The 72,089-nt window shown below is 33.0% G+C and overlaps 1 protein-coding gene across 1 annotated transcript; it reads right to left on the reverse strand.

Annotated features, from left to right (window-relative positions):
• Positions 1-18,194: 18,194 nt before the first annotated feature.
• Positions 18,195-23,231, reverse strand: LOC139844025 (uncharacterized). Its single transcript, XM_071834228.1, has 12 exons — positions 22,695-23,231; positions 21,848-22,050; positions 21,122-21,319; positions 20,950-21,021; positions 20,768-20,863; positions 20,573-20,652; positions 20,350-20,425; positions 20,052-20,262; positions 19,755-19,951; positions 19,579-19,678; positions 19,412-19,501; positions 18,195-19,037 (listed from the first exon to the last, which is right to left on the reverse strand). Exons 1-12 carry the CDS (start codon positions 23,218-23,220, stop codon positions 18,316-18,318), a joined length of 2,571 nt encoding a protein of 856 aa, XP_071690329.1. The 5' UTR covers positions 23,221-23,231; the 3' UTR covers positions 18,195-18,315.
• Positions 23,232-72,089: the final 48,858 nt, after the last annotated feature.

Consider the following 72,089-nt stretch of genomic DNA (forward strand, 5'->3'; position numbering starts at 1 on the left):
AATTTGGTTGGAAATTTTCGGGTTGTCACAGTACCTACCCGTTAAAGAAATTTCGTCCCGAAATTTGAGTGGAAAGGTCGTGAATGATAATAAGTATGTTTTCATGATGCATACGGGCTGAAAATTAGAGTTTTATCATCAGCGAATAATTTGGATAAACAATCCATTTATATGAAGAGTACGAATGAAGCTAACATAGAAGAGTGAAATGAGTAAGTGTAGATTCATCTTATCATTTGACGTAGATATGATTGATTCCCAGATTTTAAGGGATTTGAAGAAAATCTTCTTAATAAGATTTGACTCTCCGGTACTCAAGGGAATTAGGATCCTCTTTAAATGTGATCGTCCATTTTAATTTTTCTTTCGAAGATTTTCTTATAAATTCACCTCCTTCGTTTCCTTACAACTAACACCTTCTGTTGATGCATTTTATGCAAGTCCCTAGACATCTACCCACGTCCATTGCAGGTACAACAGTTTACAGGCCACCATGATCGCTCGTTATTATCCTATCCGTGTTTGTATGTGGTTACGGGAACTGCAGGAACGAGAGTTAGATGTTTGACTATGTTAGACTTAGTCAGACGTACGAGTGAAACCTCACTAGTACGGCTGACAAGCTCATACGCACGGTTGATGCTGAGCTAAGTCACAATTACAACCTAAATAAGAAGACATGAGTGAGTGATCACCCGTACGGCTGATGAAGCCAACTCGTACGTGTGATGAATGAATCGTATGGGTGAGTCAACAGTAGGGGTATATAAAGTCTTATGTTCTTCATTTTAGGTTAAGCCTCTCATTTGTTACACACACTCAGATCTAGTGAGCTCCTCCGATTCTCTCTCAACCCAAATCACCCAGGTGGTGAATAATAGCTCTAGGTGTTGATCTAATCACACTTGATTTAGTTATGGTATGACTAAATTAATCCCAAAAAGCTTAACCTATTTACTAGAGGGTTTGATTCACGTATTTCGTCATTGTGTGAGTTAAATCTGTTGATTTCTAAGTTCCTAGTCACGTTTCATCACCTTCTATTCTTTCCCCCTCAACTCATATTTTAAAGTGTTCATCAATATGCTCAATCCAGTTCTGATTCTCGATATACTTATAACTTTCATATCGGTCATTCTTCTTTTTCATCTACCGCCGGAAGAATCTATTTACTTCTACTATACTCTTGGGTTTATAGTGTTTCTAGTTCTCCCGTGTCTTTATATTGCTATATGCATCGATATATATGGTTTATAATTTTTGTTTTGTCATTGGGCTTTATATCTTCCCTTATATTTCAAAGTCTCTGTTTCTATCTTCTATAATCATTGTCATCCACAGTTAATGCTCTCTTTTATTTGCTGCAATTTATACCCCAATTTCTATTTCGGAGTTTTGTCCTTTCGTTTCTTCTACTTGCGATTAAGCACCGCTTGTAATGGTCCAGAATTCACAGATATGAATTTCGGAATGAACATTGTTAATGTTCTAGGAAGGAAATTGTGATGGCACGATCTTGACTTGTCAAATTACTAGAATACCTTGGAAAAGGCCGAATCATCAAGAAATATTTTCTTGATATTTTAGAGGTTAAATAGAATACAAGAGTCGTATAACATGGCACATGATGATGTTATGATCTGTGAATCATCACGTTCCATTTAGAAACTCAGCATGACTTACTGTAATATAATCACATTGATCAAGTGTCATTATATTATACTAATTCATGCTTCAGTTTCCAACACTACTTCAAAATATTCCTATTTTAAACTTGAATGTTTCAGAATTTAGAAACTAAAAATAGTTTCTTTTATGATGTAATACAGATAGAGCGAAGAGGTAAATGATTTCAAATAAGAAAAATTAAGAAAATATCTTCAGAAATATGGAGGATATTTATAATGAAAGATATGATGATATTTTAGAATTTCTAATATCAGAGGATGATGAAGAATATTGTCCGCAGGGGTTTAGAGTCAGGAGCAAGGTATTCATTAATGACTTCAGTAGGTACTGAATCATTTGGATCCTTTGAAGTCAGGTTCAGTCTTTATAATTTGTCCACAGCCTCCTTCCTACTTTGCTCAATCCGTTTTCCAGTTCCAAAACTTCTCTTTTTCTGCGCTTTGCCAGTACACTTCATCATTATCATCCAGCTTTTACCATTTAAAGGCGTTTATAGTTTTTGCTGCTTCATCAGCATTTTTTTTTTTTCGGAGAACCAATTCGTAGTTCGGAGTGTTTTTCAGAAACTTCACATTCAAATTAAGTCCAGAAGATAGACGTTATATATACACATAAAACTGTTGGCGTAGACATGCTGCGAGATTTCAAAATACTGATTGCTAATTCCCAATGATTCGTATGGAAATTCTCGTTACAAGAGGCAGATGAGTAAATGATGAGGTTTCGATAAATATAAAGATTCTTCGGAATGCCCAAGATCAGTGAAGTTGTTGGTAAGTTTATTGCTAATGTGTTGGAATATGAAAGATTCTCTGGTAACAAAAGGGTAATCACATAAATCAAAATTATGATAAGGCTACTCCGAATGAAAAATTGAAGTTGTCTTGCTGGAGCTGTGATATAATTTGCTACTTTGCAAAGGAATTGCAAGGTTATTTTTGCTAATAAATGCCAAAAGATCTGACACAGATATGTGTTGAATTATGACTTTGGTTTCGAGAGCTTTTTAAGTACATAACTGTGGGTAATATGTGGTTGGATCATCATCTCGATTGCTCATTATTTGAAGTGTCTTCAGAGATTTTCGAAGGGTTTGAACACAGATTGTAATTGTTTGTATACATTTGATGTTCTAACACACTTTTGAAGTCAAAGTATAGCTTTGAAAGATGTAGGAATCTAAAAGTGATGGTACCGGTTATATCTCGAATTGAATTCTGAGATTTTAAAATCAGAATATGTAATTGGGTTTGAATGAGTATGGTTGTTTTGATTTCTATGAAAGAATGTATATTATTGTGAAAGTAGGAAGTACAATTGATAATTTGCTTAATCTGATTCGAAGAATGTAACATATTAATTGTGAATTTATATATATCTCTCGGGTATTACCTACCCGTTAAAATTTTTTCACAATTAATATTTTGTACATAAAAATTTTATTACAGTCTTTATGAAAATATATATGTATATATTCTCCTCAGATGTAACATAGATTTTAATGAGTTAATACTAAATTAAACTCATTCGATTTACTGTTGAAACTAGAATTGAATAATTCCTTGAAGGCTTTAGAGGTTACATAAGTATTTCTTCAATAATATTGAAATTATGAATCAATACTTCGTTATTTGTTGAGATGTGATGTTGGTTTTCGTTAAATTCTTGTGAACTTCGCAAAGTACGAATGATGTTATCTGAAAAGTTTCGGTTACATCAATGATGAAGTGTAAAATCAAATATATACTTGATTTATTAGGAATTGGAATTTGTTGAATTGAGACAGAGATTGTAGTTAACGATGGTTAAGTCACGGGCGAGGGACGTACATTGCATATTTGTAATATGAATTAATCGAGTAGTTAAGATTCACACACAATAGCTTAGCACGGAAAGATTTATTTTTTATTTCAAAATATATATATATAAAATATATATATAATTTCTTCAGAGGGAATGAGTTAATTCTTCATAACTTGTTGATACAATATACACGTTATTGATTCGTAATGATGTCCACAGTGATTCTTGAACTAACGGAGTTTGTGATATTATAGGTGTTGTTGATTCTGATGTTGACTGTACTGACGATGCTGGTGACGTTGACGGTACTGTTGATGCTGTTGGTAAAACAAGTTTAACTTGTTAACACACACCATTTTTGTCAGGATTTCTACTCTTCCTTCTATCATTTTGGTTCGCTTAACTGATTTATGGTTAGGGCTAGATTAGATAATCTCTAAGACTTTAGAGATTATATAATCGTCGCAGAATGTTTCTCCAATGAAGTTATGAATTAATACTTCGTCAGTTATTGTTGTTGGTACTCCTTGGTATCTATGGTGCGTATGACGTTGATACTAGTGGGACAGATTGTGAAGTTGAGGTTTACAACGCGGTTGTGGTTTGAGGTGGTAATGGTACTGTTGGCGTTGATGATGGTGGTACTGGTTATGCTGCTGGTGCTGGTGTTTGTAATCTCTGCACCATATTTTTCAAAGCCACTACCCGAGCGCGAAGTTCGTTGACTTCTTCTATTATTCCAGGATGATTGTCGGTCGGAACGAGCGGATAAATAAAATCTAGAATTTGATGTAGTATATAATCGTGACGAGATACCCTGGAAATGAGAGAGAAAATGGTGTCTCGAACAGGTTCGCCGGTAAGTGCTTCAGGTTCTTCGCCAAGAGGGCAATGTGGTGGATGGAAAGGATCGCCTTCTTCTTGTTTCCAATGATTGAAGAGGCTACGAACCTATCCCCAATTCATCCAGAATAGGTGATGACTGATTGGTTGATCCATTCCGGTCACACTGCTTTCGGAGCTTGAGTAAGATTCCATTTTGGAATCCGAGTGACTTGAACTGATGACAAATTCCATTTCGTACGATTGGATAAAGGATTTTTGGTATAAAATAATTTTTCGGCTATCGGGTGGTATTCTATTTACATAGGATATCTATATATAGAGATCAAAAGATTTCGTAGATTACGGAGGAATTTGCGGGATATGTCAGGCAAAGTTTAAAGTAACAGATACGATAAGATATGATTTAGCAGATACGCTAAGATATGAATTTTGTCTATACACTACTCATGCAATTAATGTAGCAAGACGTGTCTAGACTAATAATGATAAGCAGGTAATTTCCTATGGATGATAAGCAGATGATTTCCGACTAGAAATGATAAGCAAAACTTTTGACATGCAGACACGGTCGAAGTCCAGACTCACTAATGCATCCTAACGACTTATCAGTTAGACACACTAATGCAGACCTGGTTCGCTAAGACCACCGCTCTGATACCAACTGAAAGAACCCATTCATATACATTATAAACGATTCACAATAGTTGATTACATTGCGAGGTATTTGACCTCTATATGATACATTTTACAAACATTGCATTCGTTTTTAAAAGACAATCTTTCTTTACATCAAAAATTGACAGGCATGCATACCAGTTCATAATATCCACTATCCAACTATAAATTGATTTAATAATAATCTTTGATGAACTCAATGACTCGAATGCAACGTTCTTCGAAATATGCTATGAAAGACTCCAAGTAATATCTTTAAAATGAGCAAATGCACAGCGGAATATTTCTTTAACACCTGAGAATAAACATGCTTTAAAGTGTCAACCAAAAGGTTAGTGAGTTCATTAGTTTATCATAATCATTTATTTCCATCATTTTAATAGACCACAAGAATTTCATTTCCAGTTCTCATAAATATACGTCCCATGCATAGAGACAAAAATAATCATTCATATGGTGAACACCTGATAACCGACATTAACTAGATACATATAAGAATATCCCCTATCATTTCGGGATCCTCCTTCGGACATGATATAAATTTTGAAGTACTAAAGCATCCGGTACTTTGGATGGGGTTTGTTAGGCCCAATAGATCTATCTTTAGGATTCGCGTCAATTAGGGTGTCTGTTCCCTAATTCTTAGATTACCAGACTTTAATAAAAAGGGGCATATTCGATTTCGATAATTCAACCATAGAATGTAGTTTCAATTACTTGTGTCTATTTTGTCAAACATTTATAAAAGCGCATGTATTCTCAGTCCCAAAAATATAAAGGGTAAAAAGACAAATGAAACTCACCATACTGTATTTCGTAGAAAAAATACATATAACGTCATTGAACAAGTGCAAGGTTGGCCTCGGATTCACGAACCTAAATTAATTATATATATTTATGTGTTGGTCAATATTTGTCTAACAAATTAGGTCAAGTCATAGTGTACCACAATCCTAATGCTCGAGACTAATATGCAAAAGTCAACAAAAGTTAATTTGACTCAAAATAATTTCCAAAAATCTATACATGATTAATATATAGTTTAAATATCGTCGTTTTATATTTTTAAATATTTTTAAAAGATTTATTAGAGTAAATAATATAATTTATTTATTAATAAATAAAATTTTATATTAAATTTATATAATAAAATATACTTTTATATATATTAAGTAATAAAATTTATAGGCCAGGTTCATTTAATATCATAAAGATAATATGATAGGTATTATTAAAGTAAGTTATTACACGTAGTAAAATTTGTTTGTATCACATATTTATTTGATAAAATAATATCTATAATGATAGTAAGTAAAAGTTGTATTATTTTGTAATAATAATTATTATTATAAAAATATCAATATTTATAATTACTAAGATGACATTATGATAAAACGATAATTCTAATTATGATAACTTTAATATTTACGATAATTTTTAATATTATCTTTAAAATAATAATTTTATTTAAAATAATAATAATAATAATATTTTATAGTAACAATGACATTTCTATTAAAATAATAATTTTTGTTAAAATGATAGTTTTAATACTAACGATACTTTTAATAATAATAGTAATGATAAAAATAATAAGAAAGATAATTTTATCTAAATCAATATCTTATAATATTTTAATTTCATCATGATACTCTTACTCATTATTTCCTAATCGTTTCGTTTAATAGCTTTTAATCGTCTTTTATATCGTGTTCATAATAATGATAATAATAGTAATCAAAATAATTAGGTGTTACAAATATTTGTTTTAATTACACTAATATTAATAATGATAGTTACTATAACATTATTAACGATAATACTAATAATTATAATTATCTTAATGATAATATAGTAATAATAATAATAACAATAACAATAACCATTTTTAAATAATGATATATATATATTAATAATGATAATAATAATAATAATACTAATAATAATAATAATAATAATTGGATAATAATAATAATACTAATTATAACTTTAACGATAATAACGATAGTAATAATAAAAAAAATAACAATTTTTAATGATAAATCCCTTTTATTGATAAAGATAATAATAATGATAATAATAAGATAAAACTAGAACGACGATAATAATAATCATTTTTAATAAAAATATCGAAAATTCAATTGATTATAACTTCTAATCCGTTCATTGAAACCATTCGATATCTAAAGGAAAAGTTCTTAATTTTTCACTAGCTTTCCAAGGACATGCATATCTTATACCTTATCTCAACCGCAAGTGTAACTAATTCAAGATTCAACCTAACCTGTCTAAGGGCAATATCAAAAGTACAAGCATGCATAATCCTAAATACTCGAGCATTAGTCAGGGATACACTATTAGTATGTAAAAGTTAAATTATGAGTACTCACGTATCAATATTGAGATTCAATATTGCAGGAAAGGTACGTAGACGCAACGGAAATGATAAACACTATATTGACCTCACGAGCATACCTATGAACCATACTCAATCACCTCCATAGCTATAACCCATAATTTCCTTAATCCTATCCTACTCGAAAAACAATTTCGAAATCACTCGGACAGCACTCCGTCGTAATATTTTATGTATACTAATAATATCTTGAAATAATACGGAGTAAATATATATATGTAAATCGATTGAGAGAGTTTAGAGAAAAATATTTTCAAGTTTCTATGAAATAATGAAACCTAATGAATTCTATTTATAATAGATTTTTGAATTATTAAAGTGAATTATTAAAGTATGAATTATTAAAGTGAATTATTAAAGTATGAATTATTAAAGTGAATTATTAAAGTATGAATTATTAAAGTGAATTATTAAAGTATGAATTATTAAAGTGAATTATTAAAGTTAAAGTAAAGTAGAGGTAAAGTTTAAGTATAGTAAAAGTATAAAACTATGTACGTATAATACGCGTATAAATATATATAATATTAATTTAAATCATTTAATAAAATAAAATATAAATATCGTTATCTTTATCATACTAGTTAAGTAATGAGTTGTCAAAAGTGGTTCTAGATATTTATAAAAGTTATATACATTTTAATAATAAAGTTCTTTTTAAACTGAAAACGTTTTTGTACGTTTGAAACTAAATAGATCAATCGAGTCTTTATGAGATTCAATCTTCCACTATCCTTTGTCTAGTTCTCAATGATTGATAATTTGTTCTTATTTATAAATCACTTTACCATTTTCCGAATATTGTTAAAATGGAAAGATTTCTCAAATCAACGTGGGCCTTTCAACAGAGACTTGTAATCATAATTCAATATATCTGATAATTCAATCATTTGATCTTATCTTCTAATTCCATTGATAAACATTTTGAAACAGATACAATCATATAAAGTATTTAATCTAATATTTTGTTTACGTTTCAAGTTATAATATATATACACATATACATATATAATCATATTCGTTTAATGGTTCGTGAATCGTTGGAACTTGGTCGAGGTTGAATGAATGTATGAACATAGTTTAAAATTCTTGAAATTTAACTTAACAAATATTGCTTATCGTGTCGGAAATATATAAAGATTAAAGTTTAAATTTGGTTGGAAATTTCCGGGTTGTCACAAACTATGCACGAGAATATAATATAATATTTAATTAATTCTAAAGATTAAATATATTATATATTAAATAAATATAAATATGCATAATATTAGTGTCGGCAATCGAATATGGAATGAAAAAGAAGCTCATGTGATCGCATGGCTTCTTCCATTGCCTCTCATGCGATCGCATGAGGTGGTAGGTGGGATTACATCTCTTTAAATTGATCGATTTCAGTTTCATTTGATTCAGTACTCATCTATCTATCTCTCGACTACTTTTAATACATATATAAATATTATTATTATTATTATTATTATTATTATTATTATTATTATTATTATTAAGATTAATATTATTATTATTAATCTTATTATTAGTGGTATTATTATTATTATTATACATAAAATACTATGACGAAGTCATGAATGAGTTATTTTCAACACTGTTATTCGAGCGGGATAAGGCTAATGAATTTATGGGTTATAGCTATGGAGGTTATGTGTATGGTTCGAGGGTATGCTCGTGAGGTCAACCTAGTGTTTATCATATTCATTGCGTCTACCTACTTTCCTGCAATATTGAATCACAATATTGATACGTGAGCATTCATATCCTATCTTTTATTTATTAATAGTGTATCCCTGACTAGTGCTCGAGTATATAGGATTATGCATGCTTGTACATTTAATATTGTCGTTAGATAGTTTATGATGAATCATGAATTTAATACATATGCTAATGGGATAAGGTATATGATATGCATGTCATTGGAAAGATGGCGAAAAATTAATAACTTTTCATTTAGAAAGCTTATGGTTTCGATGAACGGATTAAAAGATATCGTCAACTGAATTATCACTAATTTTAGTATTATTATTGAAAATGATTATTATTAAAACTATCGTCGTTATTATCGTCGTTATTATTACTACTCAATAACTATTATTATTATTATTATAATTATTATTATTATTATTATTATTATTATTATTATCATTATCATTATTAATATAAGTATTATCATTAAAAATTATTATTGTTATTATTATTACTATCGTTATTATTATTAAGGTTATTATTAATATTATCATTATTATTATTATTATTATTATTATTATTATTATTATTATTATTATTATTATTATTATTATTATTATTATTATTATTATTATTATTATTATAACTATTAGTAGTATCATTAATATTATTATAATATTTATTATTAATAGTATCATTATCATTAAAACTAATATTAGTATTATCTAATTATTATGATTATTACTATTATTATGAATACGATATAAAAGAGGACTAAAAGCTATTAAACAAATCGATTAGGAAATAATGAGTATAAGTATCATGATGAAATTTAAAATATTGTAAGATATTGATTTAAGAGAAAAATATCGTTTTCATTATTTATTAGTATCACTTATATTAAAACTATCACTTTACTAAAATTATCATTTTTAATAGAAATATCATTGTTATTATAAAATAGCATTATTATTATCATTTTAGTATTATTATTATTATAAATTATCATTTGAATAGAATTATCATTTTTTTTATATAAAATATTATTATTACAGCTAATATTAAAAAGTATCGTTATCGTGATAAGAATTATCATTTTATTTTAATCATCAATATTGTTATTATTATTAGTAGAATAATAATTATTATTATTACAAAATAATACAACTTTTATTTATTATTATTATCAATATTATTTTATCAAATAAATATGTGACACAAAGATATGTTTACCACACGTAATATAATTATATTAATAATACATACCACTATATTTTTATTATATTAAGTGAACTCTATAAATTTTATTACTTAAGATATATAACAGTATATTTTTTTTATCATATATAAATTTTAATATGAATTTTTATTAACAAATGACTCTTATTATTTACTCTAATAAAATCTGATAAATATATTTAAATAGATAAGACGACTATCTTTAAGTTATATAATAAACATAAATAGATTTTGGAAGTCAATCTTGGATTAGATGACTTTTGTTAACTTTTGCATGATGATCTCGAGCATTAGGATTGTGATACACTCTGACCTGACCTAAATTGTTAGACAGATATTGACCAACATATGAATATATATACTTAATATAGGTTCGTGAATCCGAGGCCAACCTTGCACTTATTCAATAACGTCATATGTATTTTTACTACGAAATACAGTATTCTGAGTTTCATTACTCCCTTTTTAAATGCTTTTGCAATATATATTTTTGAGACTGAGAATACATGCGCTGCTTTTATAAATGTTTTACGAAATAGACACAAGTAATCGAAATTACATTCTATGGTTGGATTATCGAAATCGAATATCGCCCTTCAAGTCTGGTAACCTAAGAATTAGGGAAATGGCCCTTAATTGACGCGAATCCTAAAGATAGATCTATTGAGCCTAACAACCCCCATTCATGTCTATGGATGGATTTAGTACTTCGAGATTATTATTATACAGATGTCGATGTCTGTGGGGATATTCTATGCATTAAGGTTAATGTCGGTTACCAGGTGTTCAATCCATATGAATGATTTTTTTTATGCAGATGGCTATATGCATGCATGATATTTATGAGAAATGAAAATATGAAATCTTGTGGTCTATTAAAATTATGGAAATGATTGATTACGATAAACTAATGAACTCACCGACCTTTTGGTTGACACTTTTAAGCATGTTTATTCTCAGGATTGAAAGAAATCTTCCGCTGTAAATTTGCTCACTTTAAAGATTACTTGGAGTCATTCATGGCATATTTCAAAAGACGTTGCATTCAAGTCGTTGAGTTCAATAAAGATTATTATTAAGTAAATGGAAAATTAGGTCATTTATAGTTGAATATTATGAAATGGTATGCATGCCTGTCAACTTTCGATGAAATGAAAGTTTGTCCTTTAAAAACGAATGCAATGTTTGTAAAATGTATCATATAGAGGTCAAATACCTCGCAATGTAACCATATGTTATTGTACTCGTCCTTATGGATTAGGACGGGTCATCTCATAGTGGACTACCAAGTGTTGCTTTAGAAGACTTTGTTTTAGATTAGACTTGGGATTGGGTAGTGCAATCCCAATCGCCATGCTAGGTCTTTTGTTATAATAAATGAAATGGGTCGAAATTGTCACGTCCTTGTATTTATGGGTCGTTGGAGTCCCGAGGGTCGTAATACTCTTCTAATGTTTAAAACCCGTTTGTTTGAAAATGGTTAAACTTAGTTTGGGCGAACGAAACTTGGTTTGATTGAAAATGGTTGGGCTTGGGTTAGTATTTGGGCTGACCCTGTTTCCAGCTATAGAGCGCGCTGCGCGGGAACATGTGTGCCGCGCAAATGCCCGGTTGCTGGTGGTCTGCCTTGTTGTCAATTTCTATTTTGAAATTATGTTATAAACCGCGCCGAGCAGACCCTTGCGCGCTGCGCATATGGGTCTGGTGGTGCATTGAACTGTTTGTTAAAATAAAGAGTGTGTTTTCTCGTAAAGAGTTTTGGGTCGTTACAACTATCGACTATAGTTGGGCCAGATTTAAGCATCGGTCTATTTGTTATTTCTGTTGACGTATCACAGTCGCTTACAAGTGGGCCTATTCTTGAGCCGGAAACTCCTGCGGGTACAGGAGGATTAGTTAGTTGTTATACAACTTCGGGTGTTTTAAAGCTTAAAGACAACATTAACGACTTGAATTACGGAGACACTTTTCAACACTTGTTTATGGTTCCTCAAGATGTAAGAGATGGAGGTTCATCAGCTATCGGGAGAGGAGGTATGTCCGTGGAGGTTTTCGCAGCTTTTGATGATATGATGACACGCTTGGCCGAGAAGGTTGCGTCGGGCGATGGTTCCACCAATGTAGTATCGTACAAGATAGAGAATCGGTCCATGAAGAATTCTTTGAAAGAGATGGTCAATTGTAAATTGAAAGGGCAGGTCCATAGGTTGATTGGTGTGTTTCGTCTTGTGTACTTTCGTTTGTTTTCATCCTTTTATTTTTGGGTAATTGTCGATTTTGATTGGTTAGTAGTTTGTTTCTTAGGTTTCGGGATGTTAGCGAGGCTCGTTATTAGATACTTTGCGTATAGATGTTGCTTTCTATGTATGATCTTCCCCGTTTCCCACGTATTTTTGTAATCCATATTGAGGGCGTTTTCCTTTGGAAAACAGTCTCGTTTCTATATGAGTATTGGTTATTTTCGCCAAATATATACAAGCCAGTTAAAATGGGCGTGCTCAAATACCAACAAACTCTTTTATTTTAATTTTCTAGTACGTAGTCAGCCATTAGTGAACTTATTACCCTTGAACTTATATGCTAGGTGACTCAGGGCCGGATATTGGGCGTGTAAGGTGTGCAACCACATATGGCCCAATGTCGTAAAGGGCTCAAAATATATAGTCCAACATTACATACCTAGGTCCATTTATATATAACTATTTGGTTTGATATTATGTTTTCTAAAATCTTTATTTTTTTGTGTAAAGAGAATTACCCCGATGAATTTTATTATGAATAATAAAAGAATGGAACAACTAAGCACAATGCTACAAGTGAGTCTTGCAGCCAAAACAAGAACCTATAAACAAAATGAAACCAAGCAAAACTACATGATTTCGACCCGCCCAAAACACCACACTTTAGGCTATCTTCCAAGCAATCTTTAATTCTCTGACTTGCCTTGACTCTTTAAATCGAACCAAAATCAGCTTCAACCGAACCGTAGAATATATATTCCAAAAAAGCCTTTCAATCGATCGTTGCTTTCCTTGAAACATCCATGTTATTGTTAAATAAAATACACTTGAAGCCAACACTATCTTGGCCACCATAATACGAGTATTATTTCAAGCAGCCCATGGAGAAATATACTCCGCAAATGATTTACATTCATTGCTATTACATGACAAATGCATAAGTTGCTTGGATTTCTCCAAAATTTTATCATGAGAAAGGACATTCGAAAAACATGCGGATATGAGAATCATGGCACTGTTGACAGAGTGAACACAACAACGCTTGACCATCCCTAATTTCTCATGACTTTAATCTATCTTGAGTCTTCACGTTTTCTCCCATTGCGAGGAATACTTTGTGAAAACTATACCACATTAAACCATGTAACTGCAGCTCCTCGTGGCCGAATGAAAGCATAAGCAACAGCAACAGAGTATTCCCGAAGCTAGCCATCTTCGCATTTTCCATAGAACTGCAGCATTTTGATCATGTAAATTAGGTGGGTGAACATGTAATTGTTGGTGATTTAGGGTTTTAAGAAAACAATTTTCTAATTAATTATTATCATGAACCATCATATAATATTAATAACAATTTAAGCGGAAGCGTATTAATTATATTAATAATAAATCACCAAAACGGATCCATATGATTTGAAAGAACCGGATTGAAGGAAGAGAAACTAACAATCAAAAGGATGATTGCCTCTAGGGTAGTCCACACTACATTTCGAACAACGTCAAACGGATGTGCTAGTCCCGTCAAGTAATAACAAATAATCACAAGGATTATTTATTAAATCGTATTGAAGAAAATTATAACTTTGTTTCGGTTTTCGTTCGTATCACCAGAGAAAACGTATGAGTTTTGTGGCCGGAAAAAACCAAATTTTCTTTGATGAGTTTAGTTGTCGACTAAAAAGCACAGAACACTATGTCTATCGAAAACTAAAAGTATTGTGAATTTATTTTTGTGCATTTCAACGAATGGAACCAAGACCCCTTTTTATATTATGTCAAAGTCGGTGTAAGTATGTATCCATAACGTCGGTTCATAATTTTAGTCACAATACAATTGTGATTTAGATTCCTTATTCAAACAAAGCTCAACGTGTTTTACAAGTCTAGTATATTTCCTTTACAATACCAACTGTAAATTGTAAATATTATATTTAATTGTAAACATTAATTAAATAACTCTTAATTAATTAATTAATTACTTTTATTTATTACTTGAATAATGTATCACTATATATTATTAATTGACGTCTAGGTGTATAAGTGTGTGATCCCGAAGGCTTAAATGAATTCAGCCATATAGTTATGTGTTGTAGCTTGCGCATAAATCTTACAGTAATAACGTAGGATATTTTTGATGCCAAGTAGCTGGCCATATCCACTTATTATTATTCACGATGTCACAAACACGACTATTAGCATTGAAACCTGCATTATTAATATTATCGAAGAAACAATGCTACTCAGGGGACCAATTGTGCTCCAAGTATCACTCAGGCTAACGCTGTTCGACCATCCCCAATTTTGTAAACTAGAAACTCACGAATCACATCTCGAGCATTTAGAAGTTTTCACCAACTCTAACTAACATCAGATCTAATCGGCACTTCCCAAATAGATCGAGGCGGGAGATGATACATATGCATCTATTTGACCCATAAAGATTCTTTACGGTCTACAATACGCCATAAGTGGGATGACATAAGGGCTACATTCCAACTTTTAGCCTTTTGAAACCCAAACCCCATTTCACCTAAGCCTTACCCTTCTTGAAGGCTCCTTGACACCAAAAGAAACCACGGTACAATTTCTGAATGTCTTTTATAATAGCAGCTTGAAGGATGAAGATAGAAGACCAATATAATTGCATAGAACAACCTAAATAATAAGTTGAACTCTTCTGTGAAGGAGCGAAACTTATTCTTTCCATTCTTTAATTTTGTTTTTAACCTTCTCAACAAGAACTTTACAATTACGATATAATAATCTCGACGAAACAAGAGGCAAACATAAGTATTTCACGGGAAGCATTCCCTCTTCAAACGGAAGAATGTGAAGAATCTGATGCTTCAATCCCATCGCAACACTGGAGAAAATTGTAGTTCTCTTTGGAAGTCTTGGAGTTAACCCCGGCGAACCTTTAAATTCATATAACGCATCACAAATAATATAGAATAGAGACAGATTCTACATTAGCATGTGCAAACAAAAAAAAAGATCATCTGCAAAGCACAAGTAACAATTTTCAGACGCTCACACTTGGGATGGTATCGAAAATTTTCCTCCTGAACCACCTTTCTCGACAACATCAAAGTCGGAACCTCCATAATTAAAGGTTAATAGCTATGGAGACATGGGATCACGCTGACGCAACCCTCGTTTTCCTCTAAAGTCATAGTATTTTTGACATTTTTTTAATAACTAAAATTTTAATTGATGATAGTACTTATGACGATTTTTTAGTATTACTAAACTTATTATTATATATGAGTAATATTCATTTGAGTCCATAAATTAAGTTGAGATTCAAGGGACCAATAAGAGCGCGACATGTGTCGCGAAAATCACATGTGATTGAAAAAAAAATTCAAAAATTTTTTTTTGAAAAAAAAATTTTAAAATTTTTTTTTGAAAAAAAAATTTTAAAATTTTTTTTCGAAATTTAAAAAAAAAAATTTTTTTTTTAAATTTTTTTATTTTTTTTACAATCACATGTTATTTACCTGCACAATCACATGTGATTGAATTGTACAATCACATGTGCTTGGATTTGTCATGCATAATCGCATGTGATTGACATGCATAATCACATATGATTTTTAAAAAAAAAAATTCGAAAAAAAAATTCGAAAACAAAAATTCGAAAAAAAAAATTTCAAAAAAAAAATTTTCGAATTTTTTTTTCCAATCACATGTGATTTTCGCGCCACATGTCGCGTTTCATTGGTTTCTTTGTTTTCAAGCAAATTTATGGATGCAAGTGATTACAACTCTATTATATATGGAAAAAAAATTATATAAGGTACTCTTTTGATTATGCTTTTATCATTATATATGAAGAAATAGTTAGTTATGTTTATTTGTCCTAATTTTCTCCTGTATAGTATTTCCTACGAACATAAAAAAAGATTTGCGGATTTCAGACGAAGGAAGGGATTGTCAAAAAAAATATGGTATTAACACTGGGTGTGGAAAACCAGCGGGTTGGGTTAAGGGTCAAAATATGGTATGTTTAGACGAAACTAGATGGAGTTTATAGCTGGAGTTGGAGCTTATTTTTGAAGCTGTAACTTTATTTTTTATAAGTGTTTGGTAAAGTAGGTGGAGCTGAACCTTATTTTTTTGTAAATGGACTAAAAAGGACATTAATAATAATAATATAAAATAATAATGGAGGGCTTTTAAAAAAAAAAATAATATTAAATAATATTAAATTGTAGAGATTAAAAAAGCTGCTTACAAGTAGCTTAAAAAATAAGCTTTTGAAAAAGTAGAGTTTATGATATGTGTTATTATCAAAAAGCCCTCCATTTTTTTTTTAAAGACAAGTTGTTGACATCGAATACTCTCATTTGCCACGCACGCACGCACTTTCGGGCAGAAAACCCGAACCGCATTACAGGATTCAGGACCCAGTTCCGACCGCCTGCCCCTCGGGATGGTATAAGGTTCGGATCCCTGTAATGCGGTTCGGGTTTCCTGCCCGAAAGCGCGTGCGTGCGTGGCAAATGAGAGTATTCGATGCCAACAACTTGTCTTTCAAAAAAAAAAAAAAAATGGAGGGCTTTTTGATAATAACACATATCATAAACTCTACTTTTTCAAGAGCTTATTTTTTAAGCTACTTGTAGGGAGCTTTTTTAAGCTCTACAATTTAATAATCTCTACTTTTTTTTAGAATATCAAACAAAGCTTAAAAATCATAAGCTCCTTAAAATCAAAGTTCTACTTTTTTAAGCTCTTATAAACTCTTATTTTGTGTAATCCAAACACTCATACAGTAAAACCTGTGTAATTTAATACTCGATAAATTAATAACCTCGATAAAATTAATAATTTGTCCGGTCCCAACTTGGGACCAGTACAAATTTGAACCCCAATCGATAAAATAATAAGATAATAATTTTTTTGAAATCTCAATGTAAATATATTGGTCCCAGTGAAACTATAAATTAATAATTACTAATTTTTTTTTTTGAAATCCCAATATACATTGAACTTGACAAGTTCATTAATATGTGAATGTACATACATGAGAATTTTGAAAGTCCTTGTTTATATTTTATTCAAATAGGTAAAGTGAACGGACATGATAATTTCGAATGATAATGCATTAATTTGAGACTTGCTCACAAATATAAGCTAATTTTTTAAATTGATAATTTATTAATTTATCGATATAATAATATCTCACTAAATTAATAAAATATTCTGGTCCCAACATTATTAATTTATAAAGATTTCACTGTACTTACTTTATGTATCTGTCCAAACGGGTTAGGGACCCGGTCACCAAATTTCCAACAAAAAAGTCCACACAATATGCTACTAGATAAATTCAAGTTTTCTATTTTTTTCCTTTTGTATTTTTTAATTGTAGTTTCTTCAAGTTCATATTGTAGCTCAGATTACATATTGCATTGGTTAATTAAACTTGTATTGAGCACTTCTAATACATAATTAGGAGATAAAAATTTAGATGTATTCAATAATTCTGATTATTATAAAAATAATATTGATAATAGAAACAAACACAATGTACAACATTAAATGTATAGCAATACATTATTATACATGTATATATTACCGAAGATCAATGACATAGTTAGACAAACAATAAAGGACCAAAATGTTAACATATATCAAATCCCTGTCCTGTTTTATAAAATAAATATTAGACGGCCATTTGTGTAAATTTTCGTTCCAACTTTTTTAAGAATGAACATTGAAGTAAACAGTATAATGTTCATCTCTTAAACTAAACAAAGGCTGAAGAAGATAATTATAATCCAAACCTTTTGCCACAAAGCTAATTGGATGGTAATGGCTGGTTCCTTCATTCAACTTAAAGCTAGTTGATGTAACGAACTCTGAATCCGATTTTTCGGAATCACAACTTAACTTGACTGTTCCATTAAGACTGTACACATAGCACCCTTTAAGATTTTCAGACTCTAATCGGACCATTCCATCGTTCCCATCAACTAATCGGAATAGCGCATTTTCTTGATCGGTTGAATAACCGATTCCTAAACTTTTTTCTTTCCCTTGGTGTACAATTAACATGCCAGGGAGATTAAATGGTTCTAACATGATGGTTTTACCAATAGCATCTTTATAATGTGATACAAGAGTTGATATTGATGAGTTTGGTGTTATGATTTTAAACGTTGAGAAAACGGAATATGCTGTTCCGGGGCCCGGATAGTTTATCATTGTTAGGGATGTGTAGGTGTGTGATAGAGCGAAAGTTGATTTATTGGTTTCTTGTGAAAGAGAGATTAACTGAGAATTGGAATTTGATGAAATTGGAGTGATCCAGCTGGATAAAGAATCAGAGTTTGGTTTTAGGTCAGCGTTAGCAGTGATCAAGCCGACGAGAAGATATGGGCCGAATAAAATTGCATGAAGAGATGCGTAATCAGACCGATCATCTGAAATATAAAGACTTTTTTAGTTAGAAAAAAACTGAAAAACAAAAAAAAAAAGTGTTAATAGCTGAATTCTGTAGTTTCAATTCTTGTTTTTATTGTAAACCTGGGTTTCCGACCCGCTTTGCGAGCCAACTAATCTCAGGGCGGCTACCTGCAGTGCGGCAGCCCAGAGTCATCGCGGCTGAACTCAACTAACTATTGTTGTCCAGATGCATGACTCCTTATGTATACTTTTTATTGAAAGGTAATACACCCATTAACGAATTAATCCACGAATATATACAATCCTATCACAGGACTTAAACTCTGAACCTCGTACGGTTGCAAAATTAATATGACTCGAACCTTATAAAAAGGAAGTAACTAAATAGTACCTTGAATGGCTTCCATTCTCAGTGTTATTGGCAAATCAAGAGTGATTATATCAGACGCGCTCCATTTTTTCGTCACTGATAGAAAGTTACCTACACCAGACAAATATTATAAATCTTCAAACCGAATTCTTAATTCAAATAAGCATGTTTAATTAATAGATTCATACCTGCAGATGTTAGAGGAACATCCTGACCATTAAGTGTTACTTTTGCGTTTGATGTTGTCCAAAATGGTATTCTAAAGTTCACAGTGGAAGACGATCCTTCCTGCATTTAACACATAGTCCATATTAGAAAAGAAAAAGAGACAATTATACCCTTTTCCGAATTATGATTCGTTTACCTTCTTTGAGGAAATTGTATTTGTTACTCGAAGGCGAGGGTCCCACGACACAACAGGCATTACTTTCTGATCAACTAATATCTGCCCTGCTTTCCAATTAAGCGAACTTGATATGTACTGTATGATGTATAGCCCAGGATTGTTGCCCGTTTCTTCAAAGTAAATTGAATCACCTAATTTTGAGAACGATTCGATCCCTAAAAAATTGATGGAAAATGGGAAAAAAAATTAACTGTCATGACAATCTCTGAAAAATTTTCTAAATGAGAAATTGTTAAAAAATTTATTTTTCGAAACCTGTCCCATAACAGCACCAAAACGAATCAAACTTTGTTCCCCATTTATGGTATCCTGTATCTTTCGACGTTCCAGGTCCTAATGGCAACATATATATCATGATTCCGGGTTCTTTCCCTCTTTGAATGCTTAGAACACCATTAGTCAAAGCTCGTTCATAATAATCTGCGTACGCCATTTCTTTTGTCCATCTAAACAAGTTTCGTGCGACCTATAAATAACATAATAAACATTATTCACAAAATTAGATGTGACCATGAAAACATTGGTATACACTTTTCTGTAAAATATAGTGCACCTTTAACATATTATAAGTGGTACATGATTCTTCATTTTCTGTCTGTAACGTAGTTGCTAGTCTTTTTGGTTCAGACCTGAGGTTACCAATTAACCATCATTTTCTTACACAAAATAAGCATGCTCATAAAACAGAATTTACTCACATTAATAAATTTATCTAAAATGATAAATAAGTTAAAAAAAAATTTGCATAAAAACTGTTTATCGTTTACTGTTCTTACCAAAATTCGCCAACTGATGTCCCTCCAGTAGCATACATGTGAGAAGAGTTCACAGTATCCATGAAGAACGTACCGATTTCCTGAAATACATATAAGTTATAGAATAGTCATCAATTTTGTTTAAGTTTTTTTTTTTAAAATTTAAAATTTTTTGGTTTATAAACTGTAAGGTGCCTCAACTGAGAGTATAAATACCTTGTATAGAGGCTCACTGGTGACTTCATACCGCATTTGTGATCCAACAACAATTGGAATATGCGTATTGGCATGAAAACCAGATAATTCATCAGCCTACAAGTATAATTTTATTTTATACATAATTAAAAAAAAATTGTATTTTATTATCGAAAGAAGAAGCACAGTTATGTATAAATTACCTTCAGAGCCAATGGTCCAAGAAAGCAGGGCTTGTCAAAAAGATGAGCCAACGATAAATGTTTAGCATCTCCCTAATAACATTAAACGGGTCAATATTTACTTAACGGAATATATAGGATTACTAGTCGAAATAATATATATATAAAATAGGCGAATAGATTAACAACATACTGTTATAGTGTATAGCCTATACATGACATCATTCATTCCACCGGTTTCTTCATTTAAAGATTGCCAGTGTCTTTCAATAGTGTACTTTTCGATCACATTTTGCACGCGTTTAGAAAAGTAATCTGCCATTTGAGTCACCATATTTAGAGCTTGATTGTTTCCTGCATAAACATATTGATCCACTAAACCTGCCATTATCTGCAAGTGACAAAAAATTATCAATCAAACTTGATAAAAGATCCAAATATCATAAGAAAAAAAAGAAGATGTGATATTTAGGCCTGAAAACAGATCTAAAACAGGCCCAAATGCCACTTGACAGTTATCTATTTCTTAATTAGGTCACGGTTTTAGGCCTAACTTTTTTTTTTTTTTTTTTTTTTTGAACAGCAGTACGAGATCATCCAGGGGGACTTAACCACCCTCGCGTTCATCTCCCACAGTTGAATAACCTGCCCCGAACTGCTGCCCAGGAGGAAACCCGGCCCAATCCGAGGACATGGGCGGTAAACCCCCCTCCCCCTGCCGTTGCAACGCGATGTGCGGAAGGCACCCTTGGGTGGAATTCAAGGGTAAAAGAGCAACCTTGTGTGCAATGTTACATCCAACGAGAATCGAACTCCTGACCTCTCGCTAAGAGAGGCAGGCCACTACCACATGAGCTACAACACAAGGTTGGTTTTAGGCCTAACTATTGTTTCTCTTGAAAAAATGGTAAATATTTACCTTGTGGATGGTATAATATGGAGCCCAAACAGGTTTAACGGCTTCAAAACGATCAAAAAACTCAGATGGGAAAGCAGAGAGGTACCCGCCGCTCAACTTTTCTTGACATTCACCGAGCGCAGATACTACTGCTGTCATCTTCTGTTTAAGAGTTGTGTTACCGGTACTCGCCCACATCTTAGCTGAAGCACTCAAGTAATGTCCTAACAGTTTTTGAAAAGAAAATAAATGTCAAATTCATGAAATATTCACAAAGGAAGCATCATTTAATCCAATTAAATTTTTATATTATGACTTTCATTTGAAGTTTGTGTACTACCATTAACATATACTCTTCATTGAATACACTACACTTTTATGGTTCTTTGTAGTACAAGATCAAAGATCTGTGCAGGGTATGCATGTGCGAATGAGTAGTTGATCTAACTGATTTGATCTTCCCCTCAATCAAAACTATTACTTTTCGATCCGGGTATGTACTATTATAATAAATTACTCAGAAAAAGAATCAGGATAGCATCACTTTCTTGTTTTATCTACCCAAAATTCCGATCAATATTTCGACCAAACTGCTAATGACATTCCCTATCATCAAGTTTCAAACTTTTTGATCTGGGCATGTAGTTTCATAAGTCAAGGCTTAAAAAATTCTTCATGAGATGCATTACAATGACATATTTCCATATTCAGTATTCTTTACATTAGAAAAAAGTTGTATTTTCAAGTATGCATAAGTAGAATCTGTCTTTCATATATAGGTTCATTCACAAAAGTATGTTAAAAAAATAACATTACACATATAGACAAAAAACACAAAACAAGATGAATTATGCGAAAATATACAAACCTACGAAGTGACCACGAAGTTCTTGATCCGGTGACTCCCAACCGCCATACGCAGTGCCTGGTGTCGCCAACCCAGCAGTTTTCCTAAAACTCCAAACCAAATTATCAACATCCAACAACAACAAATATTCCAAATTTGTTTGTTGAGCTTGACCATGAACCGAATCCGGATCTAATCTCACATCACCCAAAAAAACTTCACTCAAAAAATCTTTAGAAACTTGTGATTTAATCCCATGATTTTTTTTCATTTGTCTATACATCATCATCCAACCGAATTCATTTTCTTGTTTCAATACTTTTCTAGGAAATAAACTAGCCCAAGCAGAATCATCAGTTGGAGTTAAATGATTATGCAAATCATTCACTTCTTGTTTCCATGTCTTGTTTTTCGAATTCAAGAAATCGTATCGAAAAGTATGGGACGAAAGCTCAGTTGGAGTGTTTGTACATTCTTTACTAACAGCACAGTTACAAACCAAAAATAAAACCATAATCACACAAGGCAACATATTAAAAAAGAACATGGAAGTACACATTGTTGTTGATGAATTATGAGAAAATCATAACTAGTGAATTATCATATATATATATATATATGTAACACTACATGAAACACAATCATTAATCATTAATCAATAATGAATAAAACCAAAAGTTTGTGGAAGTATATGAAGTCTCGTGAAAGGCAATGATAAAAAAAATGAAAATTTGATATATGCTTCAACTAAAATGGAAACTTAATCAAAGAATTATCGAATTCGAAACCGGAATTTAGAGAGGTGAAAATGAAAGAAAATGGAATTGAGTGTGGTCCATTTTTATGATTGTGCTCAAAGAATTTGCATATACAGAATATAATGTAGTATAAGCAAAGATAAAGAAAAAAAAAAATCAATAATGATGATTGAGGATAAAATTACTGTACAATTTAAATAAAAAAAGGAAGAATTATGGATGAAGGTTGAAGGTTACAAGAAGAAGACATGGAAAACTCACGGATAGAATGTCGTTATCTATGGAGTGAGAAGTTATGAATATTTTTATATTTAAATAAAAGGGTGTGAAGGACAATGACAAATGTGTTTTTTTAGTTATTTCAATTAATAACAAAATGATTAAATCTAATAGATTATATACTTTCATTTTGTTCAAATGTAGGCTATACATTTTTATTCAAATGTAGGCTATACACTTAGAAAAATATCAATGTAGATACTTTCAAAAATTGTACTCATATCAACAAAATGACTTGCTACCGGCTAAACCGGTTAAAATGATTATGTGGATTTTTTTCTTTTAAATATGATATGGAAAAAAAATGCAACTTGTTCTTCCATAAATAGGCTATATACTTTCATTTTTGTTCCAATGTAGGATATACACTTTCGAAAATTGTACTCATGTCAACAAAACACAATTTTGGTGTTCTTCATGAAAATCGCTCCCGTTCTTCATCGAATTGTGAAATTGTTGTGGATTTTGAATCTTAATACTTCACAAAAGATATTAGTCGAGGCTATTAGCATCATTTTCAAGTAATTTGAAGCTTCGATTAGATGATGATGTTGATACGATGATGATGTTAGCAGGTTTCTAAGTTTTGTTGGTATACATCGATACATCTTTTAAGAGTATATAACATATATTGGTATTTTTCTGAGTATATAGCCTACATTGAAATAAAAATGAAAGTATATAACATATTTATGGCTTTAACCTAAAACAAAATAATAAGATTATAGCTAAGTCTACATTATAATGCATTTAGTTAAAGTTTTATATTGATAGTTCAAGTGTCAATTATATTTACATAATCTCTAAATTGCTTAAAAATCAATCATTTTGATTGACCCTCGTGGCCGGTAGGACGGTAGACATTATATAAACCAAATCCATATCGGACTCGACCGAATCCGACTCACAAACTTTGTTTTTTTCTTCAGTTGGTCCATGGGTCTTTTGTAATAGGTTGATTAGGTTGTGTTTTTGTAATAGGTTGATTATGCAGTGTTTTTAAGGCAAAATTGCCTGTTGGTCCGGTCCCTGTGGTTTGCGCAAAATTGCATGAATTGGCCAAAACTTTCATTTCGACTTCGTTGGTCCCTGTGGTTTGAGATTTGAACCCGGTTGGTCCCCCTCTCAAACGTCCGTTTAAATTGAGGCGTTAGGTGGTATCACATGCTAGTCACATGGGGGTATTTCAGTCTTTCTGCACATGGACCACCTATGTATTTTTTCTGAAATTATCATATTCCTCTTTCATCTTCTTCCCAAAATAAAATAAAACCCTAATATATGCATTTTCATCTTAACATGATCTTAACATGACCAAACCTACAAATAAAAATTCATAATTTCATTTTCATCTTAAAATAAAACTTTATAGACATCAGACATCATATTCATATGAAACCCCGTCAGATTCATATGAATTAAACTCATCTTAAAATAAAACCCCACATCCAAAAACTTTAATAAAGCCCCAATAAAAAATTTCAACCATCACTCCATCGTTCATCATCATCTTCATCAATTCATCGCCGCCACCATCATCTGTGAACACACCGCCACCGCCGCCACCATCTTTATTCATCTTCATGAATTCATCTTATAAGATGTTATTAACGTACATAAATTGATTTTACATATAAGTTATTATTTACTTATATTTATTGGTTATTGTTTTTTTAGACATTTTGAATAACTAAGTAATGTGAGTTTGATTGGTTGAATGAAAAAAAAATTATGTGAAAATTTGACAGGTTTCGGTGATTTTTTTTTTCACCGGAATTTTTTTAACCCGATATTTTTAGTCTTACGGAGTAGTTATAATTAGATTTTTTTTGCTCCGTTAGTCCTCTATTATACCCCATATTGAAATCAGCATCCATCGGGGTTTTTTTTTTTTTTTTTTTTGCTTTAAGAATCCTTTTATTTGCAAAAATTGGCAATCAGAGTCCCTTCGTCTAAATTCCGTTAAAAAGTCCGTTAAGCCTTGAGACGTGCCTTACATGTGAGGGTAATTTCGTCTTTTTAGCTTTCTTCTTCATATGAATCTGAACTCTTGCTCGTGCTCAACTTGTTCTTCCACAAAATTACAAACCCCAATTTAAAACATTATCATAAAATGATTTAATCAAATCATCATCATATAAGTACGGAGTAGTAGACTACTAATAATTATGAATATATCAATAATTATCACATAAATCATAATACATACACACCAAAAGTCATCAAAAATATATCTAGACAGATGCTCCAAGAAAAAAAGATGAAGCAGTTCGATGGTTGAATTTTACCTTACACCGCCACTCCACCGCCGTTTAACAACCGTGCCAGAAAAACACGTTTAGATGTTGATTTTATGATAAATATTCCTCAGACAGATGTGGAGTTGGTTATATTTATTCATTTTTTTTTAAATTCGGCTTTGCAATTTTGGGGAATAACAAGTTGATCAAAAGCAAAGTTCCAGATTCATATGAAGAAGAAGGCTAAAAAGATGAATTTACATTCACATGCAAGGCATATACCAAGGGTTAACGGATGTAACACCCTGTCAAAAAAATCCCTTTAACGGAATGTTAACTCTGGTCCCAGTGCTTGGCTTGACTTCTACGTAACAGCAATATTCTATAGCGGAAGCAATTATTACCTGAGAATAAAATACGCAAAACGGATCAACAATAATATTGAGTGAATCTACAGGTTTTAGGTGAACAATACAGTATGTTTAAGAAATAATATTTCAAAAACGTTTATTAGTGGAAGACCCCCAAGGTTTAACGTTAAAAGATTGTAGACAACACTGTGTCCCGTTTCAAAAGCTTGTTGACACTATCATGTCAAGTTTCAAATATTAGTAGACAATACCATGTCAAGTTTTATCTCATTTGTTCGTAAATCCCAGTTTTACATAATGTTGTATAGTATCAGAAAACAGTTATCAGAAAATAGTTTAAGTTCCTTGACCACGAGATTTTACAAGTACAACTCCAAGTTGCAAAACGTTTTCATAATCTATGAGCACCTGAATACTAGCAATGACCCGAGTATAGAAACCCCTATACCCGCCTTTACCTCATAAAATGTTATACACTTGTTCGAGTGTATCTAATGTTCAAAGTAAATGCACCACAGTTAATATTGTAGGGTGAGGTTGTCAACCTAACGGATCCGTCCATCTAAATTGTGCTTACACCGATGGTATTAAAAGTATTCAAGCTAGAGGCTTTGTGAACAAACTCAGTACTCATATATAGTACTCGTGTCAATACAAAAGCATTCGAAAATGTAAATATAACAGCGTGTATTCTCATCCCTGAAAACATGTAAAAAGTGGACTATAGACTCACCTTTGAATAAGCTTGGATTGAAAGACAAACGACTTGTACGGTTTATAGCCGAGTAATGCAACCTAAGTATACGTATTTAGGTTGGTCAATAAATATGTCCTAAACAAATGTGGTTTCATAGTATAAGTTGTCTTATTGCTCGACTCGACGCGTTTCAAAGTAAAAGTCAACATATAGTCAACTAGATCATGCAAGTCAAATAAAGTCAACCGAAGTCAAACCAAAAGTCAAACTTGGTCAAAGTAGTCAATTAAAGTCAACATCAGTGGGTTCATGTCAAATGTTGGTCAACATATCAAACCTAAGTCAAACAACATGTTTTGGATCATATATGGTCAATTTCACAATTTCAGTTTATCGTTGTGCACAAAGTTCATGTACATGTAGCAAACTTAGCATATTATCTCATAGTATAAAATACATTCAAACATGGAAAACTCCAGATCATAAGTATACTCAAAATCGATTCCAAAAAGTCCGGCCAGGGTCTCATACGATAATTAAAAGTCAGGAATCAGAAGGGGTACATTTATGGTTTGCCAAGTCAGTTTCTGACCGCACACTGATTTCGTTTTGGCTATAACCAGATCTAGAGACATGCAATTGACACAAGTTTAGTGGAAATAGTTCAAGGACAAGTCAAACTAACACATATCAAAAGTTGATCAATTTTGGTTTAGCCAATTTGTACAGTTTATTCGTGCATGTTGAATGTTTAGTTTTCAGCTCAATTCAGAAGTTATACAAAGTATGGCACTAGTGTGCCCAATGCATAAGGTTTAGGAGGTTGCAATAAACTGAGAATATACCACATAACATATAAATATTCATATTCCAGAAGCATATATGCTATTTCAATAAATCCAAACCACGGAGTATAACAAAGAGAGCAAGTTGCAGATTCGATTCTAGTTTAGCTAATCACATTCGCACACAATTATCCGAAGATATATATACAATTAGACTATGATATCTACATGAAAGGTGAAGTAATTTTTGTGTACTTTTCAAATATGAAAAGCTTTAAACACAGAAGTCAACACATTTTATCATACAAGGCTGTTTTCATGCAAGTGATGTATAATTCCACTTTTACACTAAATCAAGCATATCTCGGGTTATACATAATCAAACGACATGATATCTGAGTGTAACTTGAGTGTTTTTAAATTATATTTCCAGTGGTATAAGTTTCACAAGCCAATTCGTGGTCTAACAAACCCAGATTTCTGATTACACACAAAAACACAACGTTAATTTCAATTGGCCATAACTTGATCATCCGGAAACGAAATCAAGCGAATCCAAAGCCTAAAATTAATAGTTTTTCGCAAGGATTCTTAATATAACATAATATTTAACATTTGGAAAAGTCAATTTTCTGTACACACAAAGATCAATTTCAGTTTTAACCCTAAACAATCAATACGAACAAATTAACGATTAAACAAGCGTACAAACACGATGAATCGAGCAATTGACCAACATAACTATGAAACCTTATGAAATCAGAATTTTTAGAGATTAGGGTTCATGTGATTATACCTTTGATAGCAAAATTAATTATACCAACGCGTAGAGATCGAAGGGAATTACACTTTTCGTGTTCGAGGTTTAATCTAACATTGAAAAATTAATGGTGCTATGTGATGGTGATGGGCGACAATGGGGAGGGACCAGGGAGGCTGTCGACTGATAAAAAAAAGTGGAGGGATTATGCAGTTTAGGTTTAACACATACTATTTATATTAAGCCCTAATTCTCCTACTTAACACTTAAGTCCCTCAAGTTGCAAAATTAGAATAAAAGGGGAGGTGAGAGAGGGGTGTTCGGCCGATGGGGACCCACCATGGTGTTCCGGGCTCGTGTTTTGCAATTCCTTGTATTCGTGGCTCGTTTCAAGTGCCGTTTAGACGTACCGAAGGCCTGGAACGCTAAACCGATCGTTAAAACGCAACCAAACGTTTAATTTATTAAAAACCCAATAAATTAAATATTTTCAAAAAGTTAATAATTAATAAATTAATTATTAAAATAAACCCGAGCGTTTCGTTGCTCAAAAAGCAGTTATCAAAACCGTATCGTTTTTATCGTATTTCATTATCCGAAATATTTATTCGTATTAATATCAACCCACATTAATTATTGTAACCCTCCAAGGATCAAGTACGTATTTATTACACATAAACACATAAAAGTCAAGTAATCGTCGTTAAATAAACTAACGAAAGGTTAACGGAAGTAACGGAAAAAGCAGGGTTGTTACATTACCCACCTGTTATTGAAACTTTTGTCCCGAAATTTTAGTGATCGTCCGCTGAAGTAGTTTCCTCAGGAAACAGTTGCGGGTACTTCAGTCTCATCTGGTCTTCACGCTCTCACGTGAACTCTGGTCCTCTTCTCGCGTTCCACCGAACTTTAACGATAGGAATTCTGCTTTACTTCAACTTTTTGACCTCACGGCCTAAGATTTCGACAGGCTCTTCAATGAAATGAAGTTTGTCGTCGATACGCAGTTCCTCTAATGGAATAATCAAATTCTCATCGGCTAGGCACTTCTTTAGGTTGGATACATGAAAAACGTCGTGTATACCACTGAGTGCTTGTGGTAGCTCCAATCTGTAAGCACCGGTCCAACCCTTTCGGTTATCTTGAACGGTCCAACATATCTAGGACTCAGTTTACCTCATTTTCCATACCGTACGACACCCTTCCAAGGTGATACCTTAAGCATAACTTTATCACCAACTTAGAATTCTATGTCCTTCCGTTTAATATCGACATAACTCTTTTGACGACTCCGAGCCGTTCTCAATCGTTCTTGTATCTGTAGGACTTTCTATGTTGTCTCCTGAATAATCTCAGGACCTGTCAACTGACTATCCCCCAATTCACTCCAACAAACGGAAGATCTACATTTCCTTCCATACAACGCTTCGAAAGGTGCAGCTTTTATGCTCGCATGGTAGCTGTTATTGTATGAGAATTCAGCTAGTGGTAAGTACTTATCCCATTCGTTTTCGAAATCAATGACATATGTTCGCAACATGTCTTCAAAAGTATGAATAGTTCGTTCGCTCTGGCCATCTGTCTGGGGTGATATGTTGTACTCATCTCTAAACGGGTCTCCATTGCTTTCTGTAATGACTTCCAAAACCTGGAAGTAAATCTGCTGTCGCGATCGGATATAATAGATATAGGCACTCCATGCCTAGAGACGACTTCTTTAATGTAGATCTGAGTCAACTTCTCCATTTTATCAGTTTCTCTTATCGGTAAGAAGTGTGCAGACTTAGTGAGACAATCCACGATAACCCAAATAGTATCGTAACCTCCCACCGTTCTCGGCAGTTTCATGATGAAGTCCATGGTAATACCTTCCCACTTCCACTGGGGAATCTCTGGTTGAGTTAATAACCCTGATGGCTTCTGATGTTCTGCCTTGACTTTGGTGCAAGTCAAGCACTTTCCGACATAGGTAGCAATGTCAGCTTTCAAATTTGGCCACCAATAAAACGCCTTCAAATCTTGGTACATTTTATCTGATCCCAGATGAATTGAGTCCCTTGACTTGTGTGCTTCATCCAACACTAGTTCTCTCAATTCACCAAACTTTGGTACCCAGATTCGATTAGCAAAGTACCGTGTTCTGTCCTCCTTGATGTCAAATTTCTTATCCATTCCTCTGAGAAATTCAACATCTACATTTTCTTGTTTCACGGCCTCTCGTTGTGCTTCACGGATTTGTGATGTGAGATTCGTACGGACAACTATGTTAAGAGCCTTAACCCTGAGGGGTTTCTCTCTCTCTTTTCTACTTAAAGCATCCACCACAACATTCGCTTTACCCGGATGGTATTGAAGTTCACAGTTATAATCGTTAAGTAGTTCCATCCAACGTCATTGTCTCATGTTGAGCTGTTTCTGATCAAATATGTGCTGTAAACTCTTATGGTCGGTGAAGATAATAAACTTGGTTCCATATAGGTAGTGTCTCCACATTTTAAGTGCAAAGACAACAGCTCTTAATTCAAGGTCATGCGTAGTGTAGTTTCTGCTCATGAATCTTTAACTGTCGTGATCCATAAGCAATAAACTTGTTTTGTTGCATAAGCACGCAACCCATTCCTTGTCGTGAGGCATCACAATAAACAACAAAATCTTCACTTCCCTCTGGTAGAGACAATATCGGTACAGTTGTTAAATTCTCCTTCAACAACTGAAATGCAGTTTCTTGCGGTTCTGACCACTCATACTTCTTGCCCTTATGAGTCAACGCGGTTAATGGTCGGGCAATCTTAGAGAATCCTTCGATGAATCTCCTGTAGTAATCAGCTAAACCCAAAAATTTCCGGATCTGAGTTGGCGTCTTTGGAGTTTCCCAATTCGTAACCGACTCAATCTTTGCTGGAACGACCTGTATTCCATTGGCCCCTACAACATGGCCAAGAAATTGTACCTATGGTAATCAAAAGTCACACTTAGAGAACTTTGCATACAACTGCTCTTTTCTAAGCATGGTCAATACCGATCGTAGATGATGTTCGTGCTCTTCCTTATTCTTGGAGTACACCAATATATCATCATTGAACACAATGACGAATTTATCTATGTATGGCTTACACACACTGTTCATGAGGTCCATGAACACTACTGGTGCGTTCGTCAAACCAAACGGCATCACTGTAAACTCATAATGTCCATAACGTGTTCTAAACGCCGTCTTCGGGACATCAGCTTCTTTTACTCTCAATTGGTGATACCCGGATCTCAAATCGATCTTAGAATAACAACTAGATCCCTGTAGTTGATCAAATAAGTCATCAATCCTCGGTAGCGAATACCGATTCTTGATTGTCAACTTGTTCAATTCTCTATAGTCGATACACAATCTCATTGACCCATCCTTCTTCTTAATAAACAAGACTGGAGCTCCAACTCAAAAATTCATGGCTATGTGACCCACCTTCTAGTACCTGTCACAAATTAGGGCATTACAACCCTGATGTTCTTCACCACGGGAAGCTCTTGTAGTTCTAAAGGTGCAAGTTCGTATATTGTACGCGTAACGGGTGCAGCTGCTGGCACCAATTCAATTCGAAATTCGACTTCACGGTGGGGTGTACGTGTAACCTCAGGGCAATCTCTAATAGTTGGGAAATATTTGGGTCTCTTAAATGTCGGCTCATCTTTACTCACATGTGCCAAAATTGCGAGACATTCTCATCTCATGTACTTCTGGACCTTCGAGTAATTAGTGTAACATGACGGTGTACTGATCTCTTCTCCGTACACTATTATCGTCGGTGAAAGAAATTCGAATAGTCTTCTGCTAGTAGCTGCCTCGGTTGTATCGTCAGATAACCAGTTTGTTTCAACCACTAGGTAAAAACTTCCCAGTTTAATAGTTTTATAGAGTACACGTTGTCTAAGGAAGGTACAGGGATATAAACGTTGTGACCAAATTCTCTAGCGTTAAAGCTTCTCTCAGCACCGGTGTTGACAGCATATATAAACATTATGGTTGATGAGCGAGAACGTGATGAATTTCATGAAAAACGAAAATGAACAAGGTGTAATGGCAACTCAAACTAAATCTGATATTTAATCGAAAAGGGTTGGTGCAAACTCCCAGGCGTGTGTCTCGCGGGAAATAGATGAAGTGTGGTTCGCGTCGATGTGTTCAAAGTTGGTTGGTAATGTTGTGGGTATAATGAAAATGATTGCCGCTTAAGAAACGTACGTTGAAACAGAATGAGAAAGAATACGGTAACAAGTATTATTACTAGTAGGAATGAGTGATGGAGTTAGCGATAAGTGGCGATGGGTTGTGATAAGCAGTGATGATAGTAGTGACGTATAAGTTGTTAGGGTATATACTCGCATCATAAGTATACACACATGTATATTAACGCATTCAATAATGTATAATAGTTATCAGTTGGTAGACTCGTGTTGGGAAGAAAAATCGTGAAACTGCGGGTGGCTGAATGATAAGTAGGTTGGAAATCGATTAGACAGTATCTACTACGTATTGTGCGGGCTGTTATTAGGAATTCCTCCTCTAAGGACGTATCAGAAATGAGTTGTGATGCATAGTAGCGAGTAGTAAAGCGTGAAGGTGTTAGTAGTGACGGGTAGTACTTAGTAGTGGTAACTAGTAGTAGCAAGTGGCAAGGGATAGCAGTAAGTAGTATTTAGCACTGACAAGCAGTGAGAAGTAGTGACCAGTCATGACTAGTAGTCAGAGGCGGCGTTGAGTAGTAGTTAGCAGTGATAAGCAGTACTGAGTAGTGGTATAAGATGACGAGTGTGTTTAAGTAGTGTCTTTGTAGTGACAAGTAGTGGTCGGTGGTGGCAGGCAGTGTCGAGCAGTAATGAGTTGTGTCAAGATTACAAGTTATATTACAATTTATTTGCACAGTGTAAGCTTCTACTCACATTTGAGATCACACGGTTTGTTTTCTAAATGTTGTTTATCCAGGTAACCTACTTGACTCGGCCCTAATTCCTTATTTTGCGATGTTGGAACTTCTATATGAGTTACCGTAATGTAATCCCGGTTATTATATTACGCTATCTCACATTTCCATTCGACATCACTCAATAAGTTCAAGATGGCGTAGTTAACTTAATTTAGTTAAACCTCGAGTCACGTGTACGTATGCGATTCAAGATACAGTATTTAGTCTAAGTCCACATCATATGGGTATAAGGTGTATATGCATGTGATGTAGTGTGTAGCCCTACATGTAGCCTAGTGACACAAACAGTGCAAGTATGGTGCATAAAAGTCATCCAAGACACACGGCTATAGACTAGACTTCACAAATGCGCCCTACGGTTAGACACACTAATGTATCCTAGTTCCCTATAGCCAAAGCTCTGATACCATATGTAACACCCCGTCAAAAAAATCCCTTTAACGGAATGTTAACTCTGGTCCCAGTGCTTGGCTTGACTTCTACGTAACAGCAATATTCTACAGCGGAAGCAATTATTACCTGAGAATAAAACCTGAGAATAAAACACACAAAATGGATCAACAATAATGTTGAATGAATCTACAGGTTTTAGGTGAACAATACAGTATGTTTAAGATATAATATTTCAAAAACGTTTATTAGTGGAAGACCCCCAAGGTTTAACGTAAAACTGTGTCCCGTTTCAAAAGCTTGTTGACACTATCATGTCAAGTTTCAAATATTAGTAGACAATACCATGTCAAGTTTTATCTCATTTGTTCGTAAATCCCAGTTTTACATAACGTTGTATAGTATCTGAAAACAGTTATCAGAAAATAGTTTAAGTTCCTTGACCACGAGATTTTACAAGTACAACTCCAAGTTGCAAAACGTTTGCATAATCTATGAGCACCTGAATACTAGCAATGACCCGAGTATAGAAACCCCTATACCCGCCTTTACCTCATAAAATGTTATACACTTGTTCGAGTGTATCTAATGTTCAAAGTAAATGCACCACAGTTAATATTGTAGGGTGAGGTTGTCAACCTAACGGATCCGTCCATCTAAATTGTGCTTACACCGATGGTATTAAAAGTATTCAAGCTAGAGGCTTTGTGAACAAACTCAGTACGCATATATAGTACTCGTGTCAATACAAAAGCATTCGAAAATGTAAATATAACAGCGTGTATTCTCATCCCTGAAAACATGTAAAAAGTGGACTGTAGACTCACCTTTGAATAAGCTTGGATTGAAAGACAAACGACTTGTACAGTTTATAGCCGAGTAATGCAACCTAAGTATACGTATTTAGGTTGGTCAATAAATATGTCCTAAACAAATGTGGTTTCATAGTATAAGTTGTCTTATTGCTCGACTCGATGCGTTTCAAAGTAAAAGTCAACATATAGTCAACTAGATCATGCAAGTCAAATAAAGTCAACCGAAGTCAAACCAAAAGTCAAACTTGGTCAAAGTAGTCAATTAAAGTCAACATCAGTTGGTTCATGTCAAATGTTGGTCAACATATCAAACCTAAGTCAAACAACATGTTTTGGATCATATATGGTCAATTTCACAATTTCAGTTTATCGTTGTGCACAAAGTTCATGTACATGTAGCAAACTTAGCATATTATCTCATAGTATAAAATACATGCAAACATGGGAAACTCCATATCATAATTATACTTAAAATTGATTCCAAAAAGTCCGGCCAGGGTCTCATACGATAATTAAAAGTCAGGAATCAGAAGGGGTACATTTATGGTTTGCCAAGTCAGTTTCTGATCGCGCACTAATTTCGTTTTCGCTATAACCGGAGCTAGAGATATGAAATTGACACAAGGTTGGTGGTAATAGTTCAAGTACAAGTCAAACTAACACATATCAAAATTTGATCAATTTTTATTTAGCCATTTTGTACAGTTTATTCGTGAAAGTTGAATGTTCAGTTTTCAGCTCAATTCAGAAGTTACACAAAGTATGGCACTAGTGTGCCCAATGCATAAGGTTTCGGAGGTTGAAATAAACTGAGCATATACCACATAACATATAAAGATTCATATTCCATAACCATATATGCTATTTCAATAAATCCAAACCACAGTGTATAACACATAGAGCAAGTTGCAGATTCGATTCTAGTTTAGCTAATCACATTCGCACGCAATTATCCGAAGATCTAGATACAATTAGACTATGATATCTACATGAAAGGTGAAGTACTTTTTGTTTAATTTTAAAATATGCAAAGCTTTAAACACAGAAATCAACACATTTTATCATACAAGGCTGTTTTCATGCAAGTGCTGTATAATTCCACTTTTACACTAAATCAAGCATATCTCGGGTTATACATAAGCAAACGACATGATATCCGAGTGTAAAGTGAGTGTTTTTAAATTATATTTCCAGTGGTATAAGTTTCACAAGCCAATTCGTGGTCTAACAAACCCATATTTATGATTACACACAAAAACACAACGTTAATTTCAATTGGCCATAACTTGATCATCCGGAAATGAAATCAAGCGAATCCAAAGCCTAAAATTAATAGTTATTCGCAAGGATTTTGAATATAACATAATATTTAACATTTGGCAAAGTCAATTTTTTGTACACACAAAGATCAATTTCGGTTTTAACCCTAAACAATCAATACGAACAAATTAACGATTAAACAAGCGTACAAACACGATGAATCGAGCAATTGACCAACATAACTATGAAACCTTATGAAATCAGAATTTTTAGAGATTAGGGTTCATGTGATTATACCTTTGATCGCAAAATTAATTATACCAACGCGTAGAGAATGAAGGGAATTACACTTTTCGTGTTCGAGGTTTAATCTAACATTGAAAAATTGATGGTGCTATGTGATGGTTATGGGCGACGATGGGGAGGGACCAGGGAGGCTGTCGACTGATAAAAAAAAGTGGAGGGATTATGCAGTTAACACATACTATTTATATTAAGCCCTAATTCTCCTACTTAACACTTAAGTCCCTCAAGTTGCAAAATTAGAATAAAAAGGGGGTGGGAGAGGGGTGTTCGGCTGATGGGGACCCACCATGGTGTTTCAGGCTCGTGTTTTGAAATTTCTTGTATTCGTGGCTCGTTTCAAGTGCCGTTTAGACCAGAGGCGAAGCCAGGATTTGAACTTAAGGGGGCTAGATTTTGCAGCAAAATAATCGTGATGTATATTAATTCTTTTTAATTACAATATCACCTTTCAAAATATTGCAGAAGTATCAACGTAAGTATTGTGACTAAGAAATTGTGAGTTCAAGTTTATGGGTAAAAATTTGTTTGTATTCGTAACTAAGAGAGAGTGTTTAAGTTTTCCCTACAAAAATCGAAAGTTTTTGTATATAAACAACACCTAAAGTTGATAGTACATTAAATTCATAACCAAGATTTTATATTCATATATAACATATTACAAACAACTAGTTAATTTAGCTAGAGTTTAAAGATTAAAAACGGATGAAAGAGAGTAGAAATTATACAAAAACTAGAATAATCAGCAATCAATTACAAGTTTCAGTAACCATAATAATCGAATATGGTTAAATAAAAAACAGTTAGGTAAGTACAAAAGAGATAAAAGAGATCCGGGACTTGAGAAGAAAATAGTTAAATAGTTTTTCATTTGGACCATGATTATTCACAAAGCAATACGTATTATTTCATATTTTATTATGTTAACTCGTATATACCTTCCGTCCACGGATCCTCCTGACTGTTTTAAAAATGTTTTGGGTTATGAGAACTGGGCTTAATCCTTGGGCCAATTGAGGGAGGCAGGGCATCCCAAAGCCCCCCTATTGGCTCCGCCATTGGTTTAGACGTACCGAAGGCCCGGAACGCTAAACCATCGTTAAAACACAACCAAACGTTTAATTTATTAAAAATCCAATAAATTAAATATTTTTAAAAAAGTTAATAATTAATAAATTAATTATTAAAATAAACCCGAGCGTTTCGTTGCTCAAAAAGCAGTTATCAAAACCGTATCATTTTTATCGTATTTCATTATTCGAAATATTTATTCGTATTAATATCAACCCACATTAATTATTGTAACCCTTCAAGGATCAAGTACGTATTTATTACACATAAACACATAAAAGTCAAGTAATCGCCGTTAAATAAACTAACGGAAGGTTAACGAAAGTAACGGAAAAAGCAGGGTTGTTACAACGGATCTTTTTAACGGAATTTAGACGGAAGGACTCTAATTGCAAAATTTTGCAAATAAAAAAGATTCCTGAAAGCAAAAAAGAATTTGATGGACGCTGAGTGCAATATGGGGTATAATAAAAGGACTAGCGGAGCAAATAATTCTTATAGTTGTGATATTATTATTATTATTATTATTATTATTATTATTATTATTATTAATAATAATAATAATAATAATAATAATAATAATAATAATAATGATAATAATGATGATGATGATGATGATGATAATGATGATAATAATAATAATATAATAATAATAATAACAATAACAATAATAATAATAATAATAATAATAATAATAATAATAATAATAATAATAATAATAATAATAATAATAATAATAATAATAATAATAATAACATGACAATTCCAATCTTTGCTAAAAAAATTCAAACATGCAATATTACATTATTATAGTAATGACCCGTGAAACCACGGGTTTGTTTAAACAAACAGTTTAATATATGTTTTAGGTATTAAGTGAACGTAAATGCTAAAGTCATTTAGTTTACTGACCCGTGGAATCACAGATTCCGACTAAGAAACTTATTTTTGTTTTTACAAACATATTGATATACTTAACTTGGTCAGAATAAATAAACTACATTTATTCTCCCATAATATTTTTTTCAAATTTCATCACAATTGCTATTTTCCTTGTCATAAAAGTCTACGTTACAACATTTTATTGAGACATATATTCTGTATGCATATCTAACGTAATTAATCACGTAAAAAGACCCATATTTGAATAATAATAATAATAATATAATAATAATAATTAAGTTTACTCTCAAATTGAGTATTTATATATTTAATAATAATTATTAGTAATAAAAAATGTCTCTTTAATTTTAAAAATAATTATTGTATGAAAGTTGTACAATATGCTTCAAAGTTTGTAAATGTGTTCATGGGGTGTTTTGTAAAAGATTGTACGATTTTTAAAAAAAATTTGTATATGGTCATGTGTAGGGATGGCAATGGATCGGATATGGATCGGATGAGGCCGTATTCATATCCATATCCATTTAATTTTTATTCATCCACATTCATATTCATATCCATTTAATTCCGTTCATCCATTCATATCAATATCCAATGGATTAAGCAGATTAATGGATATCCATTGAATTTAAAAAGAAAATGTTTTAAAATTTCCTAATATGTAGTATAAACAAAAACGTAATACAACAAACCTATATATAAAACGTATAATCTTTGTCGAAGATACAACATATATAATTCGTTAAATATACTATTAGACATGAAGTATGACAAATTAAATGTGTAGTTTGTATGTTTATTTGATAAGATATGCGTGTTTTATTGTAATATATCATAGTTAATTCATTATACGATTGAAAGCAAAATGTATGGTTATTGTTTATTGCATATGTAATAGTAAATGTGTTTGCATATATCTATATTTGTGTATTTATATATGTATTTCGGGTGTTAATGGATATATCTATAAATGTTATTTTTCATCTGTATCCATATCTATATCCATTTAGATTCATCCATATCCGTATCCATATCCATTTAGATTATCCATATCCATCACGAACCGGGTGAATCGGATGGATATCCACAGGATCGGGTAACCATTGTCATCCCTACTCATGGAGATGTTTTATCATAAGGTTGTACATAATGCTTCAAATATTGTACATATGGTCATGAAAATGTTTTACCATAAAGTTATACATAATGCTTCAAATATTATACATATAATCATGAGAGTATTTTATCATAATATTGTACATAATGTTTCATATGTTATACAATTAACATGTTAATATTTTTATTAAATATAATTAATTATATTAATGACATCGTCATGAGGAGCTTAGAATTTTTTTTTTTTTGAATTTTTTTAAGCTTAAATAATCTTTATTTATGACATTATTATTTTAAAGATTTATACGATACTATAGATTTATACATAAAAAAATACACTCAATTTCTTAAAATAACTAACATCCACCAATTCTTTAATTCAAGTACAACTACATTATGCATAAATTCAATTTTAATGAATGCGATTGTCATTAGAAGATTCCTAATAATAACGCTTTAGAAAATTCCTAATAATAACGCTTGTAAGAAAGGTGTGTTTCTTGTTAAGAAGTTTTTAGTTTTTATAAAGAAAAAAAATCCTGTAAAAGATTTTAGCTAATTGAAGACTTAATTTGTTTAAAAGAGCTAAAAAATTCTAGACAGCTTAAAAAGGTAAAAACTACCAAAACTAGTGTTTAAGAAAGAAAAAAAAACTCACAACTTCTTGTCAGTTTAATCTATTTTTTAACAATTTGACTACTCCGTTAAACACTTAAATGCATCTACAAAGCTATCCGTTATTAGCTACCAATTACCATTTAACAGCCATCATCTAACAGCTATCAACTACCAGCTAGTTTGTCAAACATACTCTAGATAGAGAATGAAATGTGATCCGAAAAAGGTGAAGAATTAAGTTAGGTGTTGGTGATAAAATTGTAACATGTGGTTGCGTCCTACTTTTTTTGGATTGGTGATCTAATACGTCATAAAAATACTTAAATATGGAGCGTATTACATACATTATTATTTTTTTGTTGTATGTTAAGGTAATTTTTTAAGGCAAACTCACACACTCAATACGAATTTATCCAACAAATATATACATGTCTACCATGAGGCTTGAAACCCCAAGCACTTAGTTGAAAAGCTCTTCACATACCGCTAAACTATAATTCATTTTCGAATGTTAATGCAATTAATTAAGAGTTTTATGTCATGTTAAAGCTAATATGAGTTCATCTTCTTATAATTTATGAATTATTAGACAAAATTGACACCGTTAACTTAATATTAAAGTTATTGAAGTGTCAAAATTGGCCAAATAGTGTCGAGGTGACCCTTCTAACCCGGAGGTTGAGGGTTCAACTCACGCTTAGAATAACTTGTATATATATTTTGAGTTTAATTTGTGTATTGGTGTGTGGTGAGTTTACCTTAAGGGGGGGGGGGGGAAACTTAACATTAAAGTTGACGTTTAGAGAAGTGATACAATATGAAACATGACAACGGTACCTATCATTTGCCTTTAACTCACGGAATAGACCAATTAAACCGATCACATCACTGTGAAAGAAACTCTCCATTAATATTAATATAAATAAATAATATCAGCCTCTCATCCACTTGTCGTTTTGTGTTTAAGTTTTTTGGCTTCTTCCTCATTTGAATGTCGTTTTGGCAATTGACAAGACAACCTAAAAGTAGCAATGTGCCAAGTAAGTTTTAAGGTGCCAAAAATGTAAGTTTTTAAGGTTTAAAAGGTAAAGGGTAACTTTTCTATTGAATAACAAGTTCAACAACTAAAAATCACCTAAATTTATTTAGGGACTTATCTTTTTATTCGGCGCGATTTGGGTTTCAGCGCCATAACCGTTAAACTTGAAATAACTTTACGAACTAAATACGACAAATTATATTCGAAATGGAGCTTCCACGCACTACCAACGGAGATTTGTTTTGCATAATAAACATGAAAGTGAATTGCATTTACATTTTAGTTCCCTGCATTATTTATCAACATACAAATATAATTATCATAGTATTAAATATTAATGACCATCCCGAAGTACTATCATTTTCCTGAAATTGAGTAATAACTTTTTTAAAGTTAAATTTAAGGAGTGAACTTAGAATTAATTTCAAATTAGTTTGAAATGTTATTTATCACACATAAAATAGGTGAATAAAGTAACCAACTTGTGCAGCAACGCGCGCGGGGTTCCTTCTACTGGGAAAATTGTGGAGTGTGTGTGTGTGTTTTTTTTTTCTTACCTTTTTTCCAAGCTCAATTATTTGACACAACGAAGCGAGCCCGGTCTTATGTACAAAGTTTAATACACACACACACACACACACACACACACACACACACATATATATATATATATATATATATATATATATATATATATATATATATATATATATATATATATATATATATATAAGTGGATGAGTGATTTTGTTTTTTTATATCTTTAGTTCTATAGCTCCAATTCAGGGAAAAAGTTTTTTTTTTTTTTAAAAAAAATTTTGAAAGCAGCTTATCATACATCTAATGTATGTTAACCTGTTTTGAGGTTTTTTTTTTTTTAAAAAATTTAGCCCGACTTAGAGTTTAGGGTTTTGAGTTTAAGGACTAAACCCAAAACCCTAAACCCTAAACTCTAAATCGTTCGTATTAAAAACTTATTCTAAACCCTAACCCCTAATTTCTAAACCCTAATTATTAAACTCTAAACACTGTTTTTCTATTAATCAAAAGTCAATTTTTCTCTTTTTTTGTTATCATACATCTGGTGTATGAACAACTGTTAACATACATCAGATGTAAGTTAACAAGCCAGTTAAAAAAATTATTTTTTTCTGAATCTACACAATGAAAATTGATACCATATTTTTTTTTAAATCAGAGCTGTATAGCTAAAGATATAAAAATCACAAAATCATTTATTCCCTTATCCCCAAGACCCCTCCTTAGCTCTGGATCTTTTCCATATCTTTATATATATATATATATATATATATATATATATATATATATATATATATATATATATATATATATATATATATATATATATATATATATATATATATATATATAGCTCCTAAATTATACATTTTAAGGAGTTATCTTGGTATTTTAAAGACGTTCTAATACTTAAACACATCAAGATGGGTAAAAATGGAGAAAAAGGTATTTTAATGCTTTTGTTTGAATTATGTATTAAACAGGACAAGAAAACGGGAAAAAGCAGAAAACTTGATCAAAGTCGTCGGCTGGATGCAAAGAAGCCGCTGGCTGAAGTCAAGAAATTCGAGAATATTCTAGAAAAGAACTAAAAATCGAAGAACTTGGAGAACAAGTAAAAGCATAAGAAGCCGCCGGCTGAAGAAATGAAGGTCGCCGACTAAGTCAACAGAAAACTGTGATTGTCTGGGATGTAAGATGAAGCCGCCGGCTTCCTCAGTCCAAGCCGCTGTCTTGACTTAGCCTAGCCGCCGGCTTGACTTAGCCTAGCCGTCGGCTTCGTGCTAAATTCGTACAGTTTTCTGGTATTTTCCAGATTTGTATGATTATGTTTCTATGATGATTATTTGAACTGTTTAAGATCTGTCATGATTAAATAACTTGTTTGCCATGCTTAATGATTAAATATTATGAATCTAGGATTAACTAGTCATTGATTTTATGATCTCATATTCGATTCATATCACTTGTTTAGATCTAGTCCATCAAATATAGTGTATGAATTTCATGCAACTTAGGTAAATATCATTGGTAGTTCTACAACTATTTGAATTTGAATTACACTTATATAATAGAATTTATTATTGTTAGGCTTAATCAAAGAACCTTTGTTTATGAGTGTTTGATTGCCAATTGCATGAGAACTTGATTAGGGTTGATTTTCAGCTAGTAACTTGAGTTAATCCAAATAGATTTATTAGTTGATCTAATTGTAAGTCTAATTGAATATTGCTTAGATCAACATCAGGTTTATGTGATATTTATCATGTGATTATTTGAATGACATGAATGAAGACATTAGCTATGAACATCACTTAGTTAATGTAGCTTTAGGTCCTACTTTATGAATGATATACAACACTTAGCTTAACCTTTTAGGGATAATGATTGGTCTATGATTGTTATCTTGCTATTTGTTAATATAAGTTGTGAAATAATTAATATATTTCCCTTATGATTTACACGTTCTTGTAATCACTTCTCTTTTATATCTTTTATTTAATTTAAATCTTTATTCTATCTTTCCTAAATAGTTTATTAAAAGTTATTAATAACGTACCTCAAATTGTCTTGTAAGATCCTGAATTTTTGCGCATCAGAAAAGGTTCCTGAAAGTGTCAGTAAATGTGTGCATCAGAAAGTGTCACTGAAAGTCTACCTAACACTTATGCATTTTCAGAATTTACATCAGAATCAGGATTAGTCAGAATCAGTCCCTGAACTTCAGAATCAGAAAACTGTTTACCAGAGGAGCCACGCCGCGGGCCATTATAGGCACGCCGCGGCTAGCATGCTTTCAGATGTTTTGAGTTTTGAAAAGTTCTGACTTCGATTTAGCCTTGGAGCCACGCCGCGCCTCGACTGCTACCAGCACTTTTTGGGACGTTTTAAAAAGGGTTAAATGAGGGGTAAGTTGGTCTTTTCACATTAGGGGCGGATTTTTGGCCACAAAACGGGTTCCCTTTCACCCTTATCCCCATTCCATCTTATCCTCTTCATTTCTAACACTCTCATTTTGTTAGAGAGAGGAAATCCTTTTAGAGAGAGAAACCTTTAAAGGTTGAAGAAGAAGTTGAATCGATCGAAGAAGCAAGTATTAAAGTTGTTCCTCTTGCGTGTAGCTACATTTTGAGGGTAGTGGTAAGTCTCGAATCCAAATTTATTGTTTAAGATTCTTGTTTGAGTTTAGGGTTGTGCTAGTTACGGTTCTAAACCCCATTTCTCATGAAATTGGGGGTTTTGTTGTATTGTTAGTGTAAGTGAACCTAATTATTGTGGGTTTAGGGTTAGATGAAAATTTTGAAAGTATTGTCATTGGTTTGGGTGTTAATCACTAAATTTTAAGTGTGTTGGTGATTTAGAAGTTCATAAGAACATGTTTGTTGGTCAAAATCGGTGTTAACCTTGATTTGGTGTCAAAATAAGTTATGGGTCAGGATTTGATGAACCAAGCACATAAATGTTTGATTAGTGTTAATTGGTATTTTGGAAAGTTAATCACTAGTCATTAGTGATTAAGGATGTTTTTGGGACTTATGTCAAAATGGGTTGACTTTGAATTGGGTCAAAATTTATGATGACACTAGTTTTGGTCAAATGGATGTTGAAACACTTTTGTTAAGTGTTAAATGATGTTTTTGGATGTAATCAATCATTAGAAGTGATTTTGGGTTAAAATGGTATTTTAACAATAAGTCAACGTGGTCAAATGCAATATGGGTCAATATTGCACGTGTTGGGGTTTTGGTGTAAATGGCGTTTGAAATGGTCACTACCTAAGTAGTAACCTAGTGACGGGACCTATGTTAGTTTCATTGGTGTAAAGTATAAATTGGGTTAAATTGTACTTTGAAGAGTGGGTTTGAATTACCACCCGAAGTGGTAATTAAATTATGTCCATTAGGTGTTAAATGGACGGGTTTTGGCTAGCAAGGTGTGATCCCTCGGCAAAGGGATGATTGTGTCGGATTCTCTTTTAGAGAATGTATATTTATGCGTATATTGTGCCTATGTGTAATATAGGTGGTTACTTGCTCGGATATGAGGACGGAGATCATATTACATGATTTGTGCGGGCATTCCAAGGTGAGTGGAATAATTATACGTGTATGTATATAATGTATTTATTTGTGTAGCGTGATGGGTGGGGTAGTCGCGGTGTTAAGACACCACATTTTACGTGACGAGTAGGTTAGTAGCGGTGTTAAGACACCACTCCGGGGTTAGTGACTTGTGGGTTAGTCGCGGTGTTAAGACACCACATTGTCGTGATGGGTGGGGTAGTCGCGGTGTTAAGAGACCACTCTGGGAAGTTTGACATGTGGGTTAGTCGCGGTGTTAAGACACCACATTTGTCATGATGGGTGGTGTGATGACCCGAAAAATTTCGACTTATTTAAACCAATTCTCTATACGATTAATTATTTTGACACGTTAAACAAAGTCTGTTAGATTGAGTCTCAAAATTTTAGAATTGTTTCATATATACAATTACATTTGACTACTCTCGACGATTCATGAACAATTATATGTATGTATATATATATATATATATATATATATATATATATATATATATATATATATATATATATATGTACAAGTAAAAACGACTTTCCTACAGTAAAATACTATTTGCTACAGTAAACACTATTTGCTACAGTAAAACACTATTTACTACAGTAAAACCGTACTTTGCTACAGTAAACACTATTTGCTACAGTAAACACTATTTGCTATAGTACACTATTGCTACAGTAAACACTATTTGATGTCGACAAACTAGAAAACAAGCAGAAATGAGCTGTCTAGCCTAGCCATGCGATCGCATGGTAAAAGCACTGAAAACCCATGCGATCGCATGGGGACCAAAATCAGGAAACATGCCTATAAAAGGCAGTTTACTCGACGATGTATTTACACAAAGTTTTTTTTATCTCTATATTTATATTTATATTATAATTATAATTTTAAATTTAAGTTTAATAATAATAAGGTATATACGAGGGTGTTTTTAATTCGGGTTTCAAACCGCTTTAAGCTAAGGAAGTATTGGGTATTGTTCGGGGTATTGTTCTTGAATCCAAGGCCAACCATACAGTCATCTACCATCGTTACGTCTACAAAATTTGCCTACAATATTGAGTCTCAATATTGAACCGTGAGTTATAGATCCCTTTTAAATACTTTAAATATTTTTGGGCTGAGAATACATGCAATTTATTTTAAACGCAATAAGACACAAGTACATACTAAATTCTACACTGAGTTAAACCGAAAATCCCTTAGCTTTGGTAACTAGTAGCTGTCAGTACATATGATATGGACTGGTGGGCGCGAATAATTGTATATGGATCCATAGGGCTTGACATCCCCGTTCGAGCTAGAGCGCTAGCCTTTTAACGGACGTATGTTATTTGAGTTTAAGACACGTTGGTTTGTGTGTATTAAAACGAATGGGGTAATTATCACTATAGCGTTAAGTTTAGTTACCAGGGTGCTCTGTTACGTAGAATCTATTGATAAACTTTTGATGAAATCTTGTGGTCTATCTTTATATATATTTATGACTCGAGCAATTAAACCTATAACTCACCAACATTCGTGTTGACCTTTTTAGCATGTTTTATTCTCAGGTCCTTAGAGTGCTTCCGCTGTGATGTGCTTGTTGCCTGCATGGAGTCTCTCATGCTTTGTATAAAGTTTATTGCATTCTAAATAAAACTGCGTTGTGTAATAAATAATTGGACTGTGATGTCAACCTGTAAATTAAAGACTTATGTATTTTGAGGTTTTGCTTATACCTAAGCACTTGCCCACATGTTTATAACTTTCTATGTTTAGAAAGTCACTTATTTTAATGAATGCAATATTTTATCAAAACGTATCATATAGAGGTCAAAAGCTCACTGTGGAATCAATGATTAATGTGCCGCGTCAATAGCGATTTTGACGGGTCGTTACAGTTGTTATCCGAGCTTGAGGTCATAGGGAACCAGAAATTACATTAGCGTGTTTAACTGGTAATTGTTAGGATGCATTAGTGAGTCTGGACTATGACCATATCTGTTTTTACTGATTTTTGCTTATCATTTGGTCAAAAACATTATATGTGATATATTTATATACTAACGTAATTGTTGTTTCAATTATGTGATAGATGACTTCTTCTAATCCTATCATTTTGTACGACTCGGAATCAGACACTGAATCTATTCTATCCACAACTGAAAAGAGCGTTCCAATACATATTAAAGAAGAAATTATGTTAGCTGGGGAATCTCAACTTCAGGTTAACCCAGAGGAGGTCCCAGCTCCACCCAGCTCTAGTTTTCCGGAGCCACAGTATCATTGGCATGGACCCATGATCCCTGGAGTAAACGAGGATCGTCCATTTCTAAATGAACATGGACATTGGGCCAGATACACAGCCGACGGGCGGGTTGTGCATATTACGCCTGGCAGATTTCGGTTCATGACCACCGGTACATATTCTCGTACACATGATGCATATTGTTCGTCATCATATTCTCATACACATGACTCAGATAGTTCGTCATCAGACGAGATCAGTGAGGAGGAGGATTTCGCTAATGAAATAAAAGAAGTCACTAAGAAGAAATTCCAACTTGCTATAGATAATAAAAAAAACCACAATAATAAAAAGTCCTTAATTATTAAAAAGGAACAGGACCATTCGATCCGTAACCACCCTTATTGTATTAAACCCACTGAGGCAACGGGTACCTCAAAACCCCAACCAAAAATTAAATACACTGCCAGAATGTCTGTCGGACCATGCATACACAAACAATTGGCAGAGAGAACCAAATGAGAAAAAGTTTCTGATAGTTCTGAATAAACGACCTTGCAACCATAAATCTTCCATGCACTATTCTATTACTTATGTGTGCTACTCTATCTTGTTATGTAAAATAAGCATATGTAAAATATCGGTATTGTATGGTATGGTATTATTTTGGTTTATTAATAATAAATGCATGGAATGATTATTTGTATTATTACTACTTCTTATTATTATTATTACATAATAACGTAGTAACTCGCTATAATTTTTCATAGTGGAATATTATTAGGATTTTAGTAGTTAATTCCTTGTACTAGCTATTATGTATGAACTTAACGGGTAGGTAATACCCTAGAAATAATTATAAAATGTTAATAAGAAGAAAAGGCTTTTATAATAATTGGTTCATATTATTAATATGCTACGATTAACTATTGACAACTCATTTTACCTATAATATTCTGTATGATTAAATTATCTCTGTTGTATTTATTGAAGAAACATGTCTCAAATGTCGGATGCTGAGTTTGAGGAACTAGTCGAGAAACGTGTGAATGAAAGAATTGCTGCAGCTGAGGCAGCAAAAGCAACAGACAAAGCAGCAGCCAAAGCAGCAGCTGTAAACACAAACTCACGAAACGGATGCTCATACAAAACTTTTCAAGGATGCAAACCACAGACGTTTAGTGGAACCGAGGGACCAGTCTGTCATACCCCGTCCAAAATCTTTCGAACGAATACAATAACATATGGTGCCATCGCGATGAGTTGACCTCTATATGCCTTGAATGACTCCATGTAATGTCTCTAAAATGAGTAAATGCACAGCGGAAGATTTCTTTCATACCTGAGAATAAACATGCTTTCAAGTGTCAACCAAAAGGTTGGTGAGTTCATAGGTTTATCTTAAAACAATAAAATTCATCATTTTGATAGACCACAAAATTTAAATCCTGCATGGTACAAATGGGCCCGAATCCTATACCCACCTGTAATGTACATGCTATATATTTTAAATACAGTACACCTTTCTCGTGTATGAAAAAAAAAACCATCTTTCATAAATCTTAGTAACCGTACACATATCTTGTGCACAAAAATAGCATACACATAACCTGTGTATAAAATCATTCTCTCGATATATAACATTCACATCAATTGGTGGCAATTATCATGTCCACATAATTCAATGGTGGCAATTATCATGTCCACATAATTCAATAGTGGCAATTATCATGTCCACATAATTCAATGGTGGCAATTATCATGTCCACATAATTCAATAATAATCTGCAGAACTTCTGTCTGCATAATAATTCATTCGAGGAATGTTTTGCTTGTGTCTATCTCGTCAAACATTTATAAAAGCATTTCATGTATTCGCAGTTCAAAATATATTTCAAAAGCATTTAATAAAGCAGTTGTAAAAACAGCGCATGTATTCTCAGTCCCAAAAATGTAAAGAGTAAAAGGGAGAAAATGAACTCACCATACTGTATTTTGTAGTAAAAATACATATGACGACATTGAACAAATGTAGGGTTGACCTCGGATTCACGAACCTATATCATTTGTATATATATATTAACACATATAGTAACAATTAACAAGTTATATATTAATATTATTAATATAGTTTTTATATTAATAATTTATATGTTTCATTAATTAATTAACTATATTTGTTTTATATATTTTAAATAACTACCTAATATTTATATAACAGATTTAAAGTATATAATATGTCATTCATTATAAATATCATATATTAGTGTTTAGAAATATTATTTAATGTATCCATATTTATACATATGATTATATTAAAAATATATTTATGTATTATATGCAACTTAATTAATAATAACATTTTATTTTAAAAAAATAGTATGTAATATTAATATAGTTATGATATATGTAATAAATATATTTATATAGAGATATCTTGTGTTTGTAAAAATAATAATTATAAAAATACTAAAGTAATGATAATAATAAAATTTGAATGACTACCTCAAAGGCTTTTTAAAAGAAAATATTTGCCCATGCCCGTGCTCAAACCCACGACCTCTCGCTAACATGACACCTCCCATAACCACTAATCTGCTTCTCATTTTATCATTTACTTAGCAATTTAAATGGTTATAACTACCCGTTATCTATGTGGATTTCATCTTCATCCTTCATCATCAACCTCTTAACATAAAATCACTATCATCATTCATTATCACCATCTCTGTATCGTTATTATCTTCTTCACATCATTTATATTATCGCTATCATTCACGGTCACCTTATTATTATCGTTTATCATTTTATTGAACATTAACATAAACTATTATGCATCACTTATGTCAAGTAATTACCATATCATTTTCTTATCACCATAATCATTTTGATCAACATAACCTCATCCTCAACATCATTATCATCATAACATCAATATACACATCACCTTAATCACAATTACCCCTTTTCTATCTTTCAAAGCAGCTCGATCACCCCTAAGCCTGGCTAATTTCTTCGGCCCAATAGCTAAGCATTCTCTCGGCCCAAGTTAAAAAAACAAATTACAGCCCATCAGAAAAACGTGTTTGGCCCAGCAGAAAAATAAGTGAGGTAGTCCAACAGAAACTGCGTGGCCTTTCGTTGATCTGGTAACATGTTTTGCTTAAAGGCAGGAACAAAAAAAAAAGGCAGTAGTAGTTTTCTTTCATTATCACCTCTCCATTATCCTTGTTGTATCATCACGTCTCTATCATCATCATTCTTCTCAATACATAGATCATGATGAAAACTTATAATATTAATGCGTCCAACCCACTTATTAAAACGCTTCAAGGAAAGTCCAAAAAGGAAAAGAAATTCGGCCCCATCTATACAGGCAAACCGACTAGCTGTAAATCATCAAGGACTTTCGATTCCTTTTTCATTTTAATAGTTAACTAGTGGGATTTGTTGTGTATGATTTTGGTCGGCTATAATGATATAGTTTGTCCCACATGCATAATTGAAAAGGGTTTGTAAAATATACTATATTATCAAGTTGATACTACCTTAATTAAATAGGTGTTCCACTCCTTTCCTCTTCATTGTTTAACCCCACCAAAAACAGATGGGGCAGCGTAAACAGAAAAAAAAAATGTCGTGACAGTAGCAGAAGAAGTAAATGATGATGGGGTTTTGTTGTGCTTGAAAACAAAGAACATGAAATAGGAATAGTTGTTGTGGGTTGTGAGTTGATTGTTCACGAAGAAAAGAAGGAAAAGAGTTGTGAGAGATAAACAATAAAATGATCGAAAGTGTTGGGTCTTGGTTTAAACAGAAATCAGGAAATAGCATCGTGTGAAGGTTTTGGGTAAAGCAAGGGTGGCGACTTAGGTGGTGTTCATGATGGAGGTGGGTTGAGGTGGCATGGTGGTGATTAAAAGGTTTCGATTACAGGAGGGTTCTTCGAATAATAGTAGCAAAACCGAAGTGGGTTCGTGTTGTGGTGGTGATCAATCAAAGAGAGTGATGGTTGTTAATGATGGAAGTAGTGGCGGTTAAAGTGGTGATCTAGGTTTGTGATATCGTTTGAAGCAAGGTAGCAGGGTTTGATGAAAGTGATGATCAAAACAGGAATTCGAAAAGTAGTAGAGCAATCGAGTAACATAGGGAGTAATGGTATAGTGTAATGGTTAGTTGTTGGTTTTGAATAATAGATGTAACCCGTTTATAGTGGTTCGTTGGTCTTGGTTGCAACAGGAAGAAAGAAAACGCAGCAGCAGTCACAAATCGTGATGATTGAGTTGGTGTTCGTGATCAAGGTGATGGTGGATGAAAATCTATAATTCTCTCTCCATCTATATGCTTTGTATATGTAATTGTATATGTATATTGTGGTGATATAACAATAATAATTGATCAAGTTTTTGTATTGTAGGGCTGATGGTGGTCGACAGTTATATTCGAGTTGGAAGGAAACAACAAAGATAAAGAAGAAAAAATAAATAAAAGTGAAATCGATTGCTAACGGCCTTTGTCTTGTATCCAAGATTGAATTCGATTTATAACCAAATTAGAGACAGGAAACAACAATCATAAAAGTTTGAAAGTGAAATGAAACGAATTCTGTATTGTTTATTTTCTATATTGTTTAGTGTTAATAATCAATAAATACAAATATATTCATAATAATACTTTCAATATTATTAATAATATTATAAATAACAATAAAAATGTTAATAACAAATATAATGATACTTATTAACAATATTGTTAATAATGATGTTAACAATAATTATATAATTGATAATATTAATAAGTGGTATTATAATAATGGTAACAATAATTATAATGATTTTAATAATTTTAGTAATATTAATAATACTGATATTAATATTACATTCATATTAATATTAATAATAATAATGAACTAATAACAATATTAATATAACAATTATATCTTTAACTTTTAAATCCCCATTTAATATATAAATACTACAATTTATTAATTATATAATATATTGTATGATATTGTTCAATAAATATTTAATATTTATCACTTTTATATATATTACAATATACATATAATAATAATAATAGAAATCATACATTTTTATATATATATAGTCATTTTGATTAAAACTTAATTACTTTATATATATATATATATATATATATATATATATATATATATATATATATATATACATATTTATTTACAAACAACTTTTCGTGAATCGTCGGGCACAGTCTGAGGTTAAATGAATCAATGTAAATAGTTTTAAAACTTTTAAGACTCAACATTACCAACTTTGCTTATCGTGTCGAAATCATATAAAGATTAAGTTTAAATTTGATCGGAAATTTCCGGGTCGTCACACAGTCGGTCTAACCCGATGGTTTGAAAAGATGGAGTCCGTTTTCAAAATCAGTAATTGTGCAGACGGAGACAAGTCAAAGTATGCTTCGTGCACGTTGCAAGACGGTGCACTTACTTGGTGGAACAATTATGCTAAAGCAGAAGGAGTAGATACGGTATATGATATCTCTTGGGAAGAACTAAAAAAGATGCTAATCGAGGAGTACTGTCCTCGAAACGAGATCAGAAAAATGGAATCTGAGTTACGTAATCTGAAGGTTTTCGGTGCGCATCTCAATAACTATGAAAATTGTTTCATGGAACTAGCCTTGTTGTGTCCCGAATTAGTGCCAGACGAGAAACGAAAGATAGAAATGTATATTGACGGTTTATCGATCAATATCAAAGGAAATGTTACATCGACCAAACCGAATACGATGCAGGAAGCCATGACAATGGCACACCAACTCATGAACCAGATCACGGAGAGTTCGATTAAGGCACCAATTACCGAAGTCAAGACAACTGAAGGAAAGAGGAAATGGAAAGACTATAAGGGCAAATGTACTAACCTGAAGAAACGAGAAACTTTTAAAGGTAAACAAGATGGGGCAACTGCAAGTCTAAACTATAAGGAACCCCATCCGTTCTGCAAAAGATGTTACACACATCATGCAGGTTATTGCCAAGTGGTCTGTGATAAGTGCAACAAGAAAGGACATGTGGCGAAAGATTGTTATGCCACCGTTTCTGAAGTAAAGACAAAACCGTCCGATGTCAAGAAATGTTTTGGATGCAGGAAGTCTGGTCACTTTATAAATCAATGCCCTGATAAGGAGAAGAACAAAGAACCCGCACGTGGGAGGGCATTTAATGTCAGTACCAGTGAAGCACGTGAGGATCCTAATCTTGTCATGGGTACGTTTACCGTTAATAATCAACTAGCTTCTATTATGTTTGATACGGGTGCTGATAGAAGTTATATGTGTAAAGACTTTAGTTCTAAACTAAAATGTGCATCATTGCCTCTAGACGATAAATATACTATTGAATTAGCTAATGGTAAACTGATAAAAGCCGATAAAATTTGCCATGGTTGTGAAATAAATCTCGCTGGTGAAACCTTCAAAATCGATTTGATACCCGTAGAATTAGGAAGTTTTGACGTAATCATTGGCATGGACTGGATGTCCAAAACAAGAGCGGAAGTTGTTTGCGCTGAGAAAGCGATCCGCATCCCTCGAAAGGATGAAATGTCATTAATGATTTATGGGGAGAAAAGCAACTTGAAGCTGAACCTTATCAGCTGTATGAAGGCCCAGAAACTTATAAGAAAAGGTTGTTAGGCTATTCTGGCACACGTAAAGAAGATCGATACTGAAGAAAGAAGCAATGATAACATGCCGGTTGTAAGAGAATATCCTGGAGTATTTCTAGAAGAATTACCGGGGCTACCTCCACCCAGATGTGTAGAATTCCAGATTGATCTCATACCAGGAGCTGCACCTGTAGCCCGATCTCCATATAGACTTGCACCTTCAGAAATGCAAGAATTACAAGACCAGTTGCAAGAATTATCGGACCGTGGATTTATTCGTCCCATTTTTTCACCTTGGGGTTCTCCTATTCTGTTCGTCAAGAAGAAGGATGGATCTATGAGAATGTGCATAGATTACCGAGAATTAAACAAATTAACAATCAAAAATCGGTACCCATTACCGAGGATTGATGATTTGTTTGATCAATTGCAAGGATCAAGTGTTTATTCCAAGATTGATCTACGCTCCGGATATCATCAGCTTAGAGTGAAGGAAGAAGATGTTCCTAAAACCGCGTTCAGAACCCGTTACGGTCACTATAAATTTTTAGTCATGCCTTTTGGATTGACTAATGCTCCAGCAGTATTCATGGATCTAATGAATCGCATCTGTAGACCGTATTTAGACAAATTTGTCATTGTTTTTATCGACGACATATTGATTTACTCGAAGAACAAGGAAGAACATGAGCAACACTTAAGACTGGTACTGGAGGTACTCAAGAAAGAAGAACTGTACGCAAAATTTTCGAAGTGTGATTTCTGGTTACAAGAAGTACAATTTTTGGGCCATGTTGTCAGTAAACATAGAATTAAAGTTGACCCTGCCAAGATCGAAGCCATTAGTAAATGGGAAACACCGAAGACTCCAACACAAATCTGCCAATTCTTAGGTCTTGCTGGTTACTACCGAAGATTCATTCAAGATTTCTCTAGAATCGCCAAACCCTTAACTGCATTGACTCAAAAGGGAAAGAAGTATGATTGGTCCACGGAACAAGAATCCTCATTCCAGTTATTAAAGAAGAAGTTAACGTATGCACCCATTTTGTCATTACCGGAAGGAAATGATGATTTTGTGATCTATTGTGGCTCTTCGCACCAAGGTTTAGGATGTGTATTAATGCAACGCACAAAATTTATCGCATAAGCCTCACGACAACTAAAAATTCATGAAAAGAACTATACAACGCACGATTTGGAACTTGGAGCAGTAGTTTTTGCACTCAAAATATGGAGACACTATCTATATGGCACCAAGTGTACAGTATACACCGACTATAAGAGTCTTCAGCATATTTTTGATCAAAAACAACTCAATATGAGGCAACGTCACTGGGTAGAGTTGTTAAACGATTACGATTGTGAAATCCGTTACCACCCCGGAAAGGCTAATGTTGTAGCTGATGCCCTAAGTCGGAAAGAACGAGTAAAACCTCTTAGGATCCGATCTTTGAATATTACAATTCGTACTGATCTCAAAAAGCAAATTCAAGCAGCACAGTTAGAGGATTTAAAAGAAGAAAATGAAAAAGGCGAAATGAGTAGAGGGTTAGAAAAACAGCTTGAAGTAAAAGCCGATGGAACCCTGTATTTTGCTGGTAGGATATGGGTACCAAGACATGGTAACCTAAGGCAACTAGTACTACATGAAGCACACAAAACGAGATACTCAATTCACCCAGAAAATGATAAAATGTACCACGATCTCAAGAAGTTCTATTGGTGGCCTAATATGAAGACAGAAATTGCTACTTATGTAAGCAAATGTTTGACGTGTGCAAAGGTCAAAGTTGAGTACCAAAAGCCATCGGGATTACTGCAACAACCGAAAATTCCGCAGTAGAAATGGAAAAGAATAACCATGGATTTCATTACGAAATTGCCAAGGTCTGCAAGTAGTCATGATACTATTTGGGTGATAGTTGATCGTCTAACTAAATCAGCTCACTTTTTACCAATAAAGGAGACAGACAGTATGGAGAAATTAGCACGCCTATATTTGAAGGAAGTAGTTTCCAGGCATGGTTTACCTATCTTCATCATATCTAATCGCGACACCCAATTCACATCACGTTTCTGGCAGTCATTACAAAAAGCATTGGGAACTCGATTAGATATGAGCACCGCTTATCACCCACAGACAGATAGTCAAAGTGAAAGAACAATAAAAACATTGGAAGACATGTTACGGGCATGTGTGATTGACTTTGGAACCAGTTGGGATCGACACTTACCATTGGCAGAATTTTCATACAATAACAGCTATCATACGAGCATCAACGCAGCGCCATTTGAAGCACTTTATGGTAGAAAGTGCAGATCTCCTATCTGTTAGAGTGAAGTAGGAGAAAGACAACTTACTGGACCAGAAATTATTCATGAAACCACCGACAAGATCATTCAAATACAACAGCGATTGAAAACGGCCATGAGTCGCCAAAAGAATTATGCTGATGTAAGAAGAAAACCGCTAGAATTTCAAGTGGACGACAAAAGTCATGTTGAAAGTGTCACCCTGGAAAGGCGTTGTACGATTCGGTAAACGAGGAAAGCTAAGTCCTAGGTACGTAGGACCCTTTGAAATCACCGAAAGAATTGGAGCAGTTGCTTATCGATTAAAGCTACAGCAAGAACTTAGTAGTGTTCACAACACATTTCACGTGTCAAATTTGAAGAAATGTTTAGCTGAAGAGGATGTCGTAATTCCTTTTGACGAAATACGAATCAATGATAAACTCTATTTTGTCGAAGAACCTATTGAAATCATGGGCCGTGAGGTCAAACAATTAAAACAAAGCAAAATATCGATAGTTAGAGTTCGTTGGAATGCAAGACGAGGACTCGAGTTTACTTGGGAACGAGAAGATCAAATGAAGCAAAAGTATCCACATTTGTTCACTGATATCGCTCATGAAACAGGTACTACTCAAAATTTCGGGACGAATTTTTCTTTAACGGGGAGGTACCGTGATGACCCGAAAAATTTCGACTTATTTAAACCAATTCTCTATACGATTTATTATTTTGACACGTTAAACAAAGTCTGTTAGATTGAGTCTTAAAATTTTAGAATTGTTTCATATATACAATTACCTTTGACTACTCTCGACGATTCATGAACAATTATATGTATGTATATATATATATATATATATATGTACAAGTAAAAATGACTTTCCTACAGTAAAATACTATTTGCTACAGTAAACACTATTTGCTACAGTAAAACACTATTTGCTACAGTAAACCGTACTTTGCTACAGTAAACACTATTTGCTACAGTAGCACTATTTGCTACAGTAAACACTATTTGCTACAGTAAACACTATTTGATATCGATGAACTCGAAAACAAGTAGAAATGAGCTGTCCAGCCTAGCCATGCGATCACATGGCAAAAGCACTGAAAACCCATGCGATCTCATGGGGACCAAAATCAGGAAACATGCCTATAAAAGGCAGTTTACTCGACGATGTATTTACACAAAGTTTTTTTTATCTCTATATTTATATTTATATTATAATTATAATTTTAAATTTAAGTTTAATAATAATAAGGTATATACGAGGGTGTTTTTAATTCGGGTTTCAAACCGCTTTAAGCTAAGGAAGTATTGGGTATTGTTCGGGGTATTGTTCTTGAATCCAAGGCCAACCATACAGTCATCTACCATCGTTACGTCTACAAAATTTGCCTACAATATTGAGTCTCAATATTGAACCGTGAGTTATAGATCCCTTTTTAAATACTTTAAATATTTTTGGGCTGAGAATACATGCAATTTATTTTAAACGTAATAAGACACAAGTACATACTAAATTCTACACTGAGTTAAACCGAAAATCCCTTAGCTTTGGTAACTAGTAGCTGCCAGTACATATGATATGGACTGGTGGGCGCAAATAATTGTATATGGATCCATAGGACTTGACATCCCCGTTCGAGCTAGAGCGCTAGCCTTTTAACGGACGTATGTTATTTGAGTTTAAGACACGTTGGTTTACGTGTATTAAAACGAATGGGGTAATTATCACTATAGCGTTAAGTTTAGTTACCAGGGTGCTCTGTTACGTAGAATCTATTGATAAACTTTTGATGAAATCTTGTGGTCTATCTCTATATTTATTTATGACTCGAGCAATTAAACCTATAACTCACCAACATTCGTGTTGACCTTTTTAGCATGTTTTATTTTCAGGTCCTTAGACTGCTTCCGCTGTGATGTGCTTGTTGCCTGCATGGAGTCTCTCATGCTTTGTATAAAGTTTATTGCATTCTAAATAAAACTGCGTTGTGTAACAAATAATTGGACTGTGATGTCAACCTGTAAATTAAAGACTTATGTATTTTGGGGTTTTACTTATACCTAAGCACTCGCCCACATGTTTATAACTTTCTATGTTTAGAAAGTCACTTATTTTAATGAATGCAATATTTTATCAAAACGTATCATATAGAGGTCAAAACCTCACCGTGGAATCAATTATTAACGTGCCGCGTCAATAGCGATTTTGACGGGTCATTACAGGTGGGTTAGTCGCGGTGTTAACACACCACCCGGGGGTTAGTGATACGCTGTGTTAAGTATACTAATGGATGTTGTGAACTCCGATGGTCCTTCGCGAGTACCATTCCCTTATGCTATTGGTTAACCATGGTTGTGTGAGTTTTGTATTAGCATATCAAATTGTGAACTATATGCTATTGGCGATACTAGCTTATTGTGAATTGCGGATATTTAGTTTATGCATTGTGATTGCATGGTTGTTGAATTGCTAGCTCGTATGCGGTATTTGTGTAAGTGTTTGCAAGTAAGTAGATTATATATGTATATGTATAATTATTGCATTCACTAAGCTTTATGCTTACCCCTCTCGTTGTTTACCTTTTTATAGGTATTGTTGATGCGGTGTTACCTAGTTGCTAGACTAGGATTAACAGATGTTGCTTAAGCATGGAGGATTAGCTTTTGGATATTCGGACACGGATTGGGGGATTTGGTAGTCCCCAGGATTATGCTCTTGGTATCGGGTTGGGTTATTGAGTATTAACCCGTATTTTTGTGTGTGATTGAGTCATTATTACAAACACTTTTGTAATGTGTCATTTGTGTACCAAAAATCGTTATAAATTGTTAAACGTATTGAAATGTTATGTAACATGAACGTATGAATGGGACCTAATTTATATATAAAAAAAATAGCACTTTGTTTTTGGTAATCTGATTTGGGGTCGTTACATGTCTCTTCCCTAAGAAATAATAATTCAAACTTAAACAACTCTTATCTGCTTCGACGCTCTCTTAGAACGATAACCTAACATCATACATCTGATCGGGTCTTGTTGCTCGTTAATATGTTAAAAGTGAATTAAAAGGTTATATAAATTTAAAAGTTTAAAAAGGCAAATTAAGCATTGCACATTATATATATATATATATATATATATATATATATATATATATATATATATATATATATATATATATATATAATGAGAATCAAATGATAACTTTTTTAATGAAAGAACTTTGAGAACTCTCATTTCTAACAAAAATTAGAGATGACACACATTTTGGGCTGATTTAGAACATGTTGGAATGTTCCAATTTTGTTAGAAGTACTATGTTTTTGTTAGAACTAATCGAAATAAGTTTTTTTTTCCTCTTAATTTTAGCCTGATTTTGAATTCAGGGTTTAGGGTTTGGTGGTTTGGGTTTAGGGATCTAAATCTAAAACAGTAAACCCTAAATTCTAAATCGTTCGTATTAAACACTAAATCAAAATAAAAAATTTAAACCCTAAACACTAAAATATAAACCCTAATCTGTAGCGACCCGACAAAATCGTCATTGACGGCGCCGTCTACTTAGTTCCCATTACGGGGTCATAAGTCTTTAAAATGACGTTTGACCAAAGTATGTCGCATTCATTTCAAGTAAAAAAGTGTTTCAAGTTTACAAAGGTAGTTCCACGACTAGTTACATTACAATGTTTGACGTACAAATGAAACCTATGCGACACAATTTTGAAAGCAATCCAAAAGATGCTCCATGTATGTATATATACTCGACATCCAAGCAAGTATCAAAAAGAGTGCGGAAGCATGTATCACGTAGCGTTTAAGGACCTGAGAAAACATATAGAAAACTGTCAACGAAAAACATTGGTGAAATCATAGGTGTATTAGTAACGTTGTTTTTGGACCACAAGATTTAATATAGTTGATTATCCAAATCGTTTGTATTCCAAAAGTATGTCCGCGAGCACCCAATTATCAAACTTAACTGTTTTGTACCCTGTTACGTAGTGTTAGAATATACACTATACTCGAAAATATATTTCATCCGCTAACGGTAGCGAGTCTTCCGAATGAGGCTCGCCAAGCCCATGTGATCACATAATATAAGTTCTCGTTTACACCCTGCAAGTGTAACTAATGATAATTGAATTGAGGCTTTTTGTTCAAACTCGCACGTGGAATGTTTGTTTTCGTACTTGTGTTCAAAGCATAAAAGTATGATACGTATATGTTTCTCATCTCATAGTTTAAAGTAAAAGTTGTTGAAAAGGTAGGACTATGATCTCACCTTGAGTGCACGAGTAAAATAAGGTACTCCACAAAGTAACGTGTGCAAGAACGAATGCTAGTCTTGACCTAAACAAGTAGGTCGTATCAATAACGGTAAACACGATAGGTCAAAGTGTTCAATTAGTCCTATGGCTCATTACGACTCGATTATTATAGCATGTGAATCAAATTGTCAAGTTTCATGCAAGGTACAAGTATAAAAGCATGTTAGAATGATTGCATAAGTAATTGGTTAAGTTTGGACAAAAGTCAACTTTGGTCAAGTCAAAGTCAACGAAAAAGTCAACACGTTCGGGTCGGGTCCCGAACTATTTTTCTGAGGTTTTTATTCATATATAAGCATGTTAGAACAAGTTACATGTGAATCGGAGGTGCGTAGCATAGCAAACATTTTTTGAAATTTGACAACGTAGGTCAGAAGCCAAACACGGCAAATGCCGCGCCGCGACACTTAACGTGGTCTGGTGCCTGGTGATGTTAAAGCTAAGGTATACGAAATAGTTTATATTTTACTAGGAAAAACTATTAAATACGATACAATTTTACACAAGATATTTATTTATTTATAGAATGGATATACTTAAACCTTGCTACAACACTTATAGGCAGTGTACCTAATCGTACAGTAGTGTAGTTTTTAGTAAGTCCGGTTCGTTCCACAGGGAAATCTTTAAACAAAGCGTAACGCTATATTAGTTTACTTTTATAAAAATACAAACATATATATAAGTAATATTATTATTATAAAGGGGGGTTTTTACCGTTTAATGACCGGTTTGTCGATTTTAAAACTTTAGTCGCAGTTAAAACCTAATATAAAATATTAAATAAATAAAAGACTTAATTTAAAGCGTAAAGTAAATAACAATAATGAAATTATCAATATAAAATAAATAACAATAATTAAAATGAAAATAAATAAAAGTACGAGGAAATATGAAATAAAATATATTATGCTTATTTAAACTTCCGTAATCATGATGTTTGACGTGTTGATTTTAGTTTTATGCCCATGGGTTAATTGTCCTTTGTCCTGGATTATTTAATATGTCCGTCTGGTTTTTGTCCATAACAGTCCATCAGTCATAAATATAAAGTGCGAGTGTCCTCATCAAATTATTCTTATACCCGAAGTTAAATATTCCAACTAATTGGGGATTCGAATTGTAACAAGGTTTTAATACTTTGTTTAATGAATACACCAGGTTATCGACTGCGTGTAAACCAAGGTTTTACTACTTTGTTAACAATTACACCAATTACCCTTGAATGTAATTTCACCCCTGTTTTAATTATTCTAGTGGCTATTAATCCATTCCCGTGTCCGGTTAAATGAACGATTATTCGTACATATAAATACCCCGCCCATCGTGTCCGATTGAGTGTATATGGTAATTTATAGGGATGCCCAATTGTAAATCTTTATATTAACATTAACAAACTATCATTTAGTTAAACAAATATAAAGCCCATTAATAGCCCATAGTCTAATTTCCACAAGTGTCGTTCTTTTGTCCAAACCCCAATTATGGTACAAAGCCCAATTACCCAATTTTAGTAATTATCCCAACATCATGATTACTTCGTTTTAAATAAGCATAATAATAACTTAGCTACGAGACATTAATATAAAAAGGTTGAACATAACTTACAATGATTAAAAATAGCGTAGCGTTACACGGACAGAATTTCGACTTACACCCTTACAACATTCGCTAACATACCCTTATTATTAGAATTAAAATTAAAATATAAATTATATATATATATATATATATATATATATATATATATATATATATATATATATATATATATATATATATATATATATATATATATATATATATATCGTTTACGTATGATAAGAGAAGAAAAAGATTATGAATTGTGATCAGAATTCGGTTGGCTTTATAGGGATTTTCGATTTTTGGGGCTCCGCGACTCGCGGTAAAATCCTCTTCAAACTCCGCGAGTCGCGGAGAATGAATTTACAGCTCAGTCCTTGGAGTCTTTCTCTGCCGACGGTTTTTATTTATAAATATAATATATATATATATAATTAATATAATTAATTATATATTATATTATATTTATATACCTAGTTAACTTGTAATTTTTAGTCCGTTGCGTCGAGCGTTGAGAGTTGACTCTGGTCCCGGTTCCGGATTTTCGAACGTCCTTGCGTACAATTTAATATCTTGTACTTTACGTTTTTAATCTTGTACTCTTGTAATTTCTAGACGTTTCTTATCAATAATTGGAACCTCTTTGATTGTCTTTTGTTCTTTTGAGCTTTTTGGTCGTTTGCGTCTTCAATTCGTCGAATCTGTCTTTTGTCTTCACCTTTTATTATTTAAACGAATATCACTTGTAAATAGAACAATTGCAACTAAAAGCTTGTCTTTCTTGAGGAATAATGCTATGAAATATATGTTCGTTTTTAGCATTATCAAATATTCCCACACTTGAGCGTTGCTTGTCCTCAAGCAATATCGTCTTGAAATACAAGAATCACTTCTTTATTCTTCACACTTTGTACATCAGTGATTTCTATACGGCGGTATAAACAATGGTAGTAACGATATGGTTTACAGTCCCACATGACTATAAAAATTTAGATCCATTAAGGAAATTGGATCTTTATGAAAACATTTGATCTTTTGAAATCTAGTTTTTACCCTAGATAAGTTTTCTGGAATAACCCTTTACCGGTGTTTGCAAAATATTTTTGTGGGTTTGGTGGGTTTTAGATTTGAAAATTTTAGCTCAAAACTTGCGGTTTTGTGTCACCCACTTGCTAACCTTGTATTTGGAAAGCAACACGTCCAGTTTACTTGTCCCGTATATTACCTTTCGGTAAACTACCGTCCGGTTGAAAGGAAAGCGTTGAACAAGCAACTGTTAAGGCAATGTCCCCTGACATGCTTTTAATTATGGTCTATAACGTGTCGGACGCAATTACTATCCTTGGTAGGAGCAATAGTAAAGCTCACCCTTATAATTTTTCGGTATGGCACAAGGTCCTGTCTTTGACCACTATGCAACCACCGTTCTTACGGTTGACACCCGATTTAGTTCAGGTGACCTAATGAATTCCAGGTGAATTCCTAGGATTTTACGTTCAATGGTAATGAACGTATTGAAAATAGGGTTTTCAGAAAACAAATCGGTTTGTAATTTTGATCAAAATATTTTCTCGTTCAAGCTCGAGTTTAGATATCATTGAATTCCATGAGTTTGTAATTCTCAATCTTTAAGGTCAATCTCTAGGATTGAGTAATATCAGTCTTAAAAGCTGATTTTTAATCTTTAAGGAGATTATCCTTTCTGGGGATCTGATTCATTAGTCTTATCAAGCTAATTTGCACGGTGCCCCCCCATTGTACGAGATAAATCCTTCTCATGGTTAGGATAAATCTGACCACATGGCGACCCTGTTTAATGCTGAGGTCCGTGGATTTCCTGCTGATTTTAGTGATGACTTTTCTAGATTTTTCGTCAACCTACAGCTGGTCTGGACGACAACTTCATGACCTAAATCAAGAAGCGCGTGTCTTTTTCGAAAGACTTTACTTCCTTTCAATGATGGAATTGATTCATCGTGTAGATCCATCTCTTCTTTTCTTTCATCGGGTAAAACAGTTTAGTTTAGTCCAAAGCAAAAGTATTTTCAGTTATTTGTTACAGATATATGTGACATATGTTTAAGATAACTTGGTAAATTTTCCCACACTTGGCTTTTATTTTCCTTTTTATCGTCCTCTATTCCATTTTAAATGAATTTTAACATTTTTAGTTTGTTTCTTAATTTATGTCCTTTCCGAGGTAACAATAATTTCGGTGTTAAAACCTAGTTTTATCGTTCATAAATATGTATAAACATGATTTTGAATTCATTTAATTGAAAATTTTGAAAAATTTTACTAGAATTGGGTAGTCAGTATATAAGACTAGGGCTGTTCTTTTTTTATCAGAGAGCACTAGATTCTAATACAACTACTGCTTTACTAGTATTTTTAATGGTAACCAAGTGTATAAAGTAAAAATTTTTAAAATCCGAAAGAATTTAACCCCTTCCCACACTTAAGATCTTGCAATGCCCTCATTTGCAAGAAATTAGTAACAATTTAAATTATTGAGGGTGATTTGTGTGAAAATGATTAAATTTTTACCAAAGTTTCCAAATATATTGGCGTTTGTTTGCTGAATGATAAATGGTGCACATCATTTGTTCATTCCGTCTTGTTGTTATTTCACATATATTTTGCATATTGTCGTCAAAATTAGTTGCTTTTGCTGAACTTAATGCCAGTCTTTGAAAATGCGTTGTTTTACCCTGTTGTGTACATAAGATAAACTGCAAACATATATACATATTTTTGAAGTTTGGTATATTACCCCACATTCAAAAATTATTAAAATCTAAGAATAAAAGTTAGATAATTATAAAAATGATTACAATATTAACAAAAGTATTAAACGTATCAATAATTACAAATTACAAAATAAAAAAAAATAATAAGTAAACTAAGGATGATATTGGTACAATAGGGGTTCTAGGCATAACCATAAGTGCTATAGAATGCTTCGGCAGGGTCATACGTAGGATACGGTGGCTGCATCTCTATAGACCAAGGAGGGAAGATGGGTTTCGGTGTAGGAATATAGTTTCTACCTATATGTTGGCAATGAGCTATGATTTGGTTCTGATGAACTTGCCAATCTTCAAATGCTCTCTGTCTAGCATTTTCGTATTCTTGAGAAGCTATAAACCTATGCATTTCTTGCATCTCATTCCCCCCTCCTACATTACCTTGCTGCTGGTTTCTCTCCACCTGTGGATGTCTACCATGGTATCGTACTGCGGCGTTATTTCGCCTCTTCAAAATTTTCGCACCATGGTATACATTTAAACCTATAGTATCGCGGGGTTCCGGTTCTTCTACTAATAATCCCCCCCGACTTATATCCACACCGAGATATTCACCAATCAAAGTAATAAAAATACCACCTCCTATTATGCTATGTGGTCGCATCCCCCGAACCATAGCTGATAAATAATAACCCACACAATATGGTATACTTACAGCGCTTTGTGGGTCTCGAATACACATATGGTAAAACAAATCCTGTTCATTTACTTTTTCTTTGTTCTTACCCCTTTGTGTAATCGAATTAGCTAAAAACCTATGTATCACTCTTAATTCGGCTCTATCTATATCCAAATAAGAGTAATTTCCCCCTTTGAAACGGTGATGGCTTGTCATTTGACTCCACACACCGTGTGTATCAAAATTCTCATCTATCTTTCTACCGTTTAGTATCAATCCTCTACAATCGGCAGACGCTAACTCCTCAGGCGTATATATACGTAAAGCCTGAGCCATGTCCAGTAAAGACATGTGGCGCATCGAACCGCCTAACAAAAATCTAATAAAAGAACGATCGGTTAAACTAGCTACCCGATCATTCAACTCTATACTACATAACAATTCTTCACACCATACTTTATATACAGGTCTACGTATGGTGAATAAACATACGCAGTCATTAAAAGAAGAATTACCATACCTCTGTACAAGTAATTCTCTAATTGGCCCGGCCAATTCTACAGCTTCTAAGGGTCCCCATTCTATGACCCTCGGTACCTCAACAACCTTAGAATGAAGAGTATGCAAACCCCGTTGATATTTTGGATAATCTATCCAAAGTCTGTCAAATCTCAGGTTCGGGTGCAACTCTTCCAAGTGCATATCGGAAAAGGTCATGACTGGATGAGGTATATCCTGCTTGTAGTAGTTATCCACCTCCTGTTGTTCCAAATTCTCAGCAGGAGCATTGCAGGCTTGGGATGAAGATTCACCCCTTTCATTCTGCAAAACACATCAAACACAATTTTTGTGCATCCAAATATGCATTAGTGTCAGCAAAATCATCAATCAAAATAATTACAATGACATTATCAATTTATATCAAACTTAAGCTCATTTTCACATTTTTATCAAATCTACACTTTTTCAAATAAGCATATACGAAAATGTTCGCCAAGTTCATAAGCATTCAACTTAAATAACATGTCAAAATAATCATTACTAGCAATTAAACAAGTCTCAAATGGCATTATCTTTAAAAAATCAAGTTCATGAATTTTAGACTTGAAAAAGTCCACTTTAATTCTCAAAATCATGTTTAGGCTCAAAGTTTGGATCATTTAACTACCTAGACATGTTACACTACTCAATTTAGCAACAATTCATGACAAAAATCGGCCATAACCTGTTTATATCAAAAAGCCCCAAATTTGCTCAAGAACACAAACCCTAGATTATTCAAAATTTGAAGTTTAAGGCTTCTAATCATGTTAAACAGCATCAATCTAGGTTATACAAGCATAATACATAAACAATTTAAGTCTAATTACACTAAAAAGCATCAAAATTAATTTGGGGAAAAAATAGCTCAAGAACACCAAATTTCGGATTAAATGGTGTTTAGGTGTAGAAATTTACCGTTTTTCTTGAGTAATTCTTAGATAACATCCTTCTTAACATGATTTTAGCAAAAGATTTGGTGATTAACGGTTAAAAATTGTGATTTTGGGGTGTATTTTGCGGGGTTTTTCGTGGGTTTTCGCAGTTTGTTTTTGAGTTTTTGGGTTGGGGACTGAAACTGATCGTTCAGCTCTTTTTATTTTTTTTTCTGTAATCCGGCCCCTCCGCGAGTCGCGGCGAAATGCACTTCAAACTCCGCGACTCGCAGAGTTTGTGTTTTTTTTTTTTTTTTATAATCATTAACTTTTGAAAACAATTAAGAAATTAATTTTAAAATTTTGTTTCCCTTATTATTTAGGACGAGGTCGTTTCGGATCGATGTCCTAGTCCGTCTCTCGACAAAATTTTAAAATTTGTCTTTTTGTAGCGATTGTTTTAAAAGCTAAGATTTTTGGATTTTTTAATGTTTTTGGCATACTTTAAATCAATAAGATTAAAAATAATGATAATAAAAGTTCTCGTCCCTCCCTTGGGTAAAGCAATTTCGGTTCAAAGACCTAGTCTTCAACTTACGACGAATTTTAAAAATCATATTCTTAACTTAATGAGATAAAGTAAATTTTTGTTTTTTTTTTTTTAAAATTCACACAACTTAAATATAAAATTCAAAATTAATATTAAAAATTCACACCAAACTTAAAATGCATAAAATTAAAAATTTATATTTTAAAAATTAAAAATTCACACCAAATTTAAAATTTAAAATTTAAAATGCATAAAATTAAAAATTCATATTTTAAAAATAAAAATAAAAATTCACACCAATCTTAATTTAAAAATTCATATTATAAATTCACACCAAACTTATATTAATTTTTCAAATATTTACAATTTTAAATATATTGTTTTTACAAAGTTTACAATATTAATTTAAGATTTAAATATTAATTTTAAAAAAAACATGGTAAAAATAAAATTAAAAATCTTTTTGGCTTTTTATCCCACTTTAATCAATTAAATATTATCAAAAATATGCGCCCCTCTTTTCGGTAAAGTAATTTCGGTTCCAAGACCTAATTTAACTCATGACGAATTTTTGAAATATTTTGGGTTGATTGTTTAAAGATATTTATACCTTAAGAATAAACGTTAAATTTCGCAGTGATGTAATAAATTTTTGAATGATATCAATAATTTCGGTCGCCAAACCTAATTTTATTTAATACCAATTTAATACTTTTTAGCGAACAAATTAGCGTTTATTATCAAAAGGTTAAAAATAAAAATAAAAACTGTACAGACATACCTGTGAAATAGATTTCTTAGTTATATGATCTATCCCATTCATAAGATAGTCGGTTTAATTAGTTTTCCATGGCTACATAGGCGTAACCTCGAGCATTCAGTGTCTTTTCTTCTAAATATATGAACGGTCCGTCTCTGCATAAAGTAACAAATTCGGTATTTGAATAGGTTTGATTATTTGAACATTTACCTCCATGTGACCATTTTCCGCATTTGTGACATCTTTCTAGGTGTCGTGCTCTTCTTTTTGCTGCGGATTTTGATTTTCCTTTACCAAATTGTAACTTATTATCTTCGCATCTGGATTCTTTTCTAACTCCGTCCATTCTTTCTCTGATTACTGATACTATTTCACCCGGTAGTATGTCATTATTACGTTTAGTGATCAAAGCGTGTAGCATTAGACCATGGTTTAGCTCACAGGCAGTCTTCATTTTGTAAAAACCTAAAAAAAATAAAAATTCAGAATGGGGGGAGAAGACTAGTTCTTTAGGGTCTGCTAGGGAAAGACCATTCGGGTTCCATTTTCAAGAACTACACGAAAACAGACAATCTAACTCTAACAGAAATACATATTATCCTTTAAAGACTTGATTCTCCCCACACTTAGTTAGCTGTGGTGTCGAAATTGTGATTAACTTCGTTGTCGACTTCCATCGGACCATGTATGTAATGTTTAACTCTGTGACCATTAACTTTAAATTCAATCCCATTTGAATTTATCAATTCTATCGTTCCGTATGGGAAAACTCTTTTGACTATGAATGGTCCAGACCATCTTGATTTCAATTTTCCAGGAAATAGCTTGAATCGTGAATTGAAAAGAAGAACTCTGTCTCCTTCTTTAAATTCTTTTGAACTTCTGATTCTTTTATCATGCCATTTCTTCGTTCTTTCTTTATAGATTAACGAATTTTCGTATGCTTCATGTCTTAATTCTTCTAATTCGTTTAGTTGACTTAATCGTAGACGTCCGGCTTCATGTAAATCAAGATTACATGTCTTCAAAGCCCAAAATGCTTTGTGTTCAATTTCTACTGGAAGATGACATGCTTTTCCATAAACAAGTCTAAAAGGTGTGGTTCCAATTGGAGTTTTGTAGGCTGTTCTAAAAGCCCAGAGTGCATCCTCCAATTTAATGGACCATTCCTTCGAATTTGATCCTACGGTTTTCTCTAGAATACGTTTTAAAGCTCGGTTGGTATTTTCAACTTGTCCACTTGTTTGTGGATGATATGCGGTGGAGATTTTATGAGTTACTCCATATCTTTTAAGAACTTTCTCAAGTTGATTATTACAGAAATGAGTACCCCGATCACTTATTAAAGCTTTCGGTGTTCCAAACCTTGCAAAAAGACGTTTTAAAAAGTTGACTACAACTCGTGCATCGTTAGTTGGGAGAGCTTGTGCTTCCGCCCATTTAGATACATAATCAATGGCTACGAGTATATATAGATTATTATGAGATTTTGGAAATGGACCCATAAAGTCAATACCCCAAATGTCAAATACTTCACATACTTGGATGACATTTTGTGGCATTTCATCACGTTGACTTATTTTTCCGGCCCTTTGACATGCATCACAAGATTTGCAAAGAAGGTGTGCGTCTTTGTAAATTGTAGGCCAATAGAATCCAGCTTCATAAACTTTTCTTGTTGTTAGTTGAGGCCCATAATGCCCTCCTGTTGGTCCTGTGTGACAATGGTTTAAAATTTTACTAGCTTCATCTCCAAATACACATCGGCGTATTATTCCATCGGGACAACTTTTAAACAGATGTGGATCTTCCCAGAAATAGTGTTTTATATCACTGAAGAATTTCTTTCGTCTTTGGTACGATAATCCTTTTTCAAGGAATCCACAAACTAAGTAGTTTGCATAGTCTGCAAACCATGGGATTTCATTATAATCTATCTTCAATAGATATTCATCAGGAAAGTTGTCTTGTATGGCTGATTCATTTAGAACTTCTAATTCGGGATTTTCAAGACGAGAAAGATGATCAGCGGCGAGATTTTCTGCTCCTCTTTTATCTCGGATTTCAATATCAAACTCTTGTAAGAGTAAGATCCAACGGATTAATCTTGGTTTAGCATCTTGTTTTGAAAATAGGTATCTAAGAGCAGAATGGTCGGTATAGACCACCGTTTTTGCTAGAACGAGATATGATCGAAATTTGTCAAAAGCAAAGACAATAGCAAGGAGTTCTTTTTCAGTAGTTGTATAGTTTGTTTGTGCTCCTTGTAATGTCTTACTAGCATAATATATAGGTTGAAATCGTTTTTCAATCCTTTGTCCTAAAACGGCTCCCATTGCAAAATCACTTGCATCGCACATTAGTTCAAATGGTAGATTCCAATTTGGTGTTATCATGATCGGCGCATTAGTGAGTTTTTCTTTAAGAATATTAAAAGATTTGATACACTCATCTGAAAAGATGAATGGAGCATCCTTTTCTAGGAGTTTATTCATAGGAGTGGCAATTTTAGAAAAATCTTTTATGAAACGTCGGTAAAAACCGGCATGCCCTAGAAAACTCCTAACTCCTCTAACATTGGTGGGATGTGGAAGTTTAGCAATTACATCTACTTTAGCTCTATCCACTTCAATTCCTTCTTTTGAAATTTTATGTCCAAGAACGATGCCTTCTTTAACCATGAAATGGCATTTCTCCCAATTAAGTACTAGATTTGATTGTTCGCATCTAATTAGCATTCGTTCCAGATTAACTAGACATGATTTAAATGTATCACCGAAGACTGAAAAGTCATCCATGAATACTTCCATGCATTCTTCTATCATGTCGTGAAAAATTGCCATCATACACCTTTGAAAGGTTGCAGGGGCGTTACAAAGTCCAAATGGCATGCGTTTGTAAGCAAAAGTACCATAAGGGCACGTGAATGTGGTTTTCTCTTGATCTTCGGGTGCTATTGGAATTTGAAAATATCCGGAAAATCCATCTAGAAAACAATAGTAACTATTTCCGGCTAATCTTTCCAACATTTGATCTATGAAAGGTAAGGGAAAGTGATCTTTTCTGGTGGCGTCATTTAATTTTCTATAATCAATACATACACGCCATCCTGTTACAGTCCTAGTAGGAATAAGCTCATTTTTTTCATTTGTAATGACAGTCATGCCACCCTTCTTAGGCACGCATTGAACTGGGCTTACCCATGGGCTATCAGAAATTGGATATATCAAACCTGCATCTAGCAGTTTAATAATCTCTTTCTTAACTACATCTTGCATATTAGGATTTAGTCTTCGTTGGCGTTGCACATACGTTTTATGACCTTCTTCCATAAGGATTTTATGTGTGCAATACGAAGGACTTATTCCTTTAATATCATGAATCTTCCATGCAATGGCTGGTTTATGAGCTTTCAACACAGAAATGAGTTGTGATTTCTCATTTTCAGTAAGAGAAGACGATATTATTACAGGTAATTCAGATTCACCATGTAAATAAGCGTATTCCAAATGGTTTGGAAGTGGCTTTAACTCTAATTTCGGAGGTTCTTCTATCGATGATTTATATCGATATCTGTCTTCTTCTTTTAGCATTTGAATTTCTTCTGTTGTTGGTTCATATCCATTAGCTATAAGTGTAGCTAACATTTCAGCT

The sequence above is a fragment of the Rutidosis leptorrhynchoides genome, chromosome 4 (genome assembly GCF_046630445.1).
Source record: "Rutidosis leptorrhynchoides isolate AG116_Rl617_1_P2 chromosome 4, CSIRO_AGI_Rlap_v1, whole genome shotgun sequence".
Lineage (NCBI taxonomy): Eukaryota > Viridiplantae > Streptophyta > Magnoliopsida > Asterales > Asteraceae > Rutidosis > Rutidosis leptorrhynchoides.

Bases quoted from the DNA above. Each gene is read 5' to 3' on its own strand.
- LOC139844025 (XM_071834228.1), bottom strand. From the start codon at position 23,220: ATGTTCTTTTTTAATATGTTGCCTTGTGTGATTATGGTTTTATTTTTG. The intron at 19,952-20,051 runs GTTTCGAAAAAT...TCAATTTTTTAG, and splicing joins TTGGTGCTGTTATGGGACAG to GGATCGAATCGTTCTCAAAA. The intron at 19,502-19,578 runs GTATGAATCTAT...TGTCTGGTGTAG, and splicing joins TGTTCCTCTAACATCTGCAG to GTAACTTTCTATCAGTGACG.